Here is a 72089-nt window from a genome sequence, read left to right as displayed (position 1 = left end):
CTATTATGGGTTATTGAAAATGACCTTCCATGCAGTGTGTAACTTAGCTCTACGTGAAGTGAAATATCTAGCTGATGTTCAAATCTGAAAGTGCACCATGTTTAAAACTATTGATTCATTTATAAAAGAGTCGACTCATAGTGGTTTGAATGAATTGCCAAAGTAGTACCAAAGTCTTTAGCCGTGTCGGCATGACGTTGATAGGGAAAGAGAAAGAGGAAGACAAACACTGTAGCAGATCCCGGTTGAATCATGTTGCGAAGACACTGACGTGTGAGGGAAAATTAGTGGTATTTTCTCTACCCATAGATGTAGCTGTGAAGAGTCAGTGGTTGAAGTTTTTTTTTTTTCAAAAATACCTCAGCATCATAGCCCCAAGCCTTGTGCTGTGTTTCCGTCATTTTTCTGACGAGTGCTTCAGCAATCTACATGCTTACAACGGGGGATTCGTCTGTTGTTTGTTAAACAGGGTGTCCGTGGGGTCTTAAAGAGTATTAAAAGTTGATCAATCAACTACGAGAAAATTAAGGCCCTTAAAAGGTATTAAAAAGTCTTAATATTGTTTTTACGAGGTCTTACATTTTGTTCAAATGTTGTCCAAAGTGTTTGACTCCAAAAAAGCATAAATATATTTATTTTCCTTGTTTGGTTCGGGCCGGGTGCATCCGGCCAAGCTGCTCTGTCCGGGTGATGTCAAGTAATTTGCGGCAAACGCATGAAGGTGATTTGACGCTCTCTACATCAGCGAAACCATAAAGCAGGGCTATTCAATTGGCGGCCCACGAGGCAATTTGTTCCGGCCCTCCAAATAGTGTGACCAAGGCATCAAAAATAAATTTAGTTCAGTCGAAAAACGGCCGCTATAGTTATGAAGTGACGTTTGTCTGTTCAAGACGTGTGTCTACAGTTGAAGGCGTGAGCAGCCGAAAACATTTGGATACTTACGCTTAAAGGCTTCTCAACGCTGCGTTTCTGTTGCACTGAACGAACCTTTTGCAACTAAAGAAAGTTATGCCACCTGTTCGCTAGTTTAAAGTTTTGAGCTTATACACCAAGGCTAATACGGACGCACACTGAATTTAACTATAACAGCGGGACATTCGCATATCATATCTTTTCCGCAAGCAAGTTCGTTATTTCCAATATTACCTTCCAATATACACCTTCCAGACGCACCGTGTAGAAACATCTTACGCAGTAGCGGTGAGAGTTGTGCGTGGCTTTCTGTGCAATGTAAACAAAAGATATGTTAGACGAATTATTACAAATTATTAAAATTATTATGTATGTATGAACGCAGATGATAACAACAGTTCATTTAAATACCTAATATAATGCTTAAATCTACATTAGACGTGAAAATTGGGAAACCATGATTATTCTTCAGACTATAATCGTACAACAAAAATCTATAAATGTTGCATCTATAATTATGGAGTTCAAAACATACCATATGAATGTTTCTGAATGTAGAAAAAGCCTACTTAAGCAATGCACTGCTTTTGTTGTGCTTTGAAATACAACATTTGAATATGTTTGTAAAAAAAAAAAAAGCCACATTATACAATGCAGTGATGTTATGTAGTCTTAAAATACAATATATTAACATTGTAATGTGGAAAAATACAACGTGGGTTGTATAACCTAAGGGTTGTATAACCTAACCTAATCCTAAGGAGCAAAAATACAACATATGGGCTCTTATATGCTGTTATGTCATCACTTATATTTCAAGTCATATCTCTTCGGCCCCTAATTTGGGATGCTTTCCATAAACTGGCCTCATGACAAACTAATTGATTAGCCCTGCTATAGAGCAAAACAGACGGCAAAATGGGATTATGCAAGTTTATTATTTAGTTTAAACAGTGGCTGAAACCTGTCGCTGAAAACAACCACGTAATTTATTTTTCAAGCTTTGTTTCTTCTGAGCTTATCTAAGTTCTGTTGCACAGTTGTACTCCATCGATTTATTTAACTACAACTGTTTATCAAGTTAAACGTTTGACACTGATTAGAACTTGAAGTGGTGACGAGGTCTTAAAGGGCACCTAGGTTAGCCCATTTTTCAGATTTAATTTGAGTCTTTTGTGTCTCCAGAATGTGTGTGTAAAGTTTCAGCTCAAAACACCCATCAGATTTTTTATTATACCTTTTATTAAATTCTAATTTATACATTTTTGCACCAGGAGGCTGTTTTGGTGTAATGCCTCTTTAAGGCTAGTCCTCCCCACCCACCGTTTCTACGTGCCTTTCTGCGTGCCTTAATCTCCTCCCTCGGCAGATTCGGCACTCCTACGTAAAGTTGCGGTCAGTCTGAAAACTGCTCCAATTGGTCCACCGTTTCATGTTGCTAAATTGAAAAAAAAGGACTGTGTGTGTTTATTTCACCCCAATATGACTGTCTATACGCTATACCTGCACATATGTCTGTCCAAACAGCTTGAAAAGTAGATTTTTCACCATAGGTGCCCTTTAAAATAATCTGAGATGGTCTTTAAAAAGTCTTAAAAAGGTATTGAAATTTCCTTTAGGATTCCTGCATATACCCTGTTAAAGGAAGGATCAGAAAAGACTATTGATGTATGGGACTTTGTGAGAGCTTGACAGGAACTTTATCTGTACACAGTTCATGGATCAGTTTATTCCTTTATTTCACAAGTGTAAGTAAATGCAATTAAAATGGTTGCCTCCTTGTTTTCTCTAGCTTGTAAATTATGTATTTAATTGTGTTTTGTTACTTGTAACCGCTTGTACTGTATCTGGTTAACTCTTTATATGCTCATATCACGTCTAAAACCATGTTGAAAACGCGATGCGTGCTGAGTTGTTTACGGATTTCAATGCATTTGTGAGCTCGCGATCTACTGCCGTTTGTCGTTGCTATGGCCACCATCAGCTGTTCATACACATGTGCGGTGGTCAAGTCTCAAAATAATTCAGCTTTTGCCACTGTGTGGATTAATACTGAAGGTGTGTCACTGTTTTTACTTATGGTTTAACGATGTTAAAGTGCACTGCTTTAATGCACTCCTGCATTGGGCTCACACATACACTCTGCACTCTGACTACTTCAAAAATGTTGATAAGCCCTGCTGGGCATTTCTCTATGTCTAACACTGAACGCAGTCGACCAATTGCAATAGACTGGGTCATCAGACCAATCAGCGCAGATTAGCCTCACGCTAAGAAGGGGTTTGGGAACAAATGAATCGCTGAACGAATCATATAGGAGTCACTGGGATAATTAGGTAAAAATAAATGCATATTATAAGACAATGAAAGTGTTTTTTGACCTTGCATGCATATCAGCATGTTGTTGGAGACCACCTAAACCAAAATATGTCCTTTTTTAATGCATAATAGGGGCTCTGTAAAACAAACAAAAAAAAAAAAAACTATTGTTCAACAAGAGACTTACATTTTAGTGTTGTGAAGTAATCAGGCTTAGGAATTGTTCTCTTGGAAATAATTATTTCTCTAGTAAATTACAGCAAGTTGGCAGTTCATTCCGCTGTGGTGACCCCAAATTAATAAAGGGACTAAGCCGAAAAACAATTTATTTATATATATATATATATATACACACATAAAATGCTACTACAATAAAATCTTAAGCATACTGTAATACTTTTTCACACGGGCACTGTAAGATATATATATATATATATATATATATATATATATATATATATATATATATATATATATATATATATATATATATATATATATTTACTATCCGAAAGTATTTTTAGTACCGCCGTCACTGATAATCCAGTTGTTGCATATTGAAGGTCATCTGACTTAGGTCTGCTGTAACATGAGACCAGCATCTCTGAATCCCCACAGTGTGTTTCTGCTCTCCCCTGAAGCCCACCATTCTGCAGCACACTTGATCTACACACAGACCTCATGCCAATAAAGAAGAGCTGGGATGCTCAATATAGGACACGGATTAAAAATGCATGACCTTTAATGACTGTTCATTTATATCTTTATTGCTTTTTTCCCTGTGGATTGGGATAATTCTGTGGATCCTCAGAGCGCCGCATGATGTATGTCATCCAAGATCAGAAGCAGAAAATGAGTCATTTACTTCAAAGGCAAGTCGTTTATCACCTTTTCATGTAAGTGACAAGATAAATGGCTGCATGTCTTCGTAAAAAGTCATATATGCTTTATCAGACCATCTCTTGAGGCAAAACAATGTTTGAAATTGAACGTTGGCAAAAAAAGCAATGTTTTTCTTACATACCTGGCACTGAATCAGGCGATGATGCAACAGGATTGACATGTTTGAGTAAGTTCTCTTATAATGTTTAGTTCCTGTGTTGTTTTTCAACAGATCTATTACTTCTGCCAGTTTGGTCAATAAAAATGTGAGCCCGGTGCAGGTTGGATAGAGGATTGGCTGGCTTGTTGCTCAGTTGAACAGGGAGATCTGCAGAGATCTGCACGAGACTCATTTTTTAGTCCCGCTCCCGCAAGGTTTTATTCCGCACCCGACCGATCCAGCCATATGACCTGCCCTGTTTTCTATCCAACCTGACCATTCCCCCTAAATTTAGACCTGGTTTCCAAAATCTTACATTTAAAATGGGTACTACCAAAAGAGAGAGGGATAACGGATAAAACTGTAGGTTGTGCAAGAATTGTAGGCTAAATGTTTTGTTTGCCCCTTTGTGATGAGACATGAGTGCCGCCTTAAACCTGAGGTTCGTGTTAAACCTGAAAGTTCACTGCTAAAGGGTAAAATTTGAGGTATTATCACATCATGCATAGAGTAAGACTTGCCTGATGTGGGTTTCCTAACAGTAAACTGATCATTTTCTAATGCAAGCTGAAGAACAGTGCGCCTTCACTTCACTTCTCCCATGTTGGTAAAGCCCGCTCTGAGGACCGTTATGCAGATGATGCATGCAGACTCGTCAAAAAGAAAGCTGTACTGGTGCTCAATATGAATGAGGAAATCACAGATATGCTGTTCCGAAATAACGTCGGGACTCAGGAGCGCTATATTGTTAGACCACCTAGAGTTACTAACCGCTACCTCATTTTATTCTGAAATTTATTCTCAAGCCACAAGAAATCTGGTCGGGTCCCGCAGGAATGTAGACCTCTAGAGTGAGTCAATACTCTGACTGGATCATTTGATTCAGTGAATCTTCAGTTGGAGACAGTGGCTGCATTCCATTCCAATTTTTTATATCTCACTAACTTCCCTCCAGGCGTCATGGTGGCGCAGTGGATAGAACGATTGCCTTACAGCAAGAAGGTCGCTGCTTTGAGCCTCGGCTGGGTCAGTTGGTATTTATGTGTGGAGTTTGCATGTTCTTCCAGTGTTCGCGTGGGTTTCCTCCGGGTGCACCATTTTCCCCCACAGTCCAAAGACGTGGTATAGGTGAATTAGGTAGGCTAAATTGTCTTTAGTGTATGAGTGTGAATGAGTGTGTATGGATGTTTCCCAGTGATGGGTTGCAACTGGAAGGGCATCCACTGCTTAAAACATATGATTAATCATTTGGCGGTTCATTCCGCTGTCTTGTTCCCTCAGATATTTGTCATTGATTAAATCACAAATGTTCACTACTGTCGGAACATCTGAATGCGTTCAAATGGAATGCCCAAAACCCTTGAGTACTTGGGAACTACACTATTGTGACAATTGCATTGTATTCTGGAAGATAAGTGTTGGAGTGGAGGTATGAAGCTGACTCAATCCCTCTGTCAAAATTGAGTGGTCGAGGGCATGTACATGATCCCTTGTTCACTTGACAAAGTGTAACACACTTTAAAATGGCAAGTGCGTTTCTAAAAGTGGAGTGAAATGCAGCCTCACTCTGAGTGAATCATTTGAATCAGTGAGCTATTGCGTCCCAATTCTTATACTTTGCTCAAAAAGTATGTACCTTTTTGTAAAGGAAACTTTGATGTATGCAAGCTTTGGGACATTTGGGACTACTTCTTCCTTAACAGATCGTTATGTTGCTTCGTTACTGTACATCTCCTGTTAATCATCTCGACACATAGTCCACATTTCTTTCATTTCTAATTACCTACCTTATTGGAGAAGCAGAGGCAGGATAATCTGCTATTTGCAAGTCTTTCATGCAGAGACACCTCCTCAGGTCTTTGGATAATTAGGCATTCAGAAGTTAATGTCCATCATATCTTGATATAAGTTCACATTGTTATTGCAGATGAAATATAACATGAAAAACGTGATTTAAATATTTTCCAGTTGGCTAGATATTATTCATTCATTCATTTTCTTTTTGGCTTAGTCCCTTTATTAATCAGGGGTCGCCAGAGCGGAATGAACCACCAACTTATCCAGCATATATTTTCTACGCAGCGAATGCCCTTCCAGCCGCAACCCAACACTGGGATACATCCATACACACTCTTTTACACATATACACTACGGCTAATTTAGCTTATTCAATTCACCTATAGCACATGTCTTTGGACTGTGGGTGAAACCGGAGCACCTGGAAAAAATAGAATTCGGACATGCTACATCCAACATTTGTCACTTGATCATGGCCTACCCACGTCAGTTGCGTTGCTTTATGTCTATTCATGAATTCTCTTGTGAGGCATTATGGGATAGTGTAGCGTCCAGTGCTTAATTTGTGGATTGCGAGGTCCCTGAACAGATCTGGGTAACGGATCCGGCATGTTACCTGAGGATGGAGAGGTGTCACGCACGAAAGTAGGGGGCGGGAGTGTTGGTGTGGTGGATAGCAGAGGGGTGTCGCGGACGAAAGGGAGCGGGGCAGGGGTGTCGGCGATGACAGGTTGGGAAGTCGTGGAAGAAAGCGAAAGTGAACAGCGGGCGGTTGAAGAGGGGGATCGTCAAAATGAGGAGCGGATCCAGATCCGGTTTGTTCCGGCACAAATTAAGCCCTGATAGCGTCCATTGGATGAACACTACAGAATCTCACCAGAAGTACACTACCTGACAAAAGTCTTGTAGTCAATCCCAGCTGTAAGAGCAACAAATAATAGCTTGACTTCTAGTTGATCATTTGGAAAAGTGGCAGAAGGTTGATTTTTATTATGAATCTTCTATTAAACTGCATCCCAATCATCACAAATACTGCTGAAGACCTATTGGAACCTGCATGGACCCAAAATTCTCATAGAAATCAGTCAAGTTTGGTCAAGGAAAAATCATGGTTTGGGGTTACATTCAGTATAGGGGCGTGCAAGACATCTGCAGAGTGGATGACAACATCAACATCCTGAGGTATCAAGACATTTGTGCTGCCCATTACATTATAAATCACAGGAGAGGGCTAATTCTTAAGCAGGATAGCGCTCCTTCTCATACTTCAGCCTCCACATCAAAGTTCCTGAAAGCAAAGAAGGTCAAGGTGCTCCAGGATTGGCCAGCTCAGTCACCAGACATGAACATTATTGAGCATGTCTGAGGTAAGATGGAGGAGGCATTGAAGATGAATCCAAATAATCTTGATGAACTCTGGAAGTCCTGCAAGAACGCTTTCTTTGTCATTCCAGATGACTTTATTAATAAGTTATTTGAGTCAATGCAGAGATGTATGGATGCAGTCCTCATTTAAATCAAATTAGTTATCACTTTGAAAGTTTATCATTTGCATTAGAGTTTTATCAGAGTTTATCATATGAATCAATCTGAACAGATTGTCTGAATCACTCAGTCTTCACAAAAAAAGACACGTCTTTTTAAATTAGCACATCTCTTGAAGAAAAACAATGTGTCTGATGGTGTTTCCTGGCACTAAAAGCAGTGGTTTTCTTACATACCTGGCACCGAATCAGGTGAAGATGCAACAGGACTGACCTGTTTGGGTAACCTCTCTTTTATAATGTTTTTAGCTCTTGTGTGACTCTTTGGCCAATAGGAATCTGATCCTGGAGCAGGCTGTATGGAGGATTGGCTGGCTTGTTGCTAAGAGTCAGAGTGCAGTGGCTCCTAGGAGAAACCGGTCATTCCCACACTGCTGAATGAACACACAGAGACAGATACACACAGCAGGAAAGCGAGTCGCAGCTTGTTGAAATATCATGGGAAATTGCACAAACGCACCTGAACCACACTCCCTGACGTCTGCATGAACGATGCGCCACAATGCTTACTGCAAAACAAACGGCAAGATATGTTCAAGAGGATCAGTTCTGGGTTAAAGAAAGATAAATTGGAGCATTTGTTATGCACAAGTATTTAGAACTCACTTTAGTAGTGGGCACTGCAATAAATAGATGTCAAATACAGGGTAATTTAAAAAGAATACCACAACTTTGAAAATCGAGAACTCTGCAAAGAAGAAAAAGGAGAGCTAATCTGTTTTTGTGGTTGATTAAAGGAAGCTCTGAAGTTTTTAAACTGCTAAGTACTCTTCACATTGCTTAATTACCCAAGGTTCCATCACGTTTCTTTGATTAAATACAGATTTTTAAAGTTGTGGTATTCTTTTTGAATCACCCTGTATTGCTGGTTTTTAAATTCATGACCACTGTACACTGTAAAAAATAAATCCGTAAAATTTACAGTAATAAAACGGCAGCTGTGGTTGCCAGTACTTTACCGTTAAAAATACAGTACAAACCGTAAAAGTAATTTCTCATTATTCCGGTAAACTACCGTATTTCATTAATTTATAGAGGTAATAAGGTTTTGAATAATTTTGAATTACCAACATCTACACATCTTTTGGTACACAGTTAAGACATGTTAACACAGCCACATGCAGGTGGTGGTGAGTAAGTTACATAATGAACCACTGCTCATCACAATCAACTTTTCCCACAAGCAGAAAAGTGCATTAGTATATAGAAGGTGCTCAGTGTCATTCACACAGCTACTAAACACTAGTATGGTAACACGCATACAATTAAAGTCATGAAATAAACATTGTTTATCAATATTAGATGGAACATAAATCTCTAATGTACATAACTGATGGAGGAACAACTAAAAAGATCCATAGTGCTGTCAACAACAAGCATAAAAAGTGATGTGCCATGCAGGGAATTCTGGGAAAGCCAATTTAAGGTTATTCGCCGTATATATTAAGGAAACATACCATTAACCAGGTTACGGATTTTTACTGTAACATTTTTACAGTTTTTTACCGTTGAAATCACGGCCATTTTTTACAGTGTAAGACTTTGTAGTACACACAGTTAATCAATATGGTCTCATATGTAGGAAGCACGCAAACTTCCAGCAGATCTGTTACTTTTTAATTAATTTTACAAGAATAACCAAGGTTTTACTTGTAAACCTGTGGAAACCTTGAAGGTGTCCTGTGGAAAAGTAAACAAAAAGAGTGAAATAACTGAATTTTGGGTGTTTTATTTCAATTTTCCCAAAAAAAAAAAAAAAAGAGAGATTTTTTATTGAGTAATTAAATGAAAATCAATATTAAATCTAGGTATTGTCTCGCAAATAAAGGAATGCATATATAAAATTGACTATTTTTAATGTTATTATATTATAAAATGTAAAGATGCATTTGTTGGGCCAAAACTGAATGCCCTATTGAAAATTACACTCAAGCAATGTGTCTGTTATAACAGGGTTTCTGCATGTTTCACAAAGTTAAATTTAAGACTTATGAATACTTTTTACGACCGTTATGAATCAAGTATTAGATTCACGCAGGGCTAAACGTTAAAGACATTTTCAGATGGTCCATATGGAAACTATTTAAATTTGCCCTATCAAAAAAATATTAGAATTACATACATTTAATAATACAATGATAATTTAATCATAACAAATTTAAATAGCAAAATATTTGAAATATTGTCGAAACAATCAAGCTCTAGCTGTAAAAAATGGACACATGTTTTGAAAGTTTGAAAAACTATAATAAACTAAATGCATGCACAACAGTCTGTCCAGGTGAGTGTACTCAGCAGTAAATACAGGGGGAACTTTTAAACAAATATTTTTGTAAAGAAAATAATTTACAATATAAATCAATAAACAATTATGGTAAATAGAGTTAAAATTACCTTTTTAAATAAAAAGTTTAAAGTTTTATTGAGATGGATTGTTGGTGATTGTATGGGTGTTAACAGCCAGATGGGGTAGCTATACATAATCAAAGGGAAATTAAGACATATTTAAAAAGATTTAAGACCTACAACACAATATTTCAGTAAATTTAAGACTTTAAGGCATAAAACTTTTTTTGAGATTCATGATATTGTAAGACTTTTTAAGACCCCGTGGACACTCTGTATAATGTTTAAAGTAACCTAAAATGGCGAATTGTATGTTAAACAGCTCTATTTGTATTCAAATGAAACATTTTTGATACAACTTATTGAAAAACACACACATACACACACAGGTTGTGCGTTCATTAACATTTCTTCCAACTCAAAACCTAAAATTGCCCTCTGCTGTGCTAGATGTGTCACTGCATACAAAACAAGCAAAAAACAACAATGAACCTTTTAGCACCCATATCCCTTGCACTTCTTAAGAGTTTGTGTAAGCCAGGGGGCAAATACCTTGCAAGTTCATAAATCATGGGGAATTAGGGGATAATGCGTTAATAAATTAATAAATCAAGATTATTGGTCTTGATTAGTGATTTTTGCTTCCATAATACAACATCGAAATATAACTTAGCCCTTTAACTGATATCTTAATTTAAAATAGACTTAGTTGATACACAGCAAAATCCTCTAAGTAAAATCAACTTCTCCCACTGGTCCCACTCCTACAAAGAGTTAAAATAACACTGGAGCAGAGTTAAAGCGCTGATTGAACAGAGAATAATGAACTCCTGCTGTTAAAAAGCAGAATCACTGAAGAAACACAAAACTACAACTCAATTCAGTCACAACCTTAGGCCCTGCTCTCCACACTAACATGGGTATTGTCTAAATTGCAGTTTTTTCCCCACAAACCAGTATCAGTTATGTATATATATATATATATATATATATATATATATATATATATATATATATATATATATATATATACACACACACACACACACATCCACTCTAAAAAAAAGAAACATAACCATTTTTTTTTTAAATGTCTGATGTTAAATCATACTAAACGTTTACTATTTTAGGTCTGTTATGATTTACATTTGCTAAATGCCAGAATAATGAGAGAATTTTTTATTGATTTCTAGACAGTCAAAAGTTTACATACATTTCCTTGGTATTTTTTTAGCTTTGCTTTTAAACTGTATAACTCTGGTCAAATGTTTTGGGTATCGTTTCACAAGCTTCTCACAATAGTTTGCAGGAATTTTGACCCATTGCTCCTGACAGAATTGGTGTAACCGAGTCAGATTTGTAGGCTGTCTTGCTCTTGCTCGTTTTTTCAACTCTGCCCACAAATTTTCTATAGGATTGAGATCAGGGCTTTGTGATGGCCACTCCAAAACATTCACTCTGTTGTCCTTAAAGCACATTTGAACTAATTTGGCAGTATGCTTAGGATCATGGTCCGTTTGGAAGACCCCATTTGTGGGCCAAGTTTTAATTTCCTGGCCGATGTCGTCTTAAGACGTTGCTTCCGTATTTCTATGTTCTTTCTTCATGATACCATCCATGCTGTGAAGTGGACCAGTCCCTCCTGCAGCAAAACAGCCCCACAGCATGATGCTGCTGCCCCCATACTTCACAGTTGGGATGGTGTTCCTAGGCTTGTAAGCTTTCCCCTTTGTCCTCCAAATGTAACACTGGTCATTATGGCCAAACAGTTCAATCTTAGTTCAATCAGACCACAGGACATGTCTCCAAAAGTTTGTCTTATTTCCAGTGTAATTTTGCAAATTGTAATCTGGCTTTTTGTTGTTGTTGTTGTTGGTGATTCTGACTTGTTGATTTTCCCGTGTTGTTACACTAGGAAGCAGTGTGTTTGAGGTTTTCCTTAAATACTATTCTACAGTTGTGCCTTCAACTAACTCAAATGTTGTCAATTAGCCAATCAGAAACTTCCAAAACCTTGACACCATCATCTGAGCTTATTCAGAGGCATAACAATCTTATTGTACAGTATGTAAACTTTTGACTTTCAAGAAAAGTAATAACAATTTCTTAAAAATATCTCTTTCATTATTCTGCTATTAAGCATAACATTAACAATTTTTTTAATATCTATCTATCTATCTATCTATCTATCTATCTATCTATCTATCTCTCTCTCTCTCTCTCTCTCTCTCTCTCTCTCTCTCTCTCTCTCTCTCTCTCTCTCTCTCTCTCTCTCTCTCTCTCTCTCTCTCTCTCTCTCTCTCTCTCTCTCTCTCTATATATATATATATATATATATAAATAAACTTTTTCATCTTTTTGACACACAGTAGCCTGTTGGGGAAGCCGATGTATGTTTATTCACTTTAAGACAAATGCATTAGTTCTTTGTGTTTTCATATTCATTAAATTATATGACAGATACTTTTCGGGGACCTTTTCGGGGATCTTTTGAAAGCAGTTGTTTTGAGTTAGAATGCCAAATGTTTTCCTCCTATTAGAATTTAACATTGAAGGCATATTACAGCATATTTGTCCACCGGCATATTCAAATACAATTTTCTTGAAAAAAAAAATCAAATACCTGGAGAAAATAAATGCGAAACATGTTCATACAGTGCATCTGGAAAGTATTGATAGCGCTTCACTTTTTCCACATTTCTTTTATGTTAGTCTAATTCCAAAATGGATTAAATTAATTCATTTCCTCACAATACCCCATAATGACAATGTACATTTTTTTAAATTGTTGCAAATTTATTAATAATAAAAAACCTGAAAAATCCCATGTACATACTGTAAGTATTCACAGCCTTTGCTCAATACTTTATTTCTTTGTCAATACTTTCTTCACAATGTCATTATGGGGTATTGTGTCTAGAATTTTAAGGAAATAGATGAATTTAATCCATTTTGGAATAAGGCTGTAACATAAAGTGTGGAAAAGGTGAAGCTGTTAGCAAGGCTACATGCATAAAACCATTTTTAAAAATTTGACGCTTTAAAGCCCTTCCCTTCTTTGTTGTTAATTTATACCACGGTAAAAAGACAACTAGAAATCAAAGTAAAAAAACGTTTCAGAATTCAAAAGTGTTTATTTAGTTTGACCAGGTTCTAGCATTACCATCATATACATTTTTCCCCAGTCGTAACTTGCAATTACATATATATAATATAATATAATATAATATAATATAATATACTATGTGAATACACAAATTGTAAGCATAAAAAAAATACAAATACAAAAACATGTTATAGAATAAGTATAGGAACAGCAGTGACCAAAGTGGAGCAAAAGACGTTTCAGTTTGCTTCTGCCCATTTTCAAAATACGTTTTGCAGATTGCACGCTTAAAATTTAGAACAAAAGAAAAAGTAATCTAACGCAGGATATCAGACGCCTGCTTCAGGAATACAAACAAAACAACTGGTGCCCATCAGAAACGAGTTTATGTAAACGGGCTACTGAAATGTAAAAAACATGGCTGACCGAGTCCAGCAGACGTAATGGAGATGATAAACGGCGATCTCCACCAAAATCTGCGGACGCAGACGACATGTATAAAATAAATAATAATTTTAAAAAAGCTAATTTAAGGGCTTCAGCACCCGACACAGTGATGACCAGCAGTCTCCAGTGTCACAGCCTGGACGTCAGCAGTGAACGATGGGCATTTTCAGTGCGGGACATCATGCACTGTGGAGCCTCAATTTCACCATTCAGACACGGCGGGCGAGCAACTTAACGCTCCGACTGATGCCGATCTCTAGCTGCTAAGACACAAGGTTGACAGTAACTAACTAGGTAAATCGAAGAAGATATGTAAACATACAGGTCTTGAAACCAAACTAGAATGTGGCGTCACATAAGTCAAGGTAAGTAAACGTGTAGTATTGTTGTTTATAAAACACTAGCCATGTAAACTCTGCCTTGATCAGGCAATATTATGAGATTCGAATCTCGGCAAAAAATTATAGCTTCAATTCCAATAGTAAAAGCCCTTTGTGTGTGTGTGTGTGTGTGTGTAAGAGAGGATTAGGAAAAATAACATGCGTTGAATATGATGCTCTTTAGATTATATACAAGATGTTGATTAGATATGCTTGTAGCCTAGCAAAAGTGATGTGTTATTTCCCTGACCACAATTCCAAATCAATTTCAGATCTTGTGGAGGTTCATTAAAGGCAACATTGTCAAAAATAAAATGGTTTTTCTTTTTAAATAAACAACTGGACAATGTATACGTGGAATAAACGTTCAAATTTTATAAAGCTAAACCGATGCAATGCAAAAACGTTGTTAATGTGTCACTCTTCTAAAAGTTCAGTCTCCGTCTCAAAGCGTGAACGCGATAAGCCCTACAACACTACTGATTAACAGTCGCTGTCATGTAAATAAAGCATTGTTCTCAATGGTATTGCCCAAACAAATCAGACTCTATGTCTTTGTGGCCTTGCCTTGCCTTAAAGGGAGTTTCGCCCCCAAAAATGCTGTCGATTCACTGATCCTCAGCACATTTTTATTCCTTCAGTAGAGCATTAAAGAAGATTTGTAGCTGAAACTGTGGTATTTGGAGATTCGTGTTATGCTATTCAACTTTTCTCTCGAGTGTCTAAAAAGTAGGCAGAACAAAACATCGTCAGTGCAGATGTAATTACGAAGGGGTGTAACAATACACACATTGATATTGAACTTTTAGTTTGGTGTGAATTACAAACAGAATTCTAAAAGAGCTTGAAGTGTGTGAAAGAAATGCACATCACGGTCTCACACACATTTGTGTCTCGCATCAAATGAGCGTCATGTTTTTAAGACGCCATTAGAAGTTTTTACAGGCAGTAGAGCTCATCAATGACCGTTCCGAAGCAGTGAACCAATCAGAAATACTCAGAGGTGGGGCAAGTTTTGTGAGCTCCTGTTTACAGTTACAAGCTGGCGTGACTGTTTTATTTGATGGCAACATGGAGGAGCACAAAAAAAAAAAAACACTTTTCTAAGCAATGTGTCATGTGTTTTTAGACACAAAGATGTGTTCTGTGTGAATGGCCCCTTACACTATATCTTCCCAAGCCCATTTCCCAGACAGACAGTAATTCCTGACTGCCTTTCACGTACGAGTGGTTGCAGCCATTGGAACTTTATTGCCTGGAGTCTTTCACATTTACTTCCATTTATTTTTAGCTGTTAAATAGAAAAAAAAAAACAGCTTGTTATGCTGCTTGATGCTGCAAACTTGTACTTTCATATTAGATTTAAACTCTGTATGTACTTTCATAAACAAGTACTTTGACCGTTTACAGTCATTTATTACTTCTAGTTATTTACTCATAGGCAAATGAAGAGAACGTTCTAAAACAAAGAGCGAAGGGAAAAAAAAAAAGCACAAGTTTTCCGCTGCAGGTGAGATTTTCATATCATGCACAAAACACAGAGTTCCATGTACTTAAATATATATATATATATTTTTTCTGTGTATTTGTTTTTTATTTATTACTACTAAAACTAAAAGAGCTGTTTTATATGCTGCTATGAAAGTACAAAATAAGGTCATGCTTAATGATCTTAGTTTTAATAAAAAATGACCCCCAAAAACATTGAGGAAATCGATGTCTTTTAGCCGTATCAAAAACATACTAAAGGCTGATTTATACTTCTGCCTTAAGCGCACGCGTAGGCTCTGGCACAGCCTTCGGGCGGTCGCATACCCTCACCGTTGCTGACGCTGATTCGAACTTCTCAAGAAAGTAACTACAAGTGGAAACGATGCGTAACGCAAGCTTTGTGATTGGTCAGCTTGGTAGCTGTGATGACTGTGGGCAAAACTTCTGTTTGTATTTACCTTATGATCAAATTGTTGCACATCTGCCAGTTCCTGCCTCTGAATGAGCAAGTTTTAGGTACTTGTACATTAAGTTAGCAACAAAACACCCACAAAGAAACTCGTCAGAGGAACATAGCGTTTCGGAAGTGTTATTCCAGAGCAACATAAAAGTATACATGCACGGCTACGTGCAAGGCAGGCGTCATGGCGATCGATTGACGTAGATGTATAAACCAGCCTTAAATCATGATATCAAATCAGACACTGAATTTTGTTAACTGTTACACCCCTTCTTATTAAATTCATTCATTAGTTTTCCTTCAGCTTAGTCCCTTATTTATCATGAATGAATTCCGACATATGTCTTAAAGAGTGTATGCCCTTCCAGCTGTAACCCAGTACTGGGAAACACCCATTCACACACTACGGTTAATTTAGTTTGCCCAATTCACCTATACCACATGTCTTTGGACTGTGGGGGAAACCGGAGCACCCGGAGGAAACCCACGTGAACAGAGGGAGAACATGCAAAATCCACACCGAAACGCCAACTGACCCAGTGGGGACCCGAATCAGAGACCATCTTTCTGTAAGGTGACAGTGCTAACCACTGAGCCACCGTGCCACCCCTGCTTATTATAGATTAAAGATAACAATGCTGTAAAAAATGTTCACCTTCTTCTCCGCTTAATGACTTTAACTTTGTTTTATCTGCATCCTGTTTTTTGGACTCTGAAATTACCGAGAACCATTGACGTGCATTGTATTTCTCATCAAGGACCACAGTTTTAGCAGTTCTTCTTCTTCAGTGATCTGTTGAACATCAACAAAATGTCTTCAGGTCATGGAATGACACGAGGATGATTAAATGAAGACAGAAGCGGCGAAATAACCCGTGAATGCTCTCCAATTAACCAATACCATCTGTTGCGAATTTAACACGTTTCATTAGTCAACAGTGTCAGGTATGTTGTTTATCAACCCCTCCCCCACAAAAAGGCATTCAAATAGTTCCAGTTTAAGCAAAGTCCATGTGGAATGAACACGTGGGGATGGAAGACAAACATTTTCTGTTCTCATCAGCCAATTGAAGGCAGCAACAGTCAAACCTCACCAAACGGGAGGAAGCTTTGAGGCAAACTGTTGAAGATGTTCGTTCACCCTTCTGGCATAATATCTAACACTATGCAATAAAAAAAAAAAAAAAAAGATCAGTCTCATCTGTTATTACCAACATGCTAAAGCAAATCTTTGCTATAAAAAAAAACCCCGCCAATCCCTCACCAGTCAACAGTACACGCAAGCCACTATTTAGAATGAATTCTCAATCTCAAAATACTTTTTTTTTTTTTTTTTGTAACTCAACTCTCATAATTACGATTTTTAACGACGAGGTTTAACTTTCCGGCATTTTATACATTTGTAAATATAATTGTTTTCCTTTTTTTCCCCGGACAAAATTGCTCATTGGACCACAAACGGCATGATAAACATTTTGTGAAAGTCGATAAAGAGACCCTGAGTAAACATGATTGGACCAGACGTGATTGAGCCTTACTAAAAGGACATGCATATTCCTACCTTCCAGACAAAAATAACGTTTCGGAAAAAATCCGCCAATGTCAAAAAAAAAATAAAAATCAACAGTCCGGTCAAGCTGTGCAGGCACAAACAAGTGTCAATTAATTTAAAACAAAACAGAACATCCATTCCAAATAGGTTGTCATTCCGCTTGACTTGAATATTCTCTCTCAGTGTGATATGGTGGTGGGTCGTTTTTTTTTTTTCTTTTCTTGCCCGGCAACTGCTGGAGATCCCGAGGCCATAAAACACAAGCTGTTTCACATTCGAGAGCCTTGTTCTTGAAGAATCTGCAAGACAGAAACAACTGTTAATGGATGGGATGGGTAAAAGTGAGGATGGCAGGATAAAATAGAAGCTCCTCAATTATTCAATACAGGATTTATAATTCAGCACTAAAGAGACATAATTGGTTGTGGGTGAACTTGCAGATGTTCGCTGAAGTATCTTCATAGAATTTGTCATAATTGTTCATGAAATCGTTTTAAATTCGGCAAATAAATAACGCTGTATATAAAAAAATCTATTACTAAATATGATTTAATTTCATAAATCACACATTGTTCTGTTGGTCTGTGGGATAAATTGTGAGATGCATGGACATTTCTCTAGATTTATGAGGTATGGATTTGAGTTAAATGATACTGTTTTTTTTGTTTTGTTTTTTTTACAATAAAGGTCTTATAATACTAATTCAAAATGTTTAATGAAAATATTATTTAGACAAAAATTGACAACTGAAAAACAACAAATGCTTCTATTTAGTGTGACTGAAAATCAGAGTTATTCCATCAAATATATTATATTATAGCCTCAGTTTCCTGTTCTTAGCTGTCAGAGGAGTGGCACCCTGTGTGGTCTTTTGCTGCTGTAGCCCATCCGCCTCAAGGTTAGACATGTCGTGCATTCAAAGATGCTCTTCTGCATAACTCGGTTGTAACGAGTGGTTATTTGAGTTACTGTTGCTTTTCTATAAGCTGGAACCAGTCTGGCCATTATCCTCTGACCTCTGGCATGAACAAGGCATTTGCACCCACAGAACTGCCGCTTACTGGATATTTTCTTTTTTTTTGACCATTCTCTGTAAACCCTAGAGATGATTGTGCGTGAAAATCCCAGTAGGTCAGCAGATTCAGAAATACTCAATCCTGCCCATCTGGCACCAACAGCCATTCATGCTCGGTTTGAACTGCAGCACATTGTCTTGACCATGTCTACATGCCTAAATGCATTGAGTTGCTGCCATGTGAATGGCTGATTACAAATTTGTGTCAAAGAGCAGTTGTACCTAATACAGTGGCCAGTGAGTATATATTTTAAGTAAATACAATGAGTATATTTATTTGTGATTAATTATATAATAAAAATGTGTGGAAATGCTTTTTTTTTTTATTAGATTTATTATTTATTGGAACTATTTTACCTCTTCAAAATTCATATTGTTAATGAGACATGCATGTTGGCTTTATTAAAAGAATAAATAAATGAATAATACTTTTATACATGCACCCTTACACCACTGCAGAGCACATAAATACAAAAGCATGTACAGTTTTTGTTTGTTTATTTATTTTGCACACTGTATGACCCAGCCCTAAACGTGAACCAGTCACTTATATTTGTACAACTGATTGTGTGAACCTCACAGGAAGCGCACAACAATGCCTTGGTGAAATCATCCCAGCGTGTTTATTACAGCCCAAGCCCCTGTTGACCCGAACCTGCATTACCCTGTCAGAAAACTGCTCAAACAGAGTCAAATGAATTGCGATTAAAACTCATGGCTGCAGCAACTGACGGAAGCGCATTAAATATTGAGCTTTATCTGCCAGTAGGAAAGCAAGCCTTCGATGAGCTGAGGACATAATTCTAAGGCTTTCTAATATCTAGCATGCGTCAAACGGAGAGATTTGGGTGCGGGAGGGAGAGAGAGTGACTTGAGTATTCAGCAGAGACCTAATTATCAGCTTAAGTGATATGTAAATGATGCCTCACCAAGAAAGAAAATAAAAAAGAAAACATTATTCCCACATCCTCAGTGCGCATGGCATGCAGGAAAAAACAAAATGTTTGATGTGGTTAATCAGCTTTCTTTGACTGCTGTTATGCCATGTGATCGTGTGAAGACTGGAGCTTTGGGATTTTTATATATATATTTTTTCTTACGATGTGCGCGTAAGTGACTATTTTCGTGGGTGCACGAGGGAGAAAAAGAGCCTCACCTTGGCCTTTTCACTGGGCTCGCTGTTTGTGCCGTATGACTGATTGTGCAGCTCCTTGGAGACCACGCAGAGGAACTCGGCCTGATCCTCGTTTCCGTAGTTGTATGAAGAGCCGATGCTCACCAGCTGGCCAGGAGAAAGAGAGAAAGTGGAAAACACATGACGATACCATTTCCAAAGTCAGCTGATTGGATGAATGTTTGTTCCAAAAATATGAACGAATCCACAATTCTTTTCAATGTTTATATTGGTAGCTGGTAATAATGTGTAATTGTATTTGTAAGAACCAGAAGCCAAAGACTGGATACTCTACTTAAAGCAGGGGTGCCCAAATGTTTTCTTATGAAGGGCCAAAAACCAAACTTGACTGAGGCTAGTTGGCCGAAGGTAATACCTAGTTTATTTAATAATGTTTAGAATTGACTAGAAAACTTTGCTTTATATTAACTAATACATATGTATATATAAAAACAGGTATAAATATATTTCACTTACGTTATTAAATATATTTCACTAGCAAGTTTATTTTATACTAGTTAAATAATATTAAAATAAGATTGTAAGGCACAATGTACTTTATGGTTTATGTTGCACTGCAAATCAATGTTGTTGTTATTGAGGTGGGATACGGTTTAGGTTTGATTTAGCATTATGATTAGGTTTAAGGGTACAATAAGGGTATGAGTTAGGGGCAGTTTTAGTGACACTGTTAAGTTTGGTTGGTTAATGGGGGTTTAAGTTTTGTTTTACGTTAGATAATTAAATGACAATTGAATTACACAGATGCTAACAGTATAAAATTCAAATTAATGATTTATGCTAACCTAAGCCAAGCGCTTCTACAACACCCAGAGATTGGGACAACTTTAGGAGTCTTGTAAAATGAGCTTATTTCCAAAATAGTGAAGTTATTTATTTATTTATTTTTTTTTTTAACCACTGACTTCCACGCAGGATAATCTAATAAAAAAATAAAAACTCTCAAAAATATTTCTAAGCTGTATTTTATTACAAAATATAAAATAAATAAATAAAAAACAGGTCCCACTTATATTAAGTATATTTAATCACTTAAATAAAAGATTAAAATAAGATTGTAAGGCACAATGTACTTTGGTTTATGTTGCATTGCAAAACAATGTTGTGGTTACGGACATGGGATACAGTTTATGTTTGATTTAGCATTATGATTAGGCTTAAGGGTACAATACAGGTATGATCAGGGGCAGTTTTAATGACACTTAAGTTTGGTTGGTTAAAAGGTGGTTTAAGATAGTCATTTATATGCAAAGTAAAATAAAACTTTAATTATTGCTTTCTTTTAGTAACTAATCTTGTGGCAAAATTACAAATTCTCATTACTATACAATAATTATGACAATGACATATGCTGATTTATAGCTTAATTTGATTATTTTTGCATTATGTTGAAATATAAAAATACATCATTTGATAGTGACTTGTTAGACTCAAATAATGTTTATCTGGGTGGAAAAAATGGTTTTACAAAAAGGTCAAGTACACAAGAAATATGAATGAAAAAAATAAATAAATAAAAAAATTCAACAAAAAACAAAAATCACACATTATTCGCAAATAACATTTCGTTTGGACTGTCAGCATCTCACAAAGGTGACCATTAAACTCCACTTGAATTCTGATGCCTCTGTCTCTTTGCTGATTAGACTGAACCAGCAGACATTACCTTAGTTGCCTCACTCAGCACAGGACGCTGAACCACAGACGCTTCCTCACACCAGCCACAGACTGCAGATTAACATATATTGGCCCCGAACATCCCCATCATACCACAAATTACAGCTTGTCCCTCAAACGCCCCAAGCGCGTTTCTGTGCCTGGCCCTGCCACCACAAGAAAACCAATATGCAAAAACAACAAGCAAACAATATGCATCCTGCTATTCAAATAAAAGCAATCTTGCAAAAAAGTTTCCATTGCTTCTACAATGGAGTTATTGCTAACTTTGTGATCATGGTTAGGTGATCTAAACATGATACAGAGAGACAGAGTTTTAAGTTTATTTTCGTATCGGCTTCTGATGATTTAAAAAAAAAAAAAAACAAGTTTACCACATTTTATAAATATCACTTTTTTATAATTATAACAATATTTTAACAATAAAAGTCATCAATAGTTATAAATACATAAGATAAAATACATTAATAATAATAATAATAATAATAATAATAATAATAATAATAATCTTTTAAGGTTTACTTTTGATAGAAAAACCGCAATTTTGGAAAGATTCACATTTAAAAAACAGCATAAGATAATACATAATATAAAATACATAAATAATAATAATAATAATAATAATAATAATAATAATAATAATTATTTAAAAGGTACACTTTTCATTAAAAAAAATTTAATTTGGAAGGATCTACATAAAAAAACAGCAATAAATAATACATAAGATAAAATTCATAACAATAATAAAAAGCTATTAAAAAAAATGAATAAAAATAATAAAATAATGGCGTAAATGGCCCGCGGGCCGGCAGTTTGAGACCCCTGCTCTAAACATTAGACTGCACTCACTAATAAAAATAATAGTAATAACACAATAAAAACTTTACATTCTGGAGTGGATAATAATACTAATTATAAAGCATAAATGTGTTAAATAATTAATCAGTTACTTTTGCTTAAAATAGACATGCCAATACCACGTCATCCAATGTGTTGTGATAATGAATATGCAGAATATTAATATATTGTACACTTCAAAATACTGTGAATAAGTATTTAGTATATAAACCTTTAGAGAGTGCTTTTTAAAAATAATCCCCTTGTATTTGCAGTGGTGTTCATAACAGTGCCAAATGCTTGGAGACTTAATTAGTTAATTACTTTAAACATTAACCTTTGCACATTCATTTGGCCTACTAGATGCTGAAATGTTGATTGGTATACAGTATAGCAAAAAGGTTCTAATAGTTCAAAACAACAAAAGCTCGTGTTAATCTTATGTAAAAAATTGTAATCTGATTATATTAAATTATTTTGATTATATCAATTTTATTAAAGTGACTTAATATCCAAAAACGTGTGTTTTTAACTAATATTACAGTAACTGTTATGTATCTGCCATTTTTCTGTCTTTTACTGTTGATTTTAATCCATCTTTTTTGTTATGATACGCATTAAAGCAGGCATGTCCAAGCTCGGTCCTGGAGGGCCGGTGTCCTGCAAAGTTTAGTTCCAACCCCAATCAGACACACCTGGGCTAGCTAATCAAGCACTTACTAGGCTTTCTAGAAACATCCGTGCAGGTGTGTTGAGGCAAGTTGGAGCTAAAATCTGCAGGACACCGGCCCTCCAGGACCGAGTTTGGACACCCCTGCATTAAAGTAACCTTTTTCTGGAGTAATTTTAATTGAGCTTTAGAAGACAGCAAATGTTATCTTAATGTAAAACTAAGAAACATCTACAAATATACATCTTTAAAAAGTTTGGGTTGGCAAGATTTTATAATACTTATATTAAAAAAAGCACTTTATGCTTAACTGGTCTGCATTTATTTAACATAAAAAAACAGTAAAACCAAAATTGTGTGAAACATCATTCTACTACATTAAAAAAAAATGATACTTGTAACAATAATAGTAAATGAACTTAATATCCAAAAAAAAAAAAAAAAGTTGTTTATTCTTAACTAATATTAACAGTAACCGTTTTATATCTGCCTTTTTCTGTTGATCTTAATCCATTAACTAATTAGACTTTATTGTAAAATACTTTCAACACATTTCTAAACCTAATAGTTTTAATAACTCATTTCTAATAACCAATTTATTTTATCTTTGCCATGATGACAGTAAATAATATTTGACTAGATATTTTTCCAGACACAGACAAGTGACATTTAAAGGCTTAACTAGGTCAATTAGGTTAACTAGGCAGGTTAGGGTAATTAGGCAAGTTTTTGTATAAAGATGGTTTGTTCTGTAGACTATCGAAAAAAAAATATATAGCTTAAAGAGGCTAAGAATATTGACCTTGAAATGGGTTTTAAATTTTTTTAAACTGCTTTTATTCTAGCCAAAATAAAACAAATAAGACTTTCTCCAGAAGAAAAAATATTATCAGACATACTGTGAAAATTTCCTTGCTCTGTTAAATATCATTTGGGAAATAAAAAAATAAATTCAAAGGGGGCTAATGATTCTGACTTCAACCGTATATATACACACAATAAAGCAATACACAGAGTATATTTTTGATAATTATACCTGTTCAATGTAACCTTTTTCTTGCAGCTTAGGTCAAAATCATAGAATTTAAAAACAAAGAACTTTTAGGACAGATAACATCATCCTACATTATTGGTAACTACATTTTATCTATTACTGTTTCTATATACAGCATTTTTAAAAGGTGCAATCGAGAGAAATGCCTGACATTCTGTCACCTTACTGCTGCCCATATAAGGCCACACTTGTAGACGAGCCAAATGCAGGTCAGAAGTGCATACAACTCACTCACTGCACCAGGGAAAACCCTCCTGCGCTGCTCAATTCAACACTGTATACCTTTCATTTAACAGCAAGCGCCGCTCACTATAGGTTTAGCTGTGAATTCTAATAAGATGGTTGCCGTCTATGCAAAGAGAAAGAAAAAGCACATTCAAAGAACAGATGCAAACAGAATGTTTTGCAAACTGGTGAATCATAGTAAAATTAGCATCCCAAAAATTTGACTCTGTAAGTAACATCTAACCACCAAAAACAGCAGAGGCACCTACATAAACCACTGGCTTTAGGATCACAGATGGCCGTGACATTTAAAAGGAACAGCGTATTAATTATGCCTGTTACACACTGTCTACAACTGATGACTGCAGTCTGTCCACACTGGAAACTGAATGCCATCACACACTGTTCACTAGCACAGAATAAATAGGTCATTATATTACACACAAAATGAATAGCTTGTATCCAAATTATACATGGTGTTCGACTGAACTACAGCTAATAAACATGAAAGGGTTGAGCTAAAAGTTACAAAAAAAAGGGGGTTTTGCTTCTTAAATGAGTTATTTAAAATGAGCTGAATCAACACAATTCTTGAGTTTTTGGGGATAGCATTTACATTGGGCGTCCAACTAAAAAGAAGCTAATAAATGTGGAAGGATATTATTTAAAATATGTACTCAAAAAAAAAAAGATTTTGGCTGTTTGTTCAAATCTACTCATTTCAAATGAGCTAAATCAACACAATTCTTAAGGTGTTTTGACACAATTTAATTATAAAAAGAGTAGGAGACCAAAAAAGAATATGCTGTTAATTTATTCATCTTCAGTCATATAAAATGTTTCAGTTTGATGAATGATAAACATTCAAACTTCCTTCAGAAGACACCCACCTTATTAAATATTTCCTGAATAAAAATGTTCTCTAAAATCATTTTAGAATATACATTATAATATACGCTCGCACTTTATTAGGTACACCTTACTAGTACCAGGTTGGACCCCTTTTGCCTTCAGAACTGCCTTAATCCTTCATGGCATAGATTCAACAAGCTACTGGAAATATTTCTCAGTAATTTTGGTCCATATTGACATGATAACATCACACAGTTAGTGTAGATTTGTCGGCTGCACATCCATGATGCGAATCTCCCGTTCCACCACATCCCAAGGGTGCTCTATTGGACTGATCTCTGGTGACTGTGGAGGCCATTTGTGTACAGTGAACTCATTGTCATGTTCAGGAAACCAGTCTGAGATGAGTCACACTTTATCACATGGTGTGTTTTCCTGCTGGAAGTAGTTATCAGAAGATGGGTACATTGTGGTCATAAATGGGATGGACATGGTCAGCAACAATACTCTGGTAGGCTATGGCATTGCCATGATGCTCAATTGGTACTAATGAGCCCAAAGTGTGCCAAGAAAATATCCCCCACACCATTACACCACCTCCAACAGCCTAAACCATTGATACAAGGCAGGATGGATCCATGCTTTCATGTTGTTGATGCCAAATTATGACCCTACCATCCGAATGTCGCAGCAGAAATCGAGACTCATCAGACCAGGCAATGTTTTTCAATCTTCTATTGTCCAATTTTGGTGAGCCTGTGCGAACTGTAGCTGTGCGAACTGTAGCTACGTAAATCACTTTTCTTCCCAATTTTGATGCTCAGTTTGAATTGCAACAGATTGTCTTGACCATGTCTACATGCCTAAATGCACAGAGTTGCTGCCAAGTGATTGGCTTATTAGAAATTAGAGTTAATCAGCAGTTGGAACGGTGTACCTAATAAAGTGGCCGGTGAGTGTAATATACATATTCAATAATATATATACATATTCAATAATATATATATATATATATATATATATATATATATATATATATATATATATATACACATATATATACATATATATATATACATATATATACATATATATACATATATATACATATATATATATATACACACACACACACAAGTTTTATAGTCAAAAAATTCGTACACAAGTTACAAAGAAGTTTCTTTCCTTTTCAATAATTCTTCAGTATAAAACAAATTAATAACCATGATTCTGACTGTTGCTCTGTGCAAGAAAGGACCATGGTTTCACCTAACGAACATCTTTAGTGCTCTAAGTGACCTTCATGTTGGATGGCTAAACAGTAATTTTAGTTTTATGTTTAAAAAGTTTGGGTTTTATAAGCTTTTTAGAATACATATACTAAAACGGTATTTTATGTTTAACTAGGCTGCATTATTTACCCCAAAAATATATAGCATAAACAGAAATTGTGAAACATTATTCTACTACATATTATTTGTCTTTTATTGTAATGATTTTAAGATGTAAAATATTCCAGTGACACCAAAGCTGAAATGTCACACGATCTTTCAGAAAGCATACTAGTTTACAGCTCAAAAACATGTTTTATCATCAGTGTTTAAGACTGTTGTGCTTCATTTGTTTGATGGAAACTGATTTCCTCATCTCAATATAACACATGAACATCTATCATATGACAAAACGTTAAACAGTGTGATCCAATACTTCATTGTTTTTCTAATCACCTGTTCAAACTTCCAGCCATCTGACATGGTGGAGACCATCTGAGTCAGTTCCTCTTCCTGACACTGCAGGACTCTGTAGACGTGCTTTACTGGAAGCTAAAAACAAAACAAAAAAACAACTATGAAAAAGCAGCAGGGCACAACTTTTCTTCTTGACAGTGCTGTAATTTAGCAGTAAAATGATTCGGTCACTCCTGCAGACCCACAAATGTCATCAGATGGAGGTGCTGAGATGGCACATTCAGAGGACACATTTGTCATGGGATACAGCGGGAGCATTTTGACAAGACCTGGAAATGCAGTGTAAGACAAATCCCATGCAAAAGACAGATCTGCAAAACCACCCAAGACATTTTGATCATTTCATGTGTCAAATAGTACAGAAAGAACAAATGTGAAAACGTTGTGTCTTAAAATAGGCAAAAAACTGCCCAATTTATGCAAAACTGGCTTTTAGGACTGGCTGTATATATCATTACCACAGAATTATTTGTCAACCATAATAGATTTTTCCCCTAAGTAAACTATAACATGTAAATAAGTAGGCATGGCCAACTCGCATGCAGTGTGCAAGATGTCGCTCGAGGAAATGGTTGACTAGAGTGCTCATAGTAAAATCAGGTCAACTATGACTATGTTTACATGGACATCTATTATCAAATGACTTGCCTTAATCTGAATAAGACAATAATATGATTAAGGTGTTTACATGAGTTGCTTTTTGAATGTTCCTTTCATGACCCTGTGTTACATGTTATAGCACATAATTCGATTAACATCATTATGTTACCACACTATTCATGTAATTTCGGTTGTTCAATTTATTTATTTATTTTTTCAACTTTTAACTGCAGTTTGCTTTTATTCTAGCCAAAATAAAAATGTTATTTTATTCAGTTTGGCACTTTCACTTTCATTCAGGAACATATTATGCATGCCCCTGTGAAAAACTGAGATATTGGTTGTGAGTATGATGTAATAACTGATGGAAAAGTGCTGTTTTTAGTTAAATTTGATAGCGTACGCCAAATGGGGAAAAAAAAACCTCAGCATTTTGTGATGCGGGTGTCTGTGTTCCATTACTGACTTGATAGGTTCAGAGAATGGTGTCAAACAGCCGTGTGTGTGTGTGTGTGTGTGTGTGTGTGTGCACGTGTGTGTGTGTGTGCGTGGAATATTCTGTCGCAAAATGTGGTGAAAATAGTTTTATAGCAGTGTTTACATGTCTGTACTGCACTTCAATAAGGCCACTAAAAAAAGGTATAGTCCACATTCCTTATTTCGATTTCCCTTTAGTTCAAATATGACTTTATTTGGATTAAGTTAATCAAAAATTGCTGTGTACATAGTAGACTCTTAATCGGAGTATTGTCTTGATCTTAACCTTTTTGAGATTCTGGTTTATTGACTTGAAGCTATGAATGCGAGTATAGAACAACTGTGTCCAATATTTATGAAATATACTAGTGTAACGCTGGTCTACTAATCTGGTTGAATTTTCCTTTCAGAAGACTCTTCATTTCCTTCAACAGGTAATCTGGGACTTTTGACCTGTGGCAGGACAGGTAGAAATCTTTACCATTGGGCCAACCAGGCCACTGCAAGAAATCCTTAGCATAGAGTCATGGTAATACACTAGTAATTATCTTTCATTATTTGGATGAAGGCAGAAATTATGCATGAACAGTATGGTGAAGAAGTTTCAAGCCAAGAGTTAAGACATTTTTAAGACTACAATGAATCAAATTTTAAACTTATAAAGGGCTAAACGCTAAGGAATTTTTCAAATGGCTCAGATGAAAAAGAATTGTATTTGCCCTATCAAAAAAATATTATAATTTAATACATTTAATAATACAATAATAAAAAAAATATTTTAGATATTTCTTAGATATTTTAAATAGTGTAAAAACAAGCAAGCTCTACTTGTATCTTTACACTTTTTCCAACAAACTTTCTTTAAAAATTAAAAACAAAATGAACAAATATCTTAAAAGTAAAAAAAAAATAACTATAATAAACTAAATCTATGCACAACAATCTGTCCATTGATTGGTGATTGTATGGGTGTTGGCCAGATTGAATAGCAATACAGAAACAAAGGAAGATTAAGACCTGTTTAAAAATGATTTAAGCCCTACAACACAACATTTCAGTAAATTTAAGCCTTTAAAAATTAGATTTTGAGATTTATGACCCGCAGAAACCCTGTCAAGCTTAAAAGAACAATTTTTGCTTTTTATATAAATCAATATTTTAAATTAGGAATGCAAATATTAATTTTGCAATATTATTATTATTATATTTTATATAACAATTAATTTTACATTTCTACATTCCTACATCAAACATTTGGCCAAAGTTCAAAAATAATGACATACAAAGGAGTACATACATGAGCATATACTTTAAAAAGTATTTTCCATGTGGTCGCTATTACATGATTGAATATATCATGATATATATCATTATCAGGATATGAGATGACTTTGATTTTTCACATTGCCCAGCAGAACATACAATTACTAAACACAAATTACAAAAGGCATTTCTTTAACATCTACCTAGGTGCAAACTCTAAACCAAAACGTACATCTCTTGCAAATGTGCTTCATTCAAAACATGGCTCAAGATAAAAAGGCAAAACCAAATAGTAACATGTAAATTAGTGAATTGTAAATTCGATGACTTGCTCAGCCCTACTAGCATCTTTTTACTGTTTATATATAAACATGTGACCTCAACAGCCTGAAAAAGAGGAAGCAACTGGAGAAGATTTTCACTTAAAAGAAGAGCAGAGCACCATAACATTTCTCATTTGTTTGTGTTTAACACCATGTCAGCTTCTATGGTTATTTTCATGGCGAGAAAAATCATACTACAGTTATAAATTATATTAAACTCTTTTGGATTAAACGCTTTTGGGTTAACAGTGTTAAAAATTACCTCAAAAGGATAAAATAAGTTACAAAATATGGTTGAAAAAAAAAGTACATTTAAAAATGTGAATAAAAAAAATAATCTTACCTGGGCGGTCTTACAATCCCTCTCCCTGATTTTGTCTTTGACCAGTTTAATCAGTGAAGTGATATTGTAGAATTCAGCCTCTTCCAGCACACCTGAGGAACATTTCACTAATTAAACAATAAACCACAAACAGCTAACAAACAAATTAAAACTGAATTTAGCCGTCAGTTAAACAACGAAAGAAATCGAAAGCATGTCTGGACGTATCCTAAAGTTCCTGTCATACCTTCCTCTGCCAGGCCTCTGTTTAGCACCAGCTTCCCATGTCTCAAATAGTTGAGCACTGGACCAAAATAAGTGGGATCTCGGTCTATCAAATAAGCACCCGTTTCATCCTAGAAGAGAAAACAGCACTTTCAGAAACGCAGTATTAATCTCTGAAGGAATTTAAGCATGACAAACATCATTTATACAACTGAGGACTATGAAAGTGGAGTTTGCAGCAGGTTTGTATTTTATAAATATAACAAATTCTATACGTAATAAAGCACATTCAATTATTTTAACCACGTTATTACATTGTAATATACACGTTATTACAATACATAATATAATTTCAAATCAGCTTATCCAGAATAATGTAAACCTATATAATACTATTGTGAAAAACATACTACTACTATTAGGGACGGGTATCGTTAAGTTTTTAACAGTATTACTACTTTTATCGATACCACTTATCAGTTCGGTACTTTAACAGTTCTCTTCTCTGTAGTTGTAGTGTTTTTTTTTTTTTACGAAAAAACTATTTGAACAGAATTAACAACACTTTATTATTACGTTTTTAATGTAAAAATAAAACGGAACAAATAATTGTAAAACAAATAAATACATTTTTTTCTGTAAAAGAACGTCGAGAAAAATCAACATGTTTGCCTTTTCTGGCAGAAGTCGGGATCTTTCTTGGGAGTATTGTGCTCCCTGCAGTTGAAAATACCCTCTTTGAGTTGCAAAATGCAGTTAAATGAGATAATGTTTATGATTTTTTGCATCACATACATGAGTTAACAGTGTTTTGGGAGTTAACTGTGTAAATAATTCAGTTTTGGAGCATCTTGCAATGTAAAAATAAGCAGTTTTTTTTCATCATTTCTTAATAAGCATAGTTTATTATTAGGCTATATTGGTAAATACAGCTGATGTAAAAGCATTTTTAATGTTTAAGATTTATTTAGGCTACTGCAGAAAAAATTCTGTTTTCATTGTAACCGAATGTGTGTGTTTATTTAACTATTAATATCATTCTAATTTAGGTGATTGACTGCTGGAATAACGATTTGGATAACGTTACCTTTAGTAGGCAGCAATGCACTAGGCATTAGTAGCATTACCTTTAGTAGCTAGGCAGTTAATGCACTTTTTAAAGATACTTTCACTTAGATTGCTTCCGTTTCCACTTATACAAGAAAACACCTTGTTGCGTTGTTGCAACAGGAATTGCCGCTGTCCACTCAGATAGTTTGGTCAGTAAAATGATGCTACTGTAAGTAATAAGTTTATTCAGCAATAATTCTCCAGTACCGATAGCAGAACCATTAATGTCAGAGCTTATTGATACTTCGGTCTTTTATAATGTAGCACCGATACCGAAAGCATACCTTGTTTCGGTACCATCCATAACTACTAATAATAGAAACTTTATTTTAAATAAATCATCACACAAAATCTCTTAAATGTTTCACTGTTAACATTGAATAAATCTAAAATTGATGGAAGTAAAACCTTTCATAGAGTTCCTAAAGTTGTTATTAAGCTACTGATGAATCGTTAAACTAAATCAATTTCATGATATGAATTAAAGGGAAAGATTGCGAAAAAAAAATTTTTTTTGTTTGAGTTTCTGTCTTCTGTTGAACACAAAAGAAGATATCGTGAAGAATGTTGAAAACCTGTAACCACTGACGTCCATAGTACTTGATTTTCCAACTATAGATGTTGATGGTTACCGATTTCCAAAATTCTTCAAAACATCTTCTGTGTTAATCAGAAATAAAGGTTTGGAACCACTTCAGTAAATGTGTATTTTTGGGGGAATATCCCTTTAAAAACACATGCGTTAAGAATCATAAAATATGTTTAACCAGTAAAACTGAGTGCAGAAAAATAAAAGTATGAAAGAAATGTTACATATTAAATATAGTCTTTTAGAGCGGTGCAATTAATCGAAATTCAGTTTTGATTTCCATTTTGGCTTCTAACAATTATGAAAAAACATGAATCGAGATAACACAATTATTGCATCTTACTCCGCCTCCTTTCCAGTTGTACACATTTGTTGCTCTGCAAAGCTCAGATTCACGTGAAAATTACTCAAAGCATGTACTGCAATGTAACATTTGCAGCATGGGATGCGCATCATTCATTGATGTACATTCGAATTATCGAATCATGTTTTTAAAAGCGCGAATGAGACTGCATGTTGATGTGTGTGTGTGCGCTCAGCCTCAATGACGAGCAGAGCACACACATCTAAAGTCATCTTAATGCGAGCGCTTTAATGATCAAATACATGCAGATTTGTCAAAACGCGGTGTTTAGTGATTATTCATATGAACACTCATTTATGAAATAAACGAGTTGAGAATCAAAAGACATGTGAAAGTGAAACCATAAATAAGATCCGTACTGCTCTTAAAGTGACAGCACGCAATATTCCTGCTGCCGACTATTTTTATCATTAATCAAACAATAAAAGGACAAAATCACTCACTGCTCTTGACTGAAGGACTTTTGTAGCTGTAATTAGTTTATTCTTACAGTGAAGATGCTTTAAGCACAGTTTGTTTCATATTTTTTTTCTACTGTATTCATTTCCCTTTCCTTATTTACAGGGTGGAAAATAATTGTATTTATTGACCTTATTCTTTGATGAGGAATTGCGCTCGTTTTTGCGATTGTTTTAGAACTTCCGATTCAGTTGCCTATGGTAGAAATGACTAGGAATAATAAACGGCAAAAAACGGTCAAACTGCTTACTCTACATACAAGTGTTTGCATTACAATACAGACAAAGTAGAATAATATAATAAGAAAATATCAGTTTGCAACACCAAGCAGCAAAACGAGCTGTTATTAACGTTTAAAAATGAATGGAAGTGAATGAGACCGGAAGTTGAGCCAAAATAATTCAAATGGCTGCGCCCGCTCGTACGCGGAGAATAAGGTGAATACATTGAAGTCAGAATTATCAGCCCTCCTGAATTATTAGTGTTCAACGGACAAAAAAAATCTTCTTTCAACCCATTTCTAAAGATAATAGATTTAATAACTCTTTTCTAATAACTGATTTCTTTTATCTTTGCTATGATGACAGCACATAACATTTTATTACATATTTTTTAAAGATATTAGTATTCAGCTTAAAGTGCAATTTAAAGGCTTAACTAGGTTAATTAGGCAAGTTAGGGTAATTAGGAAAGTCATTGTATAACTAGTTTCTTCTGCAGACAATCAAAAATTGATATTGCTTAAGGGGGTAAATATTGACCTTAAAATGGTTTAAAAATATTTAAACCAGCTTTTATTCAAGCCAAAATAAAACAACACAAGACTTTCTCCAGAAGAAACAGATATTACAGGAAATACTACGAAAAATTCCTCAATCTGTTCTCTATCTTTTGGGAAAGATTTATTAAAAATAAATAAATAAATAAATAGTTATCAGGAGGGCGAATAATTTTGACTTCAACTGTATATCGTTTTGAATAATCATGGTTACAATTATGACCAAAATAATCGTGATTATGATTTTTCCCATAATCGAACAGCTCTACAGTCTTATATAATGCATTAAAATATTTGACCTCAAGGCATATTACACCCGAAAAGTGAGAATTCCAACATTACTTACTCATCCTTGATTTGTTCCAAACTAGTTTGAGAGTCTTCTGTTGCACGCAAAAGAAGTTAATTTAAAGAAAGCTGAAAATCTGTAACCATTCACATCCATTACAAATACTATGGAAGTGAATGGTTAAAGGTTTCCAACATTCTGCAAAATATCTTTATTATTCTGGAACACGTCAAGGGTTAGTAAATCAATCCGTGAATTTGATTATTCTCCAATGCAGTCCTTTAAATGTGCTAGCAAATCACAACCACGTGACTTTTTACAGTCATCAGATTTCAGATTGATCCATGCTGTTTGTTCTGTACTCTGACCAAATGAATCATCAGAAAAAATGACATCCTCTAAACTACTTCTGTATTTTACAAATATTTACAAATCACAAAATATTTTCTTTTTGCATTCTGCTCCATCGTTACTGCGATGGTGTGTGATTGAGAAGAAAAAAAATGTGATTAAAAATTATGTAGTGTGTGTGTGTGTGTGTGTGTATGTATATATATATATATATATATATATATATATATATATATATATATATATATATATATATATATATATATATATATATATATATATATATATATATATATATATATATATATATATATATATATATATATATATATATATATATATATATATGGTTATTTTTAACCTAGGATGAATGCAAACCCTCTGCAGCCCCAAATCTGGCTTCAAAGCCTCTGGACCTTTCCTCACATGAAGGAATTTTCAAGTAATGGCAATCAGTGGTTGATGGATACAGAAGAGTGTCTGTTAAGAAAAGGTGTGGCTGACATTTAACATACATGCAGCAGAGCCCATAGGGACGCTGATCCATCTCCAGCACAACATCATTACCACTGATCGATACGGAGGTTAGAAAAGTCAGCTTTATTCCACAGCGTTCACACTCACATTAAAGCGTTTAGGAGAGCGACCTTCAGTTAAGTCACGCAAACTCAACCTTGTGATTGGGAAATTAATTTGGAAGAAATATTTTTGGACAGAAGAAATTCTTTGTCTTTTTAGTGGCTTTCAAATGTCGTTGCCCTGATAAATGATGCATAGTGACCTTTAAAAGTTTAAAGCCATGCAGGCAACCCCATTTCTTCTTGTGACACATGGAAGAAACTGAAGGATTTATTAAAAACACTGATGCTGGAGGATAATAAATATTAAATGTAGTGCATAATGATGATGATGATAATAATAATAATAATAATAATAATAATGTTGAAGATATATATATATATATAACCAGTTTATTTGTGAGATCTGTATTTTAGATCAATTGTGATTTAAAAAAAAGATTTAGCTAATTATTGCTATTACATCAAATAAAAAAACATTCATAGAAATGACATTTCCATAACAAAGATTGAAGAATAAATGTAATGCGTTGAATGTTAAATATTTAGTGTCATCAAATGGTTAGTCGCATCTAAGATAACGGTTTGTATTTACATAATTTATGCATGTGTACTGTGTATGTATGTATAAATACATGCTGTACAAAAATACAAGTGAAATATTTAAATTGTAAATTTATATACAGAAACATGTTTATAATTTGTATTAAATATGTATGTATGTATGTACGAATGCATGTATGTATGTATGTATGTATGTATATGTATGTATAAACAGTGCTCAGCATATACATGTACACCCCACATAAATCTTTTAAATTCATCTTTTTTAATTCATATTCTTAATAGGAAGCTATACAATATTATATTTGTGCATAGACATTAAATTAGTCAGTACTGAAGCCAAATCTGGAGCATATCTAACAAAATAACTTATGATAATGGTCCAAAAACTAGTATATCCAAATTTATGTTATAATAAAATATTAAATACAATTAAAAAAAAAGAAAAAAAAAATCTGTTTAGTTTAAATTCACTAAAATACATTGCCTATATTTATTGACAAATGGATAAAAATATTCATTTTCATAACGGGGTGTACTCAATCATGCTGAGCACTGTATAATTTGTAGTACATATGCACACACACACACCCAAACATTTTATACAACACAGTATGCACAAATATATTTGATAAATATTAACTCTTATTTTGGATGTGATTAATCGTTTAACAGCACTTAAAAGTAACTTTTTTGTTTGCTTACTTTGTGTATTATTAGATTAAAAAGATCAATCCAAAATCTAAGCAATCGGCCCACTGTGACATTCTTATTTATAAATAAAATTAGTTATTTATTTTATTGCCATGTCACCATCCAACAAAATGTTCATGGATGGCAAACGCCAACTACATATTACAATACAACAGTTACAAAAACAGAAACCCAGCGGTTACATGAGAAATGAAGGAGCAATTAAAAAATTTTCAAGGACTTTCAGTAAATTGAACAATATTTAATGCATTACATACAATTAATAATTAATAACGTTTCCAGTATTTACAACCTTAATGGCAACATTATACTACATTGTTAGCTCATTGGTACACATTATATATTAAATAATAAAATGTTAAATAAATAAATAAGCTCATTGCCAGGTCGTATTAATTAATGACAAAGGCTTAATGTAAACTGTGACTACTATTTTAAGAGTTCAGTCAGATAATGTTAATGGTGCGATCTAGTAACGTAACTAACTTAGGAGCAAGCATTGGTAACGTTATCGTTTTAAATAGTTTTGTGAAATCATCACTAGTGGAACTATAATCAGTTAGAACTTGACATGTAACGTTACCGTTACTTTTATGAGGAACGGTATTTGAGCACGGTTTATGCATTTTAACACGAAATGCTTAAACGAGCACAAATATACATATTTGGCCATATCTTAATATCTACAGCTAATGTTAACTTCAATGTTGACTTCGTTAACGTTACACTAAATGTTATCGGTTAGGCTAAGCTAGTAAACGGGGCTCTGTTTAATGTAACTTTATCAGCTAGCCGTTAAGCTAAAATATTCAAAAACCTCAAGATAGCAAAGGGGAACACCGCAGAGCCGTCATTTCGGGTTTCCCCGGTTTAAACAAACAGATCAAAGCCAATATAAGCGAAACAGAGGTTAATGCTCATTGCCGTGCTAGTGAATCAAGCTAGTTTGAATACCTTGTCAGAGTCGAGGTCGGGGTCGGCCTGGCACAGGCGGTACAGGAAAGATTTCGGGTCTCTACACAGCGTTTGCCTCGTCGTCAGAAAGTACGTGCCGCCGACGTTCAGACGAACCCATTTGGAAGAGCCGCTTCCGGACGCCTGCAGCCTCTCTCCGGGAGAAGGAGCGGGACACCGCCGACCATTAGAGCCGCTCGGGTCAGGGCTCTTCTCCGCCATCCCTCCTCTGCACTCCCGCTGCCGGACTCACGGATTCACTGACTGACTGATGGAACTACAGCGAGAGCAGGAAGTGTGCCGAGTTTGAGAGCAGCTCTGCTCTCCTCCCTTTTCAGACAACTGCACGGGCGGTGTCTCAAAAACACACTGAGCTGCCTATGTAGACTGCACTATTTAGGACGCATGAATGGGCATGCGCTGCGATGACAGGGACTTCTAGGTAGGCAGCTGGACTAGTTTTGAAGCACAGTCACCGTTTTACCTAAACTGTTTAATGCGTTTTATATAGCCCAAAGGAATTTTCTTTCTTTCCCGTGTTTTGCGTCCCTATTTCTGAAAAATTGTGTAATTGTTAAAATAAAAGCAGAAGCAGACTGACAATGACTGTTGTGTTGGTCTTTAAAACAAACACATGATGTGGGGCATCTTATAAAACACAATAAATTGTATGTAAAAGTGCAGATCCTTTAAAAAAAAACACTATCAAAAACTGTTATATTTCAACAATTTAAATAAACAGTAAATATTCAATTAAATGTTTGTTTGGTTGATTTATTTATAAAGCACATTTAAAAACAACAGATGTTGACCAAACTACTTTACAAAACAACCAACAAACTAAATCTATATTTAGTATGGAAATTTTCACAGTATGTCTGATAATATTTTTTCTTCTAAAGAAAGTCTTATTTGTTTTATTTAGGCTAGAATAAAAGCAGTTTTAATTAAAAAAAAAACATTTTAAGGTCAAAATTATTATTATTTTTTTTTTCAATAGTCTACATGACAAACCATCGTTATACAATAACTTGCCCAATTACCCTAACCTGCCTAGTTAACCGAATTAACCTAGTTAAGCCTTTAAATGTCACTTTCAGCTGTATAGAAGTGTCTTGAAAAATATCTAGTCAAATTTTATTTGCTGTCATCATAGCAAAGATGTAATAAATCAGTTATTAGAGATGAGTTATTGAAACTATTGTGTTTAGAAATGTGTTCTCCGTTAAAATCTGCTCTCCGTTAAATAGAAATTGGGGGAAAAAATAAATAGGGGTGCTAATAATTCAGGGGGGCTAATAATTCTGACCTTAACTTTATATATAAACATAATATGTAAATGTATTATTAATGTAAAATAGGTATAAAATATGTAAAATTATAAAAATTTATTAATTACAATCTAGGTGGGTAGCACGATCGCCTCTCAGCAAGAAGATCGTTGGTTCAAGTCCCGGCTGGGTCATTTGGCATTTTTGTGTAGAGTTTGCTTGTCCTCCCCGTGTTGGCGTGGGTTTCCTCCACAGTCCAAAGAAATGTGGTATAGGTGAATTGAATAAGCTAAATTGTCCGTTGTGTATGAGTGTGTGAATGCAAGAGTGCATGAGTGTTTCCCAGTGTTGGGTGGCGGCTGGAAGGGCATCCACTGTGTAAAACATATGCTGGATAAGTTGGCGGTTCATTCCACTGTGGTGACCCCAGATTAATAAAGGGACTAAGCCGAAAAGAAAATGAATGAATGAATGAATGAATAACAATCAAAACCAAGAAACAGAAGCAGGTTTTTAAAATGAGACTTAAAAGCACCAAAGGAAGAGCATAACCTGATATGTAAAGGCAGACCATTCAGACAAGTGATTGTGACAGAAAAAGCCCTGTCTCCTTTTAATTTTAACCATGATTTGGAAACAACTAGCTGAAACCTGCCCTCAATGAAGAAGCTCACCAATATAAGTAGGTGCCAGACCATTTAAACCATTAAAAACAAATAACAATAACTTGTATTGAATCCTAAATTGAACTGAGAGCCAGTGAAAACTAAGATACTAGAAATTGATACTAACACTGGTGAGATACTAGAATTTTTTTTTAGTCCCAGTTAAAAGTTTTGCAGCAGAATTTTAGACCAGCTGCAGGCGTACAATTGAAGCATGCGAAACTCCTGAATACAAGAGTCGCAGTAGTCCAAGCTGGACATAATAAAAACGTTGATGATGGTTTCCAACTCCTTAAAAGACAGAAAAGGCTTCAGTTTAGCAATGTTCCTTAATTGATAGAAACCACGTTTGACAACCGGAATTATTTGTTTGAGTAATATTTTAGGGGCGGATTTAGTGATTTTAGGGCCCTAAGCAATTCCAGCCATTGGGTCAAGTCATGAAATGCACCCTTTCTACTTTTATTTAATTTTTATTTATATTACTGTTTTATTTATGTATGTATGTATGTATGTATATGTATATATATATATATATATATATATATATATATATATATATATATATATATATTACTCAATCATCTTTTCGACATTTTAAATGAATGCAATCTCTACATTTTAAGTGATTAGTTTTCTTAAAATTAATTTACAACAAAAAATAACAAATATTTTTATATAAATTTGACTGCTGGATTGCTCTATGATATCTTATTTGGTAATATTCTTATTACATAATAATACATTATTATAATAATACTATATTTGTATACTAAATAATATTTGATTACGTTAAAACTGTATTTGTTTAACTCTCACCATAAAAATATGGCGGAAAATAATGTTATATATAGTTCATAGATATAATTCATTCATTCATTTGTTTTCTTTTTGGCTTAGTCCCTTTATTAATCTGGGGTCGCCACAGCAAAAGGAACCGCCAACTTATCCAGCATATGTTTTTCACAGTGGATACCCTTCCAGCTGCAATCCGTCACTGGGAAACATCCATACACACTCATACACTAAGGACTTTTTTTAGCTTACCCATTTCACCTATGCTGCATGTGTTTGGACTTGTGGGGGAAACTGGAGCGCCCGGAGGAAACCCATGCGAACATGGGGAGAACATGCAAACTCCACACAGAAATGCCAACTGACCCAGCAGAGGCTCAAACCAGCGATTTTCTTGATGTGAAGCGATCGTGCTATCCACTGTGCCACCGTGACGCAATGATATAATTTATACTTCTAGATATTATTTGGGGGCCCCCAGATTTCCTGGGGCCCTAAGCAGCTGCTTACCTCGCTTATTGGTTAAATTCGCCCCTGGTAATACTAAATATTACAAAATTGAGTTAAAAGGCACATTCAGTTTTCTGTTTATTTATTTATTTATTTATTTATTTATTTATTTATTTATAAGTGTTACCCTTTATTTTGAATTGCGCCTACATTGCATTTTTATGCATATATTGTTAACTAAACCAACATTGAAAGATTACAAGAAATGTTATTATCTAATCCAGTGTTTCCCAAGCCTGTTCCTGGAGGCACACCAACAGTACATATTTTGGATGTCTCCCTTTTCTGACCCATTAACTTCAGGTGTTGGAGTCTCTTCTGATGTTATGATAAGTTGATTCAGGTGTGTTTGATTAGGGAGAGGTTGAAAATGTGTACCGTTGGTGTGCCTTCAGGAACAGGGTTGGGAAACACTGATCTAATCTATTATCTAATGTTAAATTATCTAAATATTTTAGATAAAAAGTCAATTAAGACATTATATGTTTTAATGTCAAATGATTAAATGTTTTGCACACAAAACGTAAAACTTTGCACTGTTTTGCACGCAAATGTGATGCACGTTAATATCCACTGCTGTAAGGACATTCGTTATGTTAATGTACAAAATAAACCTGATTTAACGTCCACAAACCTGGACTGAATCGTCTTTTATAATTGTACTGCATGCAGCTGTGGTGAAGTAAGTGGAAGTAAACACGGTAAAATCACAGTAATTCATTACAAACATGCACTGTTTTAAAAACGCTTGTAACACTGATTCTTAATCACATTTGATGGGGACTGATGTTCACAGAGTGCTGAACAGATCTTTTAAACCCAGTGGCTTTGCACACATCCTGTCTTGTGGATATGATTATACACGTTAATATGGAGGCATGTTAATACGCAGCTGGCAATCAAATCAGTGGGTGGGTAAACTGCACTCCTACGTCACGTTGTGGTTGGCCTCATTTGGATCCTATTTTAACGTCAGGAAATTTAAAAAGGATACTTATTGTGTTAATATCACCCCAATATGACTGTGGACACACTATACCTACACACAGTTCTGTCCAAATAGCTTCCAAAAGATGATTTTCATCATAGGTGCCCTTTAAAAACAACATCAGCACTATTTACACTGTACTTTTATAGTGATTGGATCCTAATATGATTCCCTTATTTAGAATATACAAATTGGAAGGTGAAAAGTCCAAATGTGCCAGTATAAAACTCAACTATATCTCAATTAAAAACAGCACAGTCAACAGCAGACATTTTTTTTAGCTTTCTACAAATCAACAGTCCTGTTATTGCTAAGCGAGAGCAGTGGGAAAGCCTGTGGAAAGCCGAAAAGCGAGTTGATTCAGTACGACCTCATTTCAGCACCGCGAGTTGCTGAGAAATGTAAACAGCCAGCATGCATGAGAGACCCCACTGTAAAAGACAGATGAAGTCTATTGGGAGCTGTTGTCTTAGCACTGCTGTCTTGCACATGCTACCAACAGTCTGTCAGGAACAGAAACACACACACACACACACACATATATATACCACTCTTCATATATACGCTTTTATTAGGAGACCCCCATTAAAGGTGCAAGGAAATAAACTCTGAATCTGATATAATTAACGTGACCCGATTAGGACACTAATATTTCATTTCAACATTCAAAAGGCTCTTAATATTTACAGCGCTTGGCCCCTGAATAGGAGTCGATTAAAATCTCTGAATATTAGACTTTAAATAACAGCAAATAATCTTATAGAAGAATAAACTTATACAAGGTGCAAATCAAGTAACGGCGTGTTACTTTCTGAATAATACATCATCTGTACATCACAGTTATGTTCGGTGACAAACAATCGGTCGAGTTTTAAACACACAATCGAACAAAATGCATGGAGAAAACTTTGTTACAGCTTTTCCGTTTGCCTGTGCTGGATCAACACCCTTTTAGATGTACAACAACAACAAAAATAAAATGTAAAAAATGCTTCTCCTTATTTACAGTTGCGATTCTCTTCACAGCTCAATTCCCAAAGGTAAAACACTGCAAGAGAGTGACACGAACAACACAACGTGACTGTCGACAGCTGGTCACTTCTGCTGCCGCTCGCTCACTCCCTTGCAGTGCTTATGTTGTGTAACGTACCACATCAAGTACTTTATTTCACTCTGAACTATTTATAAATTTTTAAACCATTTATAAAACCGTTTATAAATAAAATAGAACAGAAAACCAATATCAACAGCAGATTTAACAAACTCTGAATGGCTCAACAGTGATTCTTTTTTTTAAATGATAATTTCATAAGCTATTGTACATGAACAAGATGACTGAGAGAATAAATATATGAATGATTTGTGAATTATTGTAATATTTGCTTGACCTGTAGGATCATTTGAGTGTCATCTATATAGTAGCTATCCCTATTTGAATTTATATGTATATACATACACTACCTGTCAAAAGTCTTGTAAGAGCAACAAATAATAACTTGACTTCTAGTTGATCATATGGAAAAGTGGCACAAGGACAATTTTTTCAAAGAATCATCTGTTGAACTGCATCCCAATCATCACAAGTCCTACAGAAGATCAATTGGAACCTGCATGGACGCAAGGTTCTCATAGAAATCAGTCAAGTTTGGTGAAGGAAAAATCATGGTTTGGGGTACATTCAGTATGGGGGCGTGCGAGAGATCTGCAGAGAGGATGGTGTGGTAGAAATTCATTTCATTCATCTTATATTAGTTTATATACTCATTTATATACATTATAAAAGGTCTGTTCTTTTATTCTTCCATGGATGTACTGTTTAAGTTAGACCAAACGTGGCTACTTTAACATCTGTTTATTACCAGACAAGATCTGGATAAGTACCTGGTGATTTAACAAGCTACATGTTCAGATGGGATGTAAGGCTGAAATGTAGATGATCAAAAATGAAGTTTGAGCACTGATTTAACTGTGATTCATCCTGTATGTCACTGAAGACCTTGTGGGTATTACAAACTAGATAAAAAGAGAATGCACTCTATTTCTGCGTCTCACTCTCTGCAGAAACTGTCGTTGATGTATGATCGTGTGACCTTCTTTGCAAAGAATAACACTTTAAAAGACACTTTGGGTAAGAATTTGTCTTCTTTACCACTGAGAAAGCCTCCTTAAAGAAAATAGCCACTACAATGGCAACATCAACAGCTTGAGGTATCAAGACATTTGTGCTGCCCGTTACATTACAAACCACAGGAGGGGGCAAATTCTTCAGCAGAATTGCACTCCTAGCACTACCTCAGCCTTCAGATTAAATTTCTTGAAAGCAAAAAAAGGCAAGGTGCTCCAGGATTGGCCAGACCAGTCACCAGATATGAACATTATTGAGCATGTCTGAGGTAAGAAGGAGGAAGCATTGAAGATGAATCCAAAGAATATCTGGGAGTCCTGCAAGAAAGCTTCCTTTGCCATTCCAGATGACTTTATTACTATTTGAGTCACTGCAGAGATGTATGGATGCAGTCCTCCAAGCTCATGGTAGTCATACACAATATTATTTATTTTTCCAGTGCAGTATGACTTTATATTCTATACTGTACATTATTTCTGTTATTTGACAAGACGCAAAGTCAGACCTTATTGAAAAATTAAAAAACAAGTCATGGTAATATTTTATTTTGGTAAAATAAGCGTAATCTAGAGGCCTTTGCCTTTCATATAAGCCTCTTCAGATTCCAAATGATCAACTAGAAGTCAAGTTATTATTTGTTGTTTCTAAAACTTGAAATGTTGAAATTCTTGATTCTGATTAGCTGGAAGATATGCACTAAAACTGTTTAATGCATAGGTAGTTCCAGTCAGCTTTGATCACAGGTCGCAATAAATGACTGCCCTCAAACATTAGTAGTAACTCTAGTAACTCAGTGGCAGTTTCCGGAATTTTCATTCATCTGTGTAATCTGGAGGACACCAACAGCTTCACCAGGAGCTGATGAGGATTAACCAACTCACAATTATGCTCAAAATATTTGCAAAGAGGTAGCTAACACATGTTACTATGAGCTATTATTAGATATGCCTGTGTCATTTGCATGCACACAAACAATCCCTCTCTCTTTTGCACGTGCTCTGTATACCCGTGACTGCTGATTCAAAGCGGAAACTAGGAGATCCAACATGTCATAACTGATGACAATTTTGTCAAATATTGCACTGCAAAGAGCAAAACTAGTTTTAACTTGTCTATAACTTAGCAAATAACCACGGAATAACCAGGATAAACGATGACTCATGTCAGGCAGTCTTTTGCCTCGGCATCATGCATTTAAGCACATGGAAATCCATTGTTTATCCCACATAAATATATATATATAAATATATATATGTATATATATATATATATATATATATATATATATATATATATATATATATACACACACATATATATATATATATATATACATATATATATATATTTATGTTTATATATATTTATGTTTATATATATATTTATATATAGATTTATGTATATATATATTTATATATATATATTTATATTTAACTATATATAAATATATATATAGTTGAAGTCAGAATTATTAGCCCCCCTTTGAATTTATTATTATTATTTTTTTTATATTTCCCAAATAATGTTTAACAGAGCAAGGAAATTTTCACAGTATGTCTGATAATATTTTTTCTTCTGGAGAAAGTCTTATTTGTTTTATTTCAGCTAGAATAAAAGCTGTTTTTAATTTTTTAAAATCCATTTTAAGGTGAAAATTAATAGCCCATTTAAGCTATTTTTTTCGATAGTCTACAGAACAAACCATAGTTATACAATAACTTGCCTAATTACCTAACCTAATTAACCTAGTTAAGCTTTTAAATGTCACTTTAATCTGTATAGAAGTGTCTTGAAAAATATCTAGTCAAATATTATGTGCTGTCATCATGGCAAAGATAAAATAAATCAGTTATTAGAAATGAGGTATTGTATTGTGTTGAAAAATTCTTCACTTCGTTAAACAGAAATTGGGAAAAAAATAAACAGGGGGCTAATAATTCATATATATATATATATATATATATATATATATATATATATATATATATATATATATATATATATATATATATATATTTACATAGTGTACAAGTTGATGATTTGATTGATTTCATACTTCACATTTTGAATATGACAAAAAAAGCTACAAGCGAAACATCTTTTTTCTTCAAGAATTTCAGTATTTCTCAGTATTTTGTCTTTTTTTTTCTTAAAATATCAGAATGTACTTAAATCATTATGCGTATATTTATATGTATTGCATCATATTGGAAAAAATATATGAATCAATCTGTCATTGAAGTAAGAAACACTTAATTCAACAAGACTTTTTTTCCTGGCCCATGCATAAAGCACTTTCCTCCCGTTTTTTTTTGTTTGTTTGTTTGTTTTGTTTTATTTTGTTTCTCTTTTTTCATAAACTCACTTTATTTTCATGTTTTTTTTTTCAGAAAACAAGACTAGTTTACCCAAAATGGAAACATTTTTCATGATTTACTCATCCTCTACTTCTAAACCTTTTAAAGTTTCTTTCATTTATTAAACACAAAATAAAATATTTTGAAAAATGTTGGAGGAAAGCAGCCATTGACTTTTATACTATGTTTTGTTTCAACCACGGATGTCATTTGCTGCTTTCTTCAGCCATTTTTCAGAACTTGTTTAATGTTAAACAGATAAAAAGAAATTCAAACAGCTTTACAAGAAATAGAGGATGAGTTTAGAACCATTTGATTGTGAATAAAAGATGAATGCATTTTATTCATTCCCTTTATGGCCAGAATTACGGAGTAACCCATCAGATGTGGATAGATTTGTGTGTGAACTAAAAAACATAAGCGCAGTTCATTTTCATCCTAATGTCACATATATCAGTGTTAATTAGGTTTCAATCTAGCAAAAACGGTGCATGTGTAATCTACTAACACCAGCAGCAGTAGTAGTGGAAAACAAGACAAAAACTACAAAATAAGACAGTAATTTCTACAGCATATCAGTGCACTTGTCCCATAACTGAACAGTTGAGTCCCATTGGGACGTCCTGTTTTGGTAACTGAATGATGAAGGGCTTGCCTTTACTGCAGTGGTCCTGTAATGCCCCATCATGTCTGATGTTAGTGATAAACTGTTCCCCACACCTCTTGAATCTTCTTGCACCATTTGTCTGCGTTCCCACTGGGATCCATTAGATAATATGTCCTGTTTGGCTGCATTCAAAGAAAGCAAGGAAAGAAGTTAGCAAAGCCTCCATGTTATTATTATCCATTCTTTTTGTTGTAGTAATTCTTAGGCTTTTTTTTACACTTCACAAAATTAACGATGGGTCATTTGAAACCCCAGGTAAACAAAACCCTGAGATGCTGTTTCATGGTTTTCCTACTCAAAACTACCAGTTAATCTGGATTTTCAATGCCGCTTGACACAATATGATCTTACGCACTGGGTTAACGTCATTGTTTGAATAACTGCAGTGTCATTGTTGTTGTTAGGTTTCCAAAAATATACGCTTAAAGCGCTAATCAATAACTGGGTTTCCATCAGTGTGTGTTAATGCACATTTTGAAGTACTGCAGAGAAGAGAAATGAGAGATGGAAATGCCAAATTTAGAATCAAAGATCTCTTAATTTGCAATAAATAAATAAATAATAATAATAATTATGTTAACTTGAGGTGGTCATTCAACAATTTTCCTTCGGCTTACTCCCTTATTTATTAGGGGTCACCACAGTGGAATGAACCGCCAACTATTATGGCATACTGTATGTTTTATGCAGCGGATGCCCTTTCAGCCAAAAGCCAGTACTGGGAAACACCCATACACTCTAACATTCACAGGCACTCATGCACTATGGTTAATTTACTTCAACCAATTCATCTATAGATCATGTCTTTGGACTGTGGGGGAACACCCGGAGGAAACCCACACAAACACATGGAGAAAATGCAAACTCCACACAGAAATGCCAACTGACCCAGCTGGGACTCAAACGAGCGACCTTCTTGCTGTAAGGCCACAGTGCTAACCACTGAGCCACCGTATCGCCCCCACTTGAGGTGGTTTTGAACTTTAATAGTGGGAGATGGATTCATATTTGCTGAATAAATCCATTACGCTTGTCGTGTTCATTGTCAGTTACTTGGTTACCCATACTCAGCGTTGTCAAGCTTCTGGGCAATCTGTGTAATACCTTAAAATCCATATGAACAACAAACCCCCGCCCATCCCCCATGAGACATTTGTAAAATTAAAAGGAATATTACTTATTACGTTAATAGTATCTTGATGGCCTGTTTAGCAGAGCCCACCATGGTGCAAACAATATATGAAGAGTTTAGATGCCATCAGATATTTCAATCGAAAACGAGCATTATTCTTAGCCTCCTTTGTTTATGCTGAGTTATTTCACTTTGAAGACCATGATAAGAACTTACTCTTTGCCATTAAAGTGAAATTACTGAACCTACACAGAGGGGCCTGATAAAAATGCGAATTTTAGAAGAACATTTCAGATGGCATTTAGAGGTTTTTGCATCTAAACTCTTCATATAAGCCTTGAAAATGTATAAAAGTAAAGTTTATAAATTTAAAGTTCGCAATAAGTTGGAAAAAAATCCATTCTAACACAGTTTTTGATGCATTTACACAATTTTGACCCCTGGTTGTTCCAAGCACATGGTGTTTCAAATGCTTTAACTGGTTCAATTGTCTCTTTGAAAAGCTTCGTTTCCTTCATCACTAATTGTTATGGTGTCGTGTCTCAGCTGTGTATTTAAAAACGCCACTTCATGTGTTGTCATTTTAATGTTGTCCTAACGATTCTCTGTAAACAAATCAGCATTTTGTCAAAGTCAATCGCCAATAGCTAATAGCCAATGTTCTAATGGAAGTCTATGGGGGACAGGCATCACTACATGGAATAAACAGTTTTTTTAAAGAAATAACCAGGCATTTAACCAATCGAAAGCCTGTCCGCTAATCTTCAACATGTTTTACACTAAATAACACATTCATGGTGAATCAAATGCATATTTTACCCTAATAAAAATGTAATTTTTTAAGAGAAGGCAGGGAAGGGAATGCTGTGTCAGCTAGGTCTATCTTTGTGAACCAGTGGTGTTAAGCCGTTACATGATTGGCTGAGGTGCCTTGTGGAATCCATGTTAGCCATTACACTTTTTTCAAGAGTGAGTAATACACAGATTTCTGTATAGTTTAGAAAATATCTGTTTCTGTAGTGCTGCCCAAACTTTTTCTTATAAGGGGCCAAAAACCAAACTTGATTGAGGGCTGTGGGTCGAAGTTAAATATACCAAACCGTATTACATTAAATTTCCCATGGGTAATTTCTTAATTTATTTGCATATTATTTAAAAATAAGTAGAAAACATTGCTTTATATTAAATAAGGATGCAGTAGCATTTTCTTTTTACATTTTATAATAAACTTATTATAGAAAAAACATAAATAATCCCATTTATAACACAATGAGCCTTTGCCTTGATTTGCTTGCCGATGTCTTGTGCATTGTTCTCTATCTGTCAAGTGACAACGTTTACATTTTAAAAGCCTGATTTCATTTACAAAATATAAATGAAACATTTAATTTTAGTTGGCTTTTTGTAGCTCTTCAATTAAACAAAGGGTTACGTTAAATTCAAAATGACGATCTCTGTCAAAGGCATTTGTCCCAATCAACACCCTATCATTTTCACTCTCTTTTCAGATGGGATGGGAGGCCAAACCAAAGGTTACCATGGGCCAACTTTGGTTCCCGGGCCCTACTTTGGGCACCTCTGGTCAAGATCCACCATTTTGGGACCATACTATTATGCTGAATACCCTTCCGAGGGTCCCCAAAAAGTGGTATGGTAAGATTCATTATTTTGGCACTTCTGATAGTTGACAAAACGCAAGTATACGTCTGTATTTTACCAAACCGAACCGCAAAGGACATTAGATTTACATGCAGAACTTCAATTTATCTACAGTCTAATCACTAATTCGCATACCATTCAAATGTCATGAATGGGTCAGCATACTTGGCCACCTCACAATTTTTTACACTTATACATGAGTCCTTGTTTATGTTTGCAGAATTGACATTTATATTTAGTCATTTAGCAGATGCTTTCGTCCAAAGCGACTTACAATTGCGGAGGCATTCAGAGATTCAACAAGAAGAGGCAATGCACACAAGAAGTGCATTGCATACAAATGAACTGACAGTGCTTAGAGAATTAAGTGCTAGTGTAAGGAGTTTCAGTAAATTGTCTGGTCATTTAGAGAGAAGAGTGTTTCTACAGGTGGTTTGTCAAGCCCACTCGCCTGTGCTAAGCCAACTTAAAGACAAAATGATGCAAAGACGTGTGGTGACAGGCTCATATTTCCTACAAAAACCTACCAGCACCACTCAAATGAGAAGACATTAATACAGTGTGAATTGGGCTAAAGTAATGAGACGTTTTTGAAAACTGGCTGCTTATGTACTCACTGAACTTTAGATCATATTTAACTAAAACAAAGTTACAGACTGTAGCTTTTAATTTAGCTGAATTTGATTACAAGAATCATGTTTACTGTTCTTCCTCAATTCCTTTAAATATAAAGTTTATTACAACACCAACTTCACCCAAGCACACAAAAACTGAGGCTTTGTGCAAAGTGGAAAACCCCATACAGTATGGTGGATTTATCAAATATTATTTACCATGATAATGGATTTAAAACCAGGCCTACAGTGCATCCGGAAAGTATTTATAGCGGTTCACTTTTTCCACATTTCTTTTATGTTATAGCTTTATTCCAAAATGGATTAAATTCATTTATTTCCTCACAATTCTACACATAATAACCCATAATGACAATGTGAAAATTTGAAATTGTTGCAAATTTATTAAAAATAATAAACCTGAAAAATCACATGAACATAAGTATTCACAGCCTCTAAATTGAGCTCAGGTACATTCTGTTTCCACTGATCATTCTTGAGATGTTCACATGTGGTAAATTCAATTGATTGGACATGATTTGAAAAGCCATACACCTGTCTATATAAGGTCTCAGGGTTGACAGTGCATGTCAAAGCACAAACCAAGCATGAAGACAAAGGAACTGTCTGTAGACCTCCGAAACAGGATTGTTACAGAAAAAAAGGTTACAGAAAAAAATTCTGCTGCTCTGAAAGTTCCAATGAGCACAGTGGCCTCCATTATCCGTAAGTGGAAGGTGTTTGGAACCACCAAGACTCTTCCAAGAGCTGGCTGATCTAAGCTGAGTGATCGGGGGAGAAGGGCCTTAGTCAGGGAAGTGATCAATAATCCGATGGTCACTCTGTCTGAGCTCTAGTGTTCTTCTGTGGAGAGAGGAGAACCTTACAGAAGGACAACCATCTGTGCAGCAATCCACCAATCAGGCCTGTATGGTAGAGTAGCCAGACGGAATTCACTCCCCGCCTGGAATTTGCCAAAAGGCATCTGAAGGACTCTATCCATAAGAAACAAAATTCTCTGGTCCGATAAGACTGAAATTTTACTCTTTGGAATGAATGCTAGGCGTTACGTTTGGAGAAATCCAGGCACCGCTCATCACCAGGCTAATACCATCCCTACAGTGAAGCATGGTGGTGGCAGCATCATGCTGTGGGGATGTTTTTCAGAAGCAGGAACTGGAAGACTAGTCAGGACAGAGACATCCTGAATGAAAACCTGCTTCAGAGTGCGCTTGACCTCAGACTGGGGCTACGGTTCATCTTCCAGCAGGACAATGACCCAAAGTACACCGCCAAAATATCAATGAAGTGGCTTCACAACAACTTGGTCAATGTCCTTGAGTGGCCCAGCCAGAGCCCAGACCTGAATCCTATTGAACATCTCTGGAGTGATCTGAAAATGGCTGTACACCGCCACTTCCCATCCAACCTGATAAAGAGTTTGAGAGGTACTGCAAAGAGGAATGGGCAAAAATTCCCAAAGACAGGTGTGCCAAACTTGTGGCATCATATTCAAAAAGACTTGAGGCTGTAATTGCTGCAAAAAAGTGCATCAACAAAGTATTGAGCAAAGGCTGTGAATATTTATGTACATAGGATTTTTCAGGTATTTTATTTTCAATAAATATGCAACAATTTAAAAAATCTTTTAAAAACTGTGGAAAAAGTGAAGTGCTATGAATTCTTACTGGATGCACTGTAGCTGTAAGCTGCTAGAGAAAATGAGTGTTACACAAATAACAGGAAACTATAGATATATTTGTATTTTACCGTATGAACAAAAAATGTCTTGAAATTCTTTGCTTCGGGACGCAACTCTGGAGACCAGGGAATTTCCCCCTTTAGTACTTTATTAACAGGATCCACATAATACAGATGCGGTCCTTCTGTTAGTAAAAGCTGACGGCGACGAGCAAACAGTCCCTGTCACAACAACAAACAAGAAAAAAAAAGTTGTTATTACCAACTGCAGTCAAAAGAGGGCGCTATTTATTTCCTCACTCGACTCTTTAAAAGAAATGAAGCGGTCTTATGTTTTTGACTCTAGATTTAAGAGACAAAGAAAAAACATTACCTTTCTTTTGTCAACTGGTCCCATTTTATATATCAAGTTATTTTCGACAAACTGGTGCCTTGAAGACAGAAAAAAAGGGCATGTTAATGAATAACAAGCGAGCAGTTAGTGGCACTTGTGTTGTTGACCGATTGAAAACAGAACTATAATGATCAAGAGTTCCTTTTACAACATGCTATAAAAAGCTAACAGGAAATGTGAGAGATAAAATAAGATCATTATTAGCACATACACGCATGCACGCGCCCCATTACTGTGTACAATAACAAAATGTGCTGGCACTACAGGATGACCATGCTAAAGATAAACAAACATAACAATAGAAACCATCATATATGAGTAATAATGGAGGTATATTTGTCTATACTGATAATGTTTTGCCTTTTATTGGTGTCGTTTAATAAATAGTTCAGCCAAACATTTTAATTTACTCTAAATAACACAAAAGATATGCTTTGAAGAATGTTGGAAACTGGAAGCTACTGAAATTCATAGTAAGAATAAGTAAAATAAATATTACTGAAGTCAACCGCCACCAGTTTCCAAATGTACTCAGTGAGTAAATAATGACAGAATTTCATTTTTTGGGGGTGAACTATCAATTTTTAACAATAAATCCTAATATAATATGACCCAAAACTAAAAATAAAACATTATAATGAGTAATGTGTTCAAATTTGAAGGTTTGTAAGGTTTTTAATGGTATTTGTAGTGAAAACCATAAGAAGTTCTGTGATAGTTACTTTTTTTAAGCAGCGGATTGTTTAATAGTTAACCAGAATGAATGACAACAAATTTGTGAATGAAGCTGATAACACACCAAGGGTTGCCGCTTGTTTGCTTCTGCAGCAGCAGTCGTTTCTCCTCGCTGGAGAACTGCAGGTCCAGCTCAAAGGAGTTGCTGTCCAGGTCGTGGATGTACTGCTCGATGTTGCTGCATGGTCTGAGCGGGACGATCGGCGATGAGCTGGAGGGAAGCACCTGCAGGCTGCTGAACTGACTGAGGAGATCTTCATACTGTGGGAAGAAACAAACAGTAGATGAATGCACAGTGAGAAAACCTTGGAAGCCGGTTCACAATTCTTATTTATGAATAGGAGAAAGGGCTTTTTTTAAAGACATTTCTCACCACCACTAGCACTAGGCTGATAGTTGGAGAGGTGTAAGTTCTAGTAAGATCACTGATTAATTGTAAGACTATTTATGTGTGTGATATTAATTTGGTGGGTGAAGAGGTCAGTTTTTTTATGAGTTCTTTTTTAACATTGTGTATCTTGCAAATGAAACAAACACAACAAATAAAACAAAACAAAAACAACAACAAAAGCAATCATGGCTGCAAAAAATCAACAAAACAAAACGATAACAAACACAACAGTAAACTAACAAACAAAAGATTAAACAAAAAACACCAAACGAAAAAAACACAACAAAAGCAAAGACAGCTGCATTAAAAATAAACAAAACTAACAAACAAAAGGTTAAATAAAATAACACCAAGGCAAAACAACACAACAAAAGCAAACACAACTGTGTCAAAAATAAACGAAACAAAACTATTACAAACACAACAGTAAACTAACAGACTAAATATTTAACAAAAAACAACATATAAAACAACAAAAACAAACACAATTGCGTCAAAAATAAACAAAACAAAACTATAACAAACACAATAATAAACGAATAAACAAAAGTTTAAACAAAAAAACAGCAAACTAAAAAACAGAACAAAAGCAAACACAGCTGCATTAAAAATAAACAAAACTATAACAAACACAATAGTAAACTAACAAACAAAGGGTTAAACAAAAAACACAACAAAAGCAAACACAGCTGCATTAAAAGTAAACAAAACTATAAAACCCAACAGTAAACTAACAAACAAAAGGTTAAACAAAAAAACACCAAAGCAAAACAACACAACAAAAGCAAACACAGCTGTGTCAAAAATAAACAAAACAAAACTATAACAAACACAATAGTAAACGAATAAACAAAAGTTTAAACAAAAAAACACCAAACTAAAAAACAGAACAAAAGCAAAGACAGCTGCATTAAAAATAAACAAAACTACAACAAACACAATAATAAACTAACAAACAAAGGGTTAAACAAAAAACACAACAAAAGCAAACACAGCTGCATTCAAAGTAAACAAAACTATAAAAAACAAAAGTAAACTATAAACAAAAGGTTAAACAAAAGAACACCAAAGCAAAACAACAAAACAAAAGCAAACACAACTGTGTCAAAAATAAACAAAACTATAACAAACACAACAGTAAACTAACAAACAAAAGGTTAAAAGCAAAGCAAAAACAAAAGACAAAAAAAAGGAAGCAAACACAACTGCATCAAAAAACAACAAACAAAAATACAACAAACACAACAGTAAACTGACAAAAGAAACCTTAAACAACACAAGTTCTAGTAAGGTCACTGATTAATCATAAGACAAGTATGTGTGTGTGTTAACATAGTCAAGGTCGATTTTTGTTTAATATGGAAAACATGTGATAGTCTCTTAATCCCAGAACATCTTGTATCATGCAAATGAAACAAAACATAAAAATGATCAATAAAACAATTAAACAACAAATAAAATAGAAAAAAAATAAACATCTTGTATCTTGCAAATGATAAACACAAAATAAGCTGCCACAAAACACTAAAAACAAAGAAAATGGAAAAAATAAACATGTTTTATCTTGCAAAGAAAACAAAACACAAAACAAACTGATACATAAAACACTAAACAACATACTAAAAGGAAAAAACAATAAAAAATAAAAATAAAACAAAAAACAACAAACATCAAGGCAAAAAACAAAACAAAACAAAAACAAAACACAACATTTTTAAATGCAGCAAAAAATTGCAAAAAAAAAACCCACAATAGTAAAAACGCAACACAAAATAAACAAATAAATAAAATCACACAGAAAAAATAAAAACAGCCAAAAACAGAGTAAAAATACCCACAAACCACGAAAACAAAATAAAAATAAAATAAATAATAATAATAATAATAATAATAAATAAAAAAAATTTAATTAAATAAGTGAAATAAGTTTAATAAAATAGTTTCCCAGTACTGGGTTTTGGCTGGAAGAGTATCTGCTACCTAAAACATTTGCTGGAATAGTTGGTGGTAACAATAGTTGGTTCTTTTTGCTGTGGCGACCTCTGAAATAGAGACTAAGCTAAAGTAAAATAAAATAAGCATTTCAAAATGAGAAAATAAATAAAAATAAAACAAAGCATTTCAAAATAAGAAAAAAATTTAAAAAATAAAATAAAATAAGCATTTTAAAATGAGAAAATAAAAATAGGTAAAATAAAATAAGCCTTTCAAAATGAGAAAATAAATAAAAATAAATAAAATAAAATAAGCATTTCAAAATGAGAAAATAAATAAAAATTTAAAAAATAAAATAAGCATTTTAAAATGAGAAGATAAAAATAAGTAAAACAAAATAAGCATTTCAAAATGAGAAAATAAATAAAAATAATTAAAATAAAATAAGCATTTTAAAATGAGAAAATAAATAAAAAATAAATAAAATAAAATAAGCATTTCAAAATGAGAAAATAAAAATAGGTAAAATAAAATAAGCATTTCAAAATGAGAAAATAAATAAAAATAAAACAAAGCATTTCAAAATAAGAAAAAAATTTAAAAAATAAAATAAAATAAGCATTTTAAAATGAGAAAATAAAAATAAGTAAAATAAAATAAGCATTTCAAAATGAGAAAATAAATAAAAATAATTAAAATAAAATAAGCATTTTAAAATGAGAAAATAAATAAAAAATAAATAAAATAAAATAAGCATTTCAAAATGAGAAAATAAAAATAGGTAAAATAAAATAAGCATTTCAAAATGAGAAAATAAATAAAAATAATTAAAATAAAATAAGCATTTTAAAATGAGAAAATAAATAAAAAATAAATAAAATAAAATAAGCATTTCAAAATGAGAAAATAAATAAAAATAAAACAAAGCATTTCAAAAAAAGAAAAAAAATTAAAAAATAAAATAAAATAAGCATTTTAAAATGAGAAAATAAAATTAAAATAAATAAATAAAATAAAATAAGCATTTCAAAATGAGAAAATAAAACAAAATAAATAAAACTAAAAACAAAATAAATAAAATAAAATAAAACAAGCATTTCAAAATGAGAAAATAAAAAATAAAATAAAATAAAATAAGCATTTCAAAATAAGAATAAAATTAAATTAAATTAATAAAATAAGCATTTCAAAATGAGAAAATAAAAAATAAAATAAAATAAAATAAGCATTTCAAAATAAGAATAACATTAAATTAAATTAATAAAATAAGCATTTCAAAATGAGAAAATAAAAAATAAAATAAAATAAAATAAGCTTTTCAAAATTAGAAAAAAAATTAATAATAAAATTAAATAAATAAAATAAGCATTTCAAAATGAGAAAATAAAATAAAAATAAATAAATAAACTAAAATAAGCATTTCAAAATGAGAAACTAAACTATACTAAAACAAAATAAGCATTTTAAAATGAGAAAATAAATAAATAAATAAAATTAAATTAAAAAAATAAAAAATCAAAAAATCAAACAAACACATAACGTTAAATATCAAAATTTTAGCACAGTTTGGGGATAACAGGTCTGATAAATTGAACTAACATTGCCATAGTAGTCTTCATCATCCTCAGCCATGGCTGGCAGGTAAGGGGTCAGTTTGGGTGGAGTATGAAGTGGCAGGTTCTCCCATGACACACTCTCAAAGAACATGTGGTCTTTCAGCGGACTGAACCCTCCCATTTCCTCACATCCCAGCCGCTTTCTAGGGTCCAAAGACTGAAATACACAAGGCAAAAAAACAATAAACCTGCTTCAACACCACCATGCAAAACAAACCGAAAGCATGTGTAATGAAAACAAACATGATTACCAACAGTCGCTGGACCAGATCTTTAGCTTTTGGGAAGAACTTCTCAGGGAATTCATATTCCAGCTTTATTATCTTCTGGAAAATCAAGTACTCGTTCCTATTAAAAGACAAAAGTAAATGACTAACAGAAGTAAATCAATACCAGCTTCCACAGTTTTTACACAGCTTGAGACAAACAAAGGGTTAAATTGAGTCACGTGGTGTAGTGTTTTGTTTTCAACGGCCATCCAGGCCAATGTATTGGTTGTAATGTAACCAAAAACGGCAAGCGGGTCATGTGACCCAGTGGTTGGGGTTTCCTCAGAAGCCCTCTATACTGTCTACACAAACAAGTCATAAACACCAAAGCCAACACTTCCTGTTATTTCACACCATGTTTTCAAAAACTGCAATTACAACCAGTGATCAACCACCAGCTCTTCAGCTAAAGTGCAGAATGCCATCGTGACATTTTTAACAATGCTTGATTAAACTAAAACCCAAGCGATCAGTAACTCACCCAGCTCTAAACGGAGGTAATCCAGCAACCAGCTGGTAGATTATGCAACCCATTGCCCACAGATCTGAACTAAAAGAGAAATAGCAAACAAAAATGTTTATTTCTTTTCAATTCATCCCAATCTTACCTGTTAATATATAACTGTAAACATTATAAACCTTTTGCAGGCTGATTTTTCAGTCAGCAGCTCTGGAGAAACATACTGTGCGGTGCCAACGAAAGAATTGGCTCTTGCTGTAAAAAAAATGTAGACATGAAATATCATACAAAGTCACAGATAAATAATAATCATTAAAAAAATGATAGGCTGGCCCATATTTATAGTGTTCAAGAACTGCTGTCAGTGTATCTATAGATAACAAACATGTCATGCCTGACCTACAAGGGGGGTGATGGAAATTAACGTTCGGAAAAAAGAAAACAACTAGAGCAAAGAAATTCTATGAAATAATCAGTAAGCTTGCATTACTTTGAGCGCTGTCCGATGATAGCTGTTTTGCTGTCCCGAAATCCGTAATCTGAACGTGCATGTCTTCGCTCAGCAAAATATTTTCTGGCTTGAGGTCCCTAAAATATATGTATAAACATATTTAAAAAAATGGCAACACTTTTGTTTTTTCCAAATCTCACTATTTGTTTCTCTTAATACTCGTTATTCACTATTATTAAGATATTGGTTGTTTATTTGTACTTATAAAGGGCATGGGTAGGCATTAAAAAAATGTCTTCTTTTTTTGTTTTGTAAAACACCTTTTTTGAAGAAAAAAAAAACTGTTATATTTCTATAAGTCTGAAAATATGAAAAAAAAAACTACGGTAAAATAGCCCTATGGAGTTACAAAGGTAAATAACTCTCATCCCTTTAACTATCCCACCAAGGAAAAAATGTTGGATGGCATTTTTTAACTCCTAATGTCGCTAGTTAACACACCTAATGCATTTTTTTTCAACACATACCATCATTTCTAAAATATCAACCTCTACCAAAAGGTAGATATGTCGGTTTATGGTAAAAGTACCAGAATTAATACATACTATACTATGAAAATATGAAGTGTAAGACCAATTTACTTAAAAACATAATCAACAAAAACATGTTTGAATACTTAGGGGCCGATCACACGATTTTACGTTCCAAAAACGCAATGTGCACCACTACTTGTTGACAAGAAAAAAACAAGCGCGGTGTGCTTTTTATGTCGCTAGGCAATGGCTGAATCAGCTGCATCTTTGGAGCTGGGTCTTGAACTCAGGTCTCTGTGAGCACCTCAGTTTTATGTGTCAATGCACTAGCCACTAGGCTATTGATGCCGACAAAACATTTTTATAACTACACGGTACATGGAAGGTAAGAAATGTTACTAATATGTGTCTAAAATACTAATTATGTGTCATTTTTGTCACGTGTGACAGTGAAAATGCTACGTCACATAAACAAACCACATATTCAGCATGATATTACTCTACATCCCTAATCCTACCCAATACCAAAACCAAACTCGGCCCTGGAGGGCCGGTGTCCTGCAAAGTTTAGTTCCAACCCCAATCAGACACACCTGGGCTAGCTAATCAAGCTCTTACTAGGCTTTCTAGAAACATCCGTGCAGGTGTGTTGATGTAACTTGGAGCTAAAATCTGCAGGACATCGGCCCCCCAGGACCAAATTTGATTTAAACCCTATAAATAAGCTATTAATAAGCAGCAAATTAGAAGTGTATTGAGGCAAAAGTCATAGTTACTTAATAGCAAGAATAAAACATGTTTGAATACTTAGGGGCCGATCACACGATTTTACGTTCCAAAAACGCGAGGTGCACCACTACTTGTTCACAAGAAAAAAAGAAGCGCGGTGTGCTTTTTATGTCGCTAGGCAATGGCTGAATCAGCTGCGTAATGTGCGTAAATTAATATAATTTTACAATTTAATAATATTGTGATATTCAGGATTTGTAAATTCATACAGCACCGAATAACTAAAACAACATCCCCAAGACGCCGTAGTCTCTTCAAAAGTCTCCGTAGTTGTCTTGGCAACACAAATACTGCAGGCACCTCAACGGAAACCCCACCTCTGCTTCTATTTGGTTGGGGAATGAAAGAGACGCATAACACGCTTTTTCCGCTCGGAGTTGACTTTTTTTTCAACTGCACGTGCACAGTGCGCAACAGCAAAAATGTGAGGCGCAGCAGGCGGTTAAAATGTGAGGTGCATAAGCAGGGCACAAAACGCTCCCGGTCGTAGGTAAATCGTTCAAAAAAGTGCCTCTCAATACAAAAAGCGCGTTCCGTGTGATTGGCCCCTAAATCATCTTTATTTTTTTGATGCCATAAAATATTTCAGATTCTCATAAAACATGTTTTCTTGTTTTCTTTTTTTTAATAAAACCAAAATCAAGTGTAGTAGTGCAACAGGATTGTGTTTGTTTGATTGATTTTTTGTAAATCAACAATGCTGTGTGTGTAAATCATCATTTAAAGCAGTCAGTCTTTAACTGACTTTAACAGTCATCATTTAAAACAGTCAAAATATGGTCAACCAGTTGGTAGAGCGGGCAGCTAAATGATGTACAAATAGTGTGAGAGCGATTTATCGTCATTGTCGGACACTCACATATAAAATATATAGAGTTGAAGTCAGAATTATTAGCCCCCCCTGAATTATTAGCCCCATGTTTATTTTGTTCCTCAATTTCTGTTTAACGGAGAGTAGATTTTTTCAACACATTTCTAAACATAAGTTTTTTTTAACTCATTTGTAATAACTGATTTATTTTATCTTTGCCATGATGACAGTAAATTATATTTTTCAAGACACTTCTATACAGGTTTTTTTTTTTTTGAGAGAGAGAGAGAGAGAGTACAGTTAGTGGTAGCCAGAGAGCCAGAGAGGCAGTTAAGATTAGGAAGGAAAGTGGAGACTAAATAGTTGAGTTTTTAGTCGTTTCTTGAAGACGGCAAGTGACTCTGCTGTTCTGATGTAGTTAGGGAGTTCATTCCACCAACTGGGCAGATTGAATGTGAGAGTTCGGGAAAGTGATTTCTTCCCTCTTCGGGATGGAACAACGAGGCGACGTTCATTCACAGAACGCAAGTTTCTGGAGGGCACATACATCTGCAGAAGTGAGAGCAGATACGAAGGAGCAAAGCCAGAGGTCGCTTTGTAAGCAAACATCAGAGCTTTGAATTTGATGCGAGCAGCAACTGGCAACCAGTGCAAACGGGTGAGTAGCGGAGTGACATGTGCTCTTTTGGGTTCATCAAAGACCAAATTGTATAATGATAGTTGTTCTATCTAAAAACCTGACCTTAAAATGGTTTTTAAAATTAAGAAATGCTTTTATTCTAGCCAAAATAAAACAAAAAAAGACTCTCCAAAGATCATTTGGGAATATTTAAAAAAGAAAAAAAAATTCAAAGGGGGGCTAATAATTCTGACTTCACCTGTATATGTATATATATATATATATATATATATATATATATATATATATATATATATATATATATATATATATATATATATATATATAGAGAGAGAGAGAGAGAGAGAGAGAGAGAGAGAGAGAGAGAGAGAGAGAGAGAGAGAGAAACTGTGCAGGTCATGGGCTTCAGTCACATGATCGTGAATGAGGTCTTTCAACGAATTAAAGTTTTTCATCAGATTTTCCATTTAAAAATTGCCTATAGCGTTACACCAGAGTACAAGGATTTCAGTAACAAATTGTATGAAGTTCCTTATTTTTAGAAATGAATGGATGAAAAAAAAATTGACATTTATTATGTTTATTATGTCATTTATTAATGATTTTACAATGGTCTTTTTAATTGATAAGAGCTGTAATTTATTGAACTGTCATTGAGACAGACACACTATTGGACAGTTTTGAGATTTGGCCCAACAATCGTAAAAAATGTAATTACATAGCAGCTTTTATTATATACATATAATAATTTTAAGGGTTTTTTTAACCTTTATTTTTATAGGACAGTAATCAGACAGGAAATCATGGGAAGCAGAGAAAGGGGAAGGATTGGCAAAGGATCTTTGGAGCTGGGTCTTGAACTCAGGTCTCTGTGAGCAACTCAGTTTTATGTGTCAATGCACTAGCCACTAGGCTATTGATGCCGACAAAACATTTTTATAACTACACGGTACATGGAAGGTAAGAAATGTTACTAATATGTGTCTAAAATACTAATTATGTGTCATTTTTGTCACGTGTGACAGTGAAAATGCTACGTCACATGAACAACCCACATATTCAGCATGATATTACTCTACATCCCTAATCCTACCCAATACCAAAACCAAACTCGGCCCTGGAGGGCCGGTGTCCTGCAAAGTTTAGTTCCAACCCCAATCAGACACACCTTGGCTAGCTAATCAAGCTCTTACTAGGCTTTCTAGAAAACATCTGTGCAGGTGTGTTGATGTAACTTGGAGCTAAAATCTGCAGAACATCGGCCCCCCAGGACCAAATTTGATTTAAACCCTATAAATAAGCTATTAATAAGCAGCAAATTAGAAGTGTATTGAGGCAAAAGTCATAGTTACTTAATAGCAAGAATTGTACCTTAAAATAAAGTGTAGAAAAATAAACAAAAATAAAAAATGCATTATAACTCAAGCCATATTATTAGTCAAAAGAGTCATTACCTGTGGATAATCCCCACTGTGTGCAAATACTCGAGTGCACAAACTATCTCAGCAGTGTAGAATCTTGTGCAAGTCTCATCAAATGAGCCGATTTTGCGAATGTATCTAAGCAGTTCTCCATTCTTTGCATAACTGAGGGCAAAATCTGACGGGATTAGAAGTTAAGAACTGTTTAACAACATAATAATGAGGTTAACAATCACACACTTGACTTCCATTTCACAGCTCAACACCACAGTTTTACAGTGAAAAGGATACATAACTTCTGCGAATCTTGAAATGTGAAAAAGAGCTTTACGAAAAAGGGATGATCTATGCTCGATAATATATCCTTCTCTCTGATCACATAGTGTGCTTTATTCTCTTTTCTGATGTGATTCTTCTCGAGAATCTTCACTGAAAAACACATTTTAAATGACACCAGTTAGTTCACTAAAATAAAATAAAATAAAATAAAATAAAATACATACTTGCATATTCCTTTCCTGTGGCCAGTTCTTTTGCAAGCACGACCTGCAAACAACATAAACATACTGCTAGTCAACTACCAAAAATCTCTCTCAATATACTATAAATTTATCCACAATCTCTATATATTCTGTCTGCAAATGATTAAACTGTCAATTTTCAATCTTTTTCTCATTCATTTTTGCAACGTGATTTGAAATCCAGGCTATTGAACCTGAAATTCGATTAGCAATCACAACAAATCAATGACCCCAACGCAACTTCTGCTCATCATCTATTAGAAATATTGGTCATTTACAAATACTATATTTAGACCACAAATTATTCTTTTGTTAACATTTTATTGCAAAGTAATTGATACCTGGGCTTCTAAAACTGAAAATGTATGTTAAAAATATCTTTAATTGCTAATTAGACATATAGAAGAACTAGTTTGAGTTTTTTTTTAAATAATAATTTGGTGTCTGGCCTACTAAAACTGAAACGTCACCAACTACAAAAAATATCTGTCACTATACTAAACAATACTGTACTGTACTACACGACACTATACTTTACTTAAACCACATATTATTAATTTGTTAACTTTTAATTGTAAGATAATTTGATACCTTAAAATGGTTACTATACTATACTATACTATACTATACTATACTATACTATACTATACTATACTATACTATGTTTAGATCATAAATAATCAATAATAGATGATTTAGTTATATTAATAAAATGTGAGGTCCCTTTCATCGCTGCTTGCAGCTTTAATTATTAATATTCCTTTCCGGAGTTATTCACATTTTTGAGGGTCAAAACTCACAAATGTTTGCACACACAACACAATCGGTGAAAATTTACAATTGATTTGAGTTTTAGAAGTGGGTGTGGCAAAAGGGCTCTACAGCACCACCTATAAACAATCAAGAAGTGCCCCACGAGACGACTTAATTTCAAGGGCTACTGAAACTCAAATGTGTCCATTTAACCCAACATATCAATAAAACCAATGTAACAACAGCAATTCAACTACCGAAATATATGTCACTATACGATACGATACGATACTATGCTGTATTATGCTATACATTTGTCAAAATACTAGTTATACCACACAGTATTAATGTATTAATTGAATTATTATTTGATAGCAAGGCCACTGAAACTTAAAATGTATAAACTACCAAAAAATCTGTGCAAATACTATATTTAAACCACGTATTATTGATTTGTTAACTTTCAATTGCAAGATAATTTGCCACCTTGGCTACTGTGTTCAGTTCCTCGAACAAATAAATGATACCAAACTTACAACAACAAATCAACTACTAACAACATCTGTCAGTTTACAATAAATCTCTCCATGTATGTTTTTATTTCATAATATCTGCTACCTGAGCTACTGAAAACAGCAAAATCACCCACCGTTGAAAAGGAGCCCTCTCCTAAAATTTTGCCAAAGCTGAAGTCCTCCTTCTTGAATGATTGTGGAGGCTTGAGAGCAGGCGTGCTGGACTCCCCCCCGCGGACCTCCATGCCGAGACGCTGAGGAAGCCTGGAGTTCAGCTGAGTCCTTACCATTGATGAAGAAGCACAGGAACGCAACGCCACGCTAGGCTGGATGAGAGCAGCATCGTACTGAACGAGCAAAACACACACACACACACAGAGCAAACATGACACAGAGTCAGACATGCGGGTGCGTGTGCAATGAGGAACCAAACCACCTTAGAAGCAGTAAAACCAGCAGCTGATAAAGTACAGTAGAGCTTCCGCAGAGGGGAGGGCTGTGTTTGTGTTCAGCCAGGATTACGAGTCCTCAAATTCATTCACTCAGACCTGCCTTTGTTTACGCTGCAGAGAACGCAAAATATTTACCCTGCCGAAGTGACAAAAACATCTTACTTTTTTTCTTATTTGCACAACAGTTTCAGTTATGTGTAACCACAGTTCTGAAGCTAACCACATGTACAGTAGCTGAATGAAAATGTTGAGGTAAGGGATTGTTTAAAGGTGCACTACTTGTTAAAATACTTTAATAAAGATTAATTAAAAAGTTATGTTCAAAATTGAGGTTTGTTATACAAATAGCCTGGCTGTTTTTCAGCAACATTGTACACTGTAAAGACAAATAGTCAACTTTATCAAATGAAATGAGTGTAGTTAACTCAAAATTTACTGAAAGTTAATTCAACTCATTTGAAAAGAGTTTTAAACTCAGTGTTGAAGGTAATGAGTTAATTAAATACCTCATTACTTCAACTTAAATGGAGTAAGTTCACAGTACTCATATAGATTAGTTTTTTAACTTAAATGGTTTGTTGCAATCGGTTTGAGTTGACTTAACTTATTGGGTTTTACTGTACTCAGTTGGTTTGAGTTCTATTCATTTATCAAGTTTTACTGAGCTCAAATTGCTTCATTTACTCAAATGGATTAAGTTTACAGTACTCATTAGGATTAGTTTTTGAACTTAAATGGTTTGTTACAATCGGTTTCCTCAAATGGTTTGAGTTACCTTAACTTTTTGGGTTTTACAGTGTATTACAAAGTATTTTTACATATTTTTTTCTCCAGGTATTTAACTAACTAACTAACTAACTAACTAACTAACTAACTAACTAACTAACTAACTAACTAACCAATGAATCCAACCAAACAGCAACACTTAGAATGACAACAACAGAAACTCTGATTTGAAGCAAAGACAAAACCAAACTGATTGAGCAATTTAATTGCAACACATTTGACTAACTGAATCGTCACACCATGTCTAAAAATTTGATTCAAGAATTAAATCACTTGACAGCTCTAAGTACAATTTATGTATCTAAAACGAACCAACTTTACAAACTATTGCAGCAAAGAAGAACAGTATGTGAACACTGCGAATATGCATTTCTTACTCATTTTTGTCTTGTTTCTATTCCAAATATCTAAAAGATTATTTAACCAAGAAGCATTTTCTATAAGGCTACACAATATATCGCTTAGCATCGATATAACAATGTGTGCATCCGCAATAGTCAGCTTCTATGCAATGTTGAGTTGACATTGCAGAATAATCTTTACATTTACATATACAAAACCATAAAGCATGCATTGTTTATTTCACTTTTATCTTTGCTCTGTTGCACTTATCTATGCTTGTAGTTTGTTTATTACATTTTATGTATGATTCACTGCGCTATAGAATCATCCCAGTCACTCAAAATTAATCCATTCAGTAACACATTGGGGATCAATTCTCACTATTAACTACTTGCTTATTAGTATGCATGTTATTGCGATATTGGCTTTTAAAACTTATGTACTTTTAAACTACATATTCTATATTTCTATAATCCTACACAATACCCAAACTACCTTAATAACTATTAACAAGGAGCAAATTAGGAGTTTATTGAAGCAAAAGTCATAATGGTTTGCTAAGAGTGAGAATTGAACCTTAAAAATAAAGTGTGAACAAAAATTATTTCCAACTAGTGCTATTCAATCACTAGATAGGCAGACAGACAGACAACATCGCAATTTATATTGCAGAAAAACTAAATATTGCAATGTCAGTTTTTCCAATATTGCGCAGCCCTAATTTTCTAGACAAAACCATTTTGTCTTGTTTTAAGAAAAAAATAAGTCAAACTTAAGTGAGTTTTTCCCAAAATAATCTGCCAATGAAATAAGCAAAATATTCTTATGTCAAAAGGAAAAGCAAGATTATTTTGCTTTCTTCATTGGCTGATTGTTTTGCTTGTTTTAAGGAAAAACTCACTTAATTTGGCATATTATTTCATAAAACAAGACAAAATTTGTTGCTTGTCAAGAAAATGTGTCTTGATTTAAGGATTTTTTTTTAGATATTTGGACTTGTGAAAAATTTGACAAAAACATGTCTAATTGTGTTAATAAATAGCAATTATAAGTGTCCTATTTTAAAAGTGTAAAAATTTAAAAAGTCTGAATTATGTAGCCTCTGAATGCTGAATAAACAAGCTGATTTGTTTTTTTAGAGTAATATTTGGCTGAGGTTAACTATTAGAATATCTGAAATCTGAGGGTTCAGAACATTACTATGAAGTTCTTTGCAATGTACATAACTAGTCAAAATTGAGTTTTGATATATTTACAGTAGGAAATGTATAAAACATCTTCTTGGAACATGATCTTTACTTAATACTCCAGCTATTGTTGAAATGAAAGGAAAATTTATCATTTTAATTCACAATACATCTTGGATATTGCCAAAAAATGCACCTGTGCAACATAAGAGCAAGGTCACATATTAGGCACGATATTGACATAAGCTGCCAAAACAGTTACGTTAAAAGCTACAATCATAAAACATACATTGTTGTATATAGGGCTGCATGATATTGGAAAAATCGGACTTTGCGGTATTTTTTATTTCTGCAATATGAATACAATTTCCACAGATTTCTTGAATAGCTCTATTTAGAAAGAATCTCAAATTTAGATTGTGTAAATGTCTGAATCTTGTATAAAAAATAAAAACACTAAAGCAAAAATAATTACAGTAGAGCAAAGAAAAATGCGAAAGAAACTGTGCTTTATGGTTTCCGAGAAGGGGGGGGGGGATATTCAGGTACAGAAATTGAATAATGAAATGTAAAATAACGCTTTATAGTCTTCATTGTATTAATAATTAGGTGAAATTATCCTTCATGAAAGCTACAAATGTTGTACACTTTTGTGCCCGAATGCTTAAAACTCTCTTGAAATGCCTTTAAAACACATGCAAATGATAACGTTTTACTCTGCAATAACTCCACAAAATTCACATATTCTCAATTTTTTTTGCTGATCAACTACAATCCTAACTCAACATTGCAGATCCTGCAATGTGACTATTGTGGACACACACATTGCGATATCGATGCTAAAACAATATATTGTGCAGCCCGTATAAATATTACGAGTAAACAACAGTTTCATACAATTTATTGACAACCTCTTGACTCACATAAAGCTTGTTGTATTAACTTAATTATTAAAGTTATCGTTAAAAATATGTTTACTTATGGAGTAACTGAATGGAGTTTTTTCCTGGGCTGCTGTCTATAAAAACTGGTTTATTTAACATACAATAAGTCGCCTCAAGGGGGCAGGCATTTATGATCATTACATGATAAACAATACTTTTTTTACTTTTGTAAACAACCCTGCTAATGGACCCTAAGGATTGCATATAGATTGCAGCAGAGCCCATTTAATCAGATCCTCAAGTAAATTACTTGTAGAATAACTGTAATTCCAATTTGTTTTAAATATAATATAATATAATATAATATAATATAATATAATATAATATAATATAATATAATATAATATAATATAATATAATATAATATAACGACAAATAAAAGCAATAAAACAGTCATCAAGGAGTATTATAAGTCAGGGAAAATAGATAGGTCTTTAAAACGGACTTAAACACAGAAATGAAGGGGGAATGTGAATTGGTAGAGTGTTCCAGAGTTTAGGACTAGCAACTGCAAATGCTCGATCACCTCATTTTTTTAAGGTGTGTTCAAGGCACGGAGAGTAAATTGAGATCATAAGATTTCAATGAACGAGAGATTATTGACAGCTTTGTAAACAAATAGTAATTTTTAAAAATAAATTCTGTATTTAATGGGTAACCATTGAAATGCAGCTAAAATATGAGTTATATTAATAAAATAAAATAAAATAAAATAAAATATATAAAATGTAAAAAACTAAATCTAAAATTAATTCATTTTCATTTCGGCGTAGTTCCTTTATTATTATATATCATTTGCATGTGCTCTCATGTATGCGTGGGTTTCCTCCGGGTGCTCCGGTTTCCCCCACAAGTCCAAAGACATGCGGTACAGGTGAATTGGGTAGGATAAATTGTCCTTAGTGTATGTGTGTGAATAAGTGTGTATGGATGTTTCCCAGTGATGGGTTGTGGCTGGAAGGGAATTCACTGCGCAAAACATGTGCTGGATAAGTTGGCGGTTCATTCTGCTGTGGTGACCCCTAATTAAAAGGAACTAAGCCGAAAAGAAAATGAAAGAATGAATGAAATATAATATAATATAATATAATATAATATAATATAATATAATATAATATAATATAATATAATATAATATAATATAATATAATATAATATAATATAATTTAAATTAATTAATTTTAAAATAATTCATCAATATAAAATAAAATATATACTTCCATCAAAAATTGCACATTCATTGCTTATGAGAAAAGTTGTAATGTTACATAAATATTAAGTGACGAATGCATCATTTCTAACCCTTGTATTCAAGAGAACAAAATCACCACTTCTCAAGTAACTGCCGCTAATTATTAATCATAAAAATGAACGTTTTTGCAATAAGGGAAACAACTGTGGCTGTTTTTCCCTACATGACAAATGGCTCACGCCTCAGAGCTTCAGATGACACATGCAATATTCAACTCAGTATTGAATTTAATGCTTTCTTGTTACATTTTGACAGTTTATGCACAGCGCTTTTATTTTATGCAACATCCTAATATGCATGAATGGAAACACAGTCACTGTGCTAACAATTATGACTTCACCAAGAGCTGCCTCGGAAGCAAGACTGATTATAATTCAACCATCCAATTAGTTGCAGCAATTTATGTATGCTGCGAGACTTATGTCGTAAGAATAAACATAGCAAAGATAAAAGGACATGTCTATATCAGCATAATGTCTATATCAGTTTTAGGTTTTAAGTCTAAGATAACAACCAAAGTCATGCAAATAAACAAAGAGCAGTTTCCCACAGCAGGTTTATCACTCCTCATTTGTTTACTATGAGAAATGTGGCGGGGGGAAAAAACAGATTCGACTTGGGTTCTGTTATTAGTGTAAAATCTGGTACTTTCCAGACACCTGTTACTTCAGGCACTTCTCCACTTTGCCAAATTCAACCACAGAAACTGAAGAGGACCGTCCCTCTGCCTTTAGCTGACAAAACACATGATATGGATGCTACAGTAGAAATCAAATACATGCACTTTGAAAGGAAGTGAAATAATATTACCAAAAAAAAAAAAAAAATAGCACCATAAAGGTTTTCTTTCGTTTTTTTTTTTTTTCATTTTTTTTTAAATATTTTTAAATAACTGTATTTTAAATCAGATTAAATAAAATGAGTTAAAAAGTTTAATGTATAATATTTTGGTGTAAATATGTATACTTTGCTTTATTTTAATAAAGTTAATAAAATATGAACAAATTATTTCAGTAATCAAGTATTAACATGCAACATTACTTCTGTTGCCTTTATGACAAGTTAATAGCATAAATAGGAGTGGCATAAACACAATGACAAAACAACAATAGCAATTAAGTGCTGCGCAACACACCCTCACCATCCTCAAGATCAATGCCATCAAAACAGTGCCACGCTGTAATCTGATCGCACAACAGCCAGTATTCCTGGTAATCGCATCCTATAGCCAGATTAGAAAGTGAAATTTTGATAGAGTCAACACATACCCTGACGCAGTAAACATGTCATCTTTAACAGCCGGTACTGGTGAAAATAGTGGCACTGTGCGCATGAGGGCAAAGAGTAGTAAAGGCTGACAGGACAACAAAATAAACCATAACGCAAATCAGTTGGCGATTGGAGCCATGAAGCGCTATCACAAAGAATATACGTTCATAAAACTCTAGACAAAGTGCATCTACATTTAAAAAAAAAATCATTATCATGATAAACCAAACACAGATAAATTGTAAGCATAACCAGTGACAGCCTATAATGTGTGTACACAGTGTCTAGACTGTATGGCAAACCATTTTAACATTAAGCTATCAAACTTACAAGTTTACAAATTGTTAACAAATTGTGTTGTTTTTAGATGCTAGTGTACATTAAATTAAGTACTAGATATTCATTCATTCATTCAATTAGTCTCTATTTCAGAGGTTGCCACAGCGGAATGAACCGCCAACTATTCCAGCATATGTTTTACGCACCGCATGCCATTCCAACCACAGCCCAGTACTGGGAAATCCTCATACACACTCATTCACACACACACTATGGCCAATTTTAGTTTTTAATTCACCTATCATGCATGTCTTTGGACTGTGGGGGAAACCGGAGCACCTGGAGAAATTCACGCAAACTTGGGGAGAACATGCAAACTCTCATTTTTTAACTCTAATTCTAGTCTGGACTTGAACCAGTGACCTTCTTGCTGTGAGGCGACAGTGCTAAACACTGAGCCACCGTGCTACCCTCTGTGGATATACTAGTGCTAATTCATTAATTACTAGTAGGGCTGTGCAATATGAAGATATATGTCATATGGACCTCTCTAGTAACTGACACCTTATTGTGGTGGATGGGTTTGAGTGCCTGAGTGATGCTAGGAGCTATGTTGTCGGGGGTTACATACCCCTGGTACGCAGTCCAAAGTGTGGTTCAAAAAGCCTTTAAGAAACAAATAAAATCAAGGACTGTGACATCGCCTAGTGTAGTACAGCCTGGGACTCACCTTAGAGCCAAGCCTGCGGTTGGGGCTCATATGCGAGTGCCTGGTGGCCAGATTTTATCCCACAGAACATGTTCAACCCAAAGGAGCAACATGGAAGCATCCTCTTGCAAGCGCCTACCATCTGCATGAGGACCCATAAGAGGCTGGTGCATTGTCTAATCGGGTGGTGGTCGAAGATCAGGATCATGACAACCCAATCCTTGGACACAGAAACTAGCTCTTGGGATATGGAATGTCACCTCACTGAGAGGGAAGGAGCCTGATCTTATGCTGGAGGTTAAGCGGTAGCAACTAGAGACAGTCTGTCTCTCATCTATGCACAGTTTGTGCTCCTTGAGCAGGGCTGGACTTTCTTCTACTCTGGACTTACCACAGTAAAGGCTGATTTATACTTCTGTTTCAAGCGCATGCGTATGCTCCAGCGCAGCCTACACTTCATCGCATAGCCTTCGTTGTAGCCGTCGCCGACACTGATGCGCATTTCTCAACCAATTTAACTACACGTCACAATGACGCGGAGCACAAGCTCTGTGATTGCTTGGCTTGGTAGCGCTAATGAGTGTGGGTGGAGGTGAGAGCCGCACGAGCACGATGGAGCGAGTGTTTACAAGTGTCGAGTCCCGTGAAGGAGCTCTAGATGGAAACTGTTGTTTTGTGTTAACCTTATGGTTAAAGTTTGTCCGCCGGTTCCTGCCTCAAAATGAGCGAGTTTGAGCCACTTGTACATTAAGGTAGCGTTCAGAAAAAACAAAACACCAGCAAAGAAACTCGACATAGAGGAACATAAAAACCTCACTGCCGTTTCGAAAGTGTTATTGCAGAGCAACAGAAACACCGTGCAGAAGTATAAATGCAAGGCAACGAGCAAGGCATGGCCGTGGATCACACCGATCACTTGACGCAGAAGTATAAACCAGAATTAAGAGGTGGCAGGCAAGTGTGGGCTTGATTATAGCTCCCCAACTTAGTCACCATGTGTTGGAGATTTCCCCAGTGAACAAGAGGGTTACCTTCAGGTCAGGGATAGCTCTCCCACAGTAATTTGTGCTTACAGGCCAAACACCAAGTGCAGCTACCTGGCATTATTTGAGTTCTTGGGAGGGAACGCCAACTTAAGTAATGACAGTGATACCTGGAGAGGAGTAAATGGGAGGAACAGCCTCCATGCTCTGAATCTGAGTGATGATAAATCTGAGGGGAATTTGAGGCAGCTGACGGGTACCATCCGGACAAGCATGCTGCAGCCCAGGTGTTTGTGGAAGCAAAAATTCTGGCCTGGAATGAGCCCGTGGAAACCATAGAAAAAGACTACCCTTCAAGACTACCCCTCAAAGAGATTCTGGCAAACCGTCCGACACCTCAGGAGGGCGAAGCATTTCTACATCAACATTGTTTACAGTTTAAGTCGGGAGCTGTTGACCTCGACTGGTGATGCTGT

General features: G+C 34.5%; 2 protein-coding genes across 2 annotated transcripts; both read right to left on the bottom strand.

Moving 5' to 3' along the window:
• Positions 1-13077: 13077 nt before the first annotated feature.
• On the bottom strand, positions 13078-36997 carry kctd5a (potassium channel tetramerization domain containing 5a). The gene is made up of 6 exons (XM_056454234.1): positions 36693-36997; positions 29965-30073; positions 29739-29830; positions 26712-26807; positions 19631-19756; positions 13078-17698 (listed from the first exon to the last, which is right to left on the bottom strand). The coding sequence occupies exons 1-6, from the start codon at positions 36912-36914 to the stop codon at positions 17669-17671; spliced, it is 675 nt and encodes a 224-aa protein (XP_056310209.1). The 5' UTR covers positions 36915-36997; the 3' UTR covers positions 13078-17668.
• Positions 36998-45132: 8135 nt separating this feature from the next.
• On the bottom strand, positions 45133-63907 carry pdpk1a (3-phosphoinositide dependent protein kinase 1a). Its single transcript, XM_056454233.1, has 13 exons — positions 63545-63907; positions 62125-62167; positions 61913-62050; positions 61655-61799; positions 57467-57564; positions 57156-57231; positions 56998-57066; positions 56499-56595; positions 56231-56404; positions 52370-52566; positions 51550-51607; positions 51246-51398; positions 45133-46192 (listed from the first exon to the last, which is right to left on the bottom strand). Exons 1-13 carry the CDS (start codon positions 63812-63814, stop codon positions 46100-46102), a joined length of 1611 nt encoding a protein of 536 aa, XP_056310208.1. The 5' UTR covers positions 63815-63907; the 3' UTR covers positions 45133-46099.
• Positions 63908-72089: the final 8182 nt, after the last annotated feature.

The sequence above is a fragment of the Danio aesculapii genome, chromosome 3, assembly GCF_903798145.1.
Source record: "Danio aesculapii chromosome 3, fDanAes4.1, whole genome shotgun sequence".
NCBI lineage: Eukaryota > Metazoa > Chordata > Actinopteri > Cypriniformes > Danionidae > Danio > Danio aesculapii.
The sequence above is the reverse complement of the archived record's forward strand: the minus strand, read 5'-3'. Positions and strand labels throughout refer to the sequence as shown.

Coding starts and splice junctions, on each gene's coding strand:
- kctd5a (XM_056454234.1), bottom strand. CDS start 36,914: ATGGCGGAGAAGAGCCCTGACCCGAGCGGCTCTAATGGTCGGCGGTGT. Junction 30,074..36,692: donor CCGACCTCGACTCTGACAAG/GTATTCAAACTA, acceptor TTTCTCTTCTAG/GATGAAACGGGTGCTTATTT. Junction 29,831..29,964: donor CAGAGGCCTGGCAGAGGAAG/GTATGACAGGAA, acceptor AATGTTCCTCAG/GTGTGCTGGAAGAGGCTGAA.
- pdpk1a (XM_056454233.1), bottom strand. CDS start 63,814: ATGTCTGACTCTGTGTCATGTTTGCTCTGTGTGTGTGTGTGTGTTTTG. Junction 57,232..57,466: donor ATCATCGGACAGCGCTCAAA/GTAATGCAAGCT, acceptor TTTTTTTTACAG/CAAGAGCCAATTCTTTCGTT. Junction 57,067..57,155: donor GAAAAATCAGCCTGCAAAAG/GTTTATAATGTT, acceptor TTTCTCTTTTAG/TTCAGATCTGTGGGCAATGG.